The following is a 72,089-nucleotide window of genomic DNA, read 5'->3' as shown; positions in this document are numbered from 1 at the left end:
ATTAATAAAACCTTACATCTAAACTAAGGATTTCAATTATTAGAAGAATTAAAGAAGTGAAGAAGATACCAGTGCTATAGAATATCTTTGAATAACATTGGCTAGTTACAAGAATTCCTAAAAATAAAGGCAAAATTTATGAAATTTATATGTGGTTAAGAAGGATAAAAGAAAGAGAAAATGGCTCTTTGAGATGAACCTAAGCAAATTATCTTAATATAGTTAAGATTATTATGTTAATTACTATAATCATTTTATTGTAACCTCAACTAGATTTCCTTTAGTAGACCTCTAGTATGAGCCCTTTCACTATTTTTTCTCTTTGCTCTCATGCTGAAGAATAACCCTTTTGTGATGGGCACTATAGAAAGAATTTTTTTTGATGAATAATCCCTTCCTTGGTGATCCGACCCCTTTTTTGTGAATATGTAGAAAGGAATTTAGATTATAAAATATGTTCAATTGGGCTTAATCCCAAGGAGTAGTTAGAAAAATCAAACCTATCAACATTAGTGCAAAAGTAAACATGACACCCTCTGTAGATTTCTGTAGGTGTTTTACAACACAACTATATCGTTAGGTGCAGTGTGAAGTTTTTAACCATCTAAGTAAATGCACTTCAATTGAACAAAAGAGAAACTAAAAAAATTTAAGACATAAATATTTGTTGTTGAATAGTTGGATAAAATGTGCAGTGTGAACTATTTAACCATCTAAGTAAAGGCATTTCATTTGAACAAAAGAGAAACTATATTCTTGTTATACTTCAAATCATATAGATCTCAAGTTTTCTCTTAATGCAAAAAACATCAACTAATTTTTCCAAGATGTCTTCTATTTCATCTATTGAATAATAAAAAAGTATTGTCTACATTTGACGCACTTCATGGAGGGAATATTTTTTATGATAAATCTTGATAATGGATCAAAGAGCATGATCCACAAAATTTATGAAGAAATCAACATAGATATTTTTAGAAGCAATTCCATGTACTTCAAAACTCAAGTTTTAGCTTCTCTTATCGATTCTATTCATTCTCCTACATATGGATCATAATAATTGTTCATACCACCTTGTTTATACCACCTTGATGACACTAAGTGTTCTTTCACTTAAAATATAGATGTATAAGTTGTTCCAATCACATAGTTACCAAAAAAGTATGATGCCACTTCTACAATTTTGGAAGCATTGGCTTCTCTCATAAACTCTATTCATGTTTCTCCTTTAAGTATAGATAGATATATCATATTTTTATATAAGTTCAACTGTAATACCATAAACAAAATTCAATCATGATTACTATTATTACCACTTTGATTCATATTTTTGTCTTGCTTGAACTTAGACTAGATGGTGCTAAGTTGTCTCTCACTTATAATACAACTACTAACCCTTTAAATCCTTATTGGAAAATTGTTTGAATTATATACACAATATTTGTTAAGGGAAAAAGAGAGAGAACTTAGAATCATGCTCATGAAACATCCAGGCAACCAAAATCAAGGTCTCCAACTACTGAATAGATTGAAATAAAAAATATTCCTCAAGCACACATTAATCTTGTTTTTCCACAATAGAAATACATTTAGTTAGATCCACCTATAACTTGAGCTTCCAACATTGAGGACATTGTATGTGCAATAAAGAAAGACTTGTTTCATTAAAAAAATATCTTCAGTTACTCACTCACCTCTACATTCACTTTGTTAAAAAGTTTAAAGTTGAACTCAAATGGTGCATTTTAGGTCCTATAGTAGCTAAAAAGGCTAATTTACCTTTAGGATCAAGTTTTACATCTATATTTCTAGACTCAAGCAATGGTATTATAACAAGACCTTGTCTCTCCTCTAGGCTCATTTCACCTCAGGATGACAACTCCAAAACTATAAGTTCTAAAATAAAAATTTCTTATATAAATACTTGTTATTAGGTAAAAAAGTATCATCAATAGCTAGGAAACTACTGATAAATATTTTTAAAGCCATTGTTGATTCTAATAAATATTCCTCATACACTTGGCATAGTTTCCAAGAAATAAACTTAACACAATGCCTATTCTCATCAATTTGATTATTATTAAAATTCCATAGTGGCTACCCACTTCCAAAAATTAATTATATTATTTTCCATTATGGATACCATATTTTGCATCATGTTTTCCTTATTCAAAATGGTGAAAGGTATTGTTCATGCAATCTCCTTAAATAAGCGAAAAGTTTCTAAGAAAATAATATTTATAATTTTTTGTCATTGATTAGTCATTGGATCTCTTTATATCTAATGTATAAAAATTGATTATATCTATTCTAGTAATGAATTTGGTTTAAGGTCTTTATCCCATTGCATTTAGTGGACTATTTGCAAATATATTGGGTTTTGAAGTTGGATTGACAACACTTTTAGGAATGATAACCCAAGACTATAACTATAAAAATGTAATATTTATCATAATTTATATTGAATAAGCCTATTCATTTTGAATTGATGAAGGGGATTATGTACATTAAATATCCCAATGAGTTGTAGATGAGTATACAAGGTGTTGGTCATGAGATGATGCATCAAATGAATTATTATAATTAGCCACAATAGGGATTCAACAAGCACAAAGTGCAATGAAAATTTGTCCACAAAATAGAGTAGTGTTGAGTGCTATGTAGAAAGTAGAGGATGTAGGGGAAGAGTCTTGAAAGTTTATAAGGTCTAGTGAATATTGGAATCCAATGAAAAGGTTGGTCTAATAAATTTTATGGAGGTGATAAGATTTTCATGATGAAACATTTGACTTGTCTATACTTAAAGGTTTTGTGATTGATAAGTTTTCAAGACAATTATGTATAGGACAATAGATAAGGCCTCAAAAGCGTTGGAAGAGTACTAATGTTGTTTGTATTTTTGGAATGAGAGGGACATCATAAAAAGCATCTTAGGTTACTATTTACCTAAGGTGTGTGCAAAGGTTGTGGATTTAGCCAATGTACCATGAAGTTGATTGGGCATTGTAAGGAGAAAGGTAGGCATTTCCATATTGATAGGGTGTTGGATAATTAAGGCTAAGACCTAATCCAAGTCTAGGCTATGAGGTTAGGAGTATTTGGAAAAGAGTTGGAGCATGGACCTATACATGCCAGAACATGTTGTCATAGGAATTTTGATATGCAAATATAGATGTTGAATAGTGAGTGGGTTTCTTGAACATGTGGAACAAGGTGGATCTAGTGCATTGAATAACCATTTGAGCGTCTTGACATTGTTTAAATTTGGGAGAGTGGTTGAGGAAGAAAGAGTGCTATACCTTATTGTAAAGTAGTTGGTAAGTGTCTCAAAATGATAATTTTGATGATAGAATAGTCCCTTTGATTCAATGTACTTCCCACTCTACTGAAACCCTCCATCTTCTTAAACTCTAATCACAAAAAAAGTTTTGATTACATATTCAATCTCTTATTATATTTTCATAGGGCTTACTATCCACATTAATTAGAAATTGTATCTTATTTTGAAGATATGGTATATGATGTACTACATCATTAATTAATTTCTATTGTAATTGTATCTTATTTTGAAGATATGGTATATGATGTACTACATTGGTAGAGTATCCTAAGCATTGGTGAGTATTGACATGTTGCATTCATGACTATTTTTGTCATTGATATCAACATAGTAGTAATTCTATGAAGATTGAAAGAGTAGAAGAGAGGGATCTTTGTTGTACACATAATTGTTTGATTGTTTGGTGATGCGTAGTTGTGGACATATTCAATACTGTGTCTTGATGATGTGCTCTAATGCACAAAGCCTAAGTCAAAGATGTACAAAATTTGTATCCAATTTATAGAGAGCAACATAGAAACAAAGTACTTGGAAAGTAGTTCTTGATGTTTGTTTACTATCTTTCATCTGAGATGTAATGAAGAGTTGCATAGTGAGTTAGTGACAAAGGACAATTTTTTGATGACATTAGCAAGTGTGCAAGCCCTAGTATCGCATGTATGAAGTTTTGTATAGACTACAAGCCAACAGTGCTATTGTAATTGTAATTAATTAATTATCTTATTATGATTAATTGGGAAAGCCTCAAGGCTGACTCAAGGAATAACTTTGAAGATATGGTATAAAGAAAAGATGTTTTCCTTGTTAGTAATGTGATGTATGGTTTTGTGATCATTGTATATAGTGTGAAGTGTAAAAAGGAGTAGATTGTTCAGTAAATGTGTGTAACTCATCCAAGGGATTATTGGATGTGAGTTTTGTGATTTAGTTACAAGATCAAAAGGAGAAAAAGTTTGGTTGATAGGACATAGAAAGAGCAAGGAGTAGTATGGTACAATTCTATTATTCTGCAAGGAATAATACAAAGATCATTTGGATAGTGGGTTCATTGGTCTTACCTTAAAGCTATTTGGGTAGTGGGTCCAACTATCTTCCACAACTCCTAATAGGGTTGGTAAAACTCCTAACAAGGTTGGAATCTCCGAATAGGGACTGATATGTATAGAATTTTGTTATAGACTCCTAACAGGGTCTATCCTCTAACAAGGAATATTTATATTAGTACATCATCTTGTGGTTACCATCCCCATCGAGGTTTTCCCTTTGATCAAGCATTTTCCTAGTTAACATATTTGGTGTTATTGTGTATGAGTATCTTGTTGTGGTTTATGGTTATAGTGCTCATATAGTTAAATTTTAATAACTTTGATAATTGTGATATTAGTTGGATAATTGATTCACCCCCTCCTCTCGATTATATTAGTGGACTATATATTCTAACAATTGGTATTAGAGCTTTAGGTCCTTGAAGGATAAACTTAATAACTTTGAGAGATCGATGAAAACTTCTTCAGAAAGGATAGTCCTAGATTTGATGGGGCCAACTATGACAGTTGGAAGGAGAAGATGGAAACTCATCTATTATGCATGGGTACAAGTTATTGGGTCTTGAATAAGAGTGAGAAGACATTCATTGAAGAAGGGAAACTTGAAAAATGTAGTGAAGTAGAAAGAGACTTGCTCATGTGCAACATGAGAGCTAAAGGAGGTCTACTGTCAAATCTTCCAAAAAATGAATACAGTCAAGTAAAGTCACTTCAAACATCTCATGAAATTTAGAAGATATTGGAATATGTTTTTGAAGGTGATACACATACAAAGAAAGTAATATTACATAATTAGATATGTGCATTTCAAGATGCTAAAATGATGGAAGACGAATCTGTCAGAAGATATATTGGTAGGATAGTAGAGATTGTTGCAAGAATCAAGTCACATGGCTCAAATAGGGAAGAAAATGAGGTTGTGTGGAAGATATTGAAGACCTTGACACCACCATTCAAGCAAGTTGCTCAGATGATTCAGCTACTCATACCTTGCACTAAGGAGTTTACTAGGGAAATATTGCTTGGAAGATTGGAAGCAATAGAAGTGGATTAGAGACAATTAGGTGAACTGACAAGAGTAGAGACAACCTTCAATGCCTTGAATGTTCATCCAAGTTATCTAGAAGCACAATCACACATGGAGATTTCGTTGGTAGTAACAAAACTAGATTTGATGAAAAAAAGAAGATTGAATAAGGTATAATACTTCTTATGAGAAGAGAAAAATATGGTAAGAATATCTTTAAGTGTTGGAATTTTAATGAGTTTGGTCTTTATGCATCTAAATATCCTAAAAGAGAGGAAAAGTATAAGGGAAATTTTAAATCTAGAAGAGATAGGAATTGCATGTATGCTAATAAAGAAGAGGAATATGATGAAAAAGGCAGAGTGAAAGTGATGATGAGCTAGAATTTGTAGCTATTAAGGAAGATAATCTTGATAGAGAAATTAAAGAAGAAAAAGCTCTAGTTTCCCAAGTTGAAAAGAAATCTGATTGGATAATAGATAGTGGTTGTTCACATCACATGACTGGTGATATGAATAAGTTTGTTAAATTTAGGAACTATGATGGAGATATTGTTAGAGTTGGTAACAATGCAACCTTTCATATTATAAGGATTAGCTCTATTACTTTAGATTGAAGAACTAACACTAACGATATTTATTTTGTTGATGGATTGAAGCATAATTTGTTGAGTGTTGGAAAGTTGGTGGAAAAAAGATATCAACTGCAATTTATAGAAAAGACTTGCACTATCAAGGATAAGGATGGTAAGATGATTAGAACTAGAACTAGGTTTAGAGGTAATGTATTTCAGTTGAACCCTACTGAAATGAAATGTTTGATTGCTAAAATGGATAATAGTTGGTTATGGCATAGAAGATTCTATCATATAAACTTTGATAATATTGTGAAATTCGGTAACACATATGCAGTTAGAGACCAACCTAAGATTATCAAGCCCACTAATGTTATTTGCAAAGAATGTGTTTTGGCTAAGTAGAAGAAAGTATCTTTTCCTAGCAAGAAGTTCACTGCCATCGAGAAGCTAGAGATAGTTTACATAGATCTAAGTGGTCCCTCAAGAACAAGAGGATTATATGGTGAAAGGTATTTTATCTCTAAAGCTTTTAAAATGTTCAAGATATTTAAGAATAGAATTGAGAATGAATTTGGTGTTGAGATAAAATGTTTGAGATCAGATAGAGGAGGAGAGTTCACCTCTAGAGAATTTAACATGTTTTGTAAAGAGAATGAAATCAAGAGACAACTATCTTCACCTAGAACACTTGAGCAAAATGAAATTGCTGAAAGAAGAAATAGATTAGTAGCAGAGGCATTAAGAGTGATATTGTTTGAGAATGATGTTTCCAAGATATTTTGGAGAGAAGTAGTCAATACAACAGTGTGCACTATGAATAGAGTACAGATCGAAAAATGTATGAGAAAAATACCTTATGAACTATGGCTTGTTCATTCACCATCAGTTAAGTATTTCAAAATATTTGGAAGCAAGTGTTACATTAATAGAGATGATGACATTGGTAAGTTTGATCCAAGAAGTGATAAAGATATGTTTCTTAGCTATTCATTGAAAACCAAGGTATATAGATGTTTTAATCATAGAACTAAGACAATAGTTGAGTGAGAAAATGTGAAGATTGATGAAAATTTTGGTGCTAAGGAAAAGATGTTAGATTAGAATTCCAATGAAGAAGAAGATAATTCTGAAGATGTTAGACAGAATGTAGAAGTTTTCTTTAAGACTAAAAATGATCTACAAAATGATGTGCAAATTGTTGAGAAAAGAGGAGAAATGTATGAACCTAGATATGGGATAAGATTTGAAATGTCCACTCCTACCTCTAATAGGAATCTGACAAAGAATCACCCTCCAGATCATAGAATTAGGAGCAAAGATAAAGGTGTGATGACAAGGAACATATTAAATGAGAAATTATGTATGATTTCTCAAGTAGAACCTAAGAGTGTAGATGAAGCATGTAAAGTTGATCATTGGATTCAAGCAATGAAGGAAGAATTGGATCTGATCATGAAGAATGATACATGGGAGTTAGTTCCTAGACCTAAGGACAATAATGTGATAGGAACCAAATGGGTATTCAAAAATAAGATGAATACGCAAGGAGAAGTAGTGAGAAACAAAGCGAGACTTGTGTGCAAAGGTTATTCACAGAAAGAAGGCATTGATTATGAGGATACATATGCCCTTGTAGCTTGAATGGAAGTAGTGAGGATGTTCCTGGCTTATGTAGCAAATAAGAAGTTTAAGGTTTATTAGATGGATGTTAAATCAACTTTCATGAATGAAGAACTTGAAGAAGAGGTATACATTGAACATCCTAAAGGTTTCCCTCTAATAGAAGACAAAGACATCATATGCAAACTAAAAAAAAACCCTATATAGACTAAAGCAAGCACCTAGAACCTGGTATGCAAGGTTGGACATCTATTTGGCAAAACTTGGATTTGCTAAAGTTACAATAGATAGTAACTTGTATTTGAAAGAAATTGAGAATGATTTTTTTGATAATAGTAATATTTTTTGATGACATAATATTTGGACATAATGATGAGGAAAGTGATAAGTTTTCTAAAGAGATGAAGAACCAGTATGAAATGAGTATGATAGGAGAAATGAAGTTTTTTCTAGGATTACAAGTATAGAATAGTGATGGTATTTTCATTTCACATGCTAAGTATTTGAAAGACTTGTTAAAGAGATTTGGATTGGAGAGTTTTAAACCTATTGGTACACCTATGATAACTAGTCACAAGTCATCTAGCAAGGATGAGACACCTACAGTTGAGCAGAAGAAGTATAGATCCATGATTGGAGGTTTGCAGTATCTAACTTACACCAGACTAGATATAGCAAATGTAGTTGGGATTGTAGCTAGATTTCAAGATGATCCTAAGGAATATCACTATGCAATAGTTACGAGGATATTTAAATACTTGAAAGGAATGTCTGAATATGGAATTTGGTATTGATAGATTGAGTGATTTCACTCTATGTGCATATAATGATGTGGATTGGGTAGGCTATATGGATGATAGAAAAAGCACCAGCAATGGAGAGTTTTTTCTTGGAGGAAGATTGGTTTCTTGTCTAAGCAAGAAACAAGATTGTATTTCATAGAGCACAACTAAGGTAGAGTATGTTGCAGCAAAAAATAACTGTAACCAAGTTATGTGGATGAAGAAAATGTTGAAGGATATTAGGATTGAGTTTGTAGAACCTGTTATCATTTATTGTGATAACACAAGTATAGTGAGCATGTCTAAGAATCCTATATTGCATTCTAAGATTAAGCATGCATCTATTAAGTATCCTGTGTTGAGAGAGAAGGCAATAGAAAAAGAGATCAAATTAGAGTATGTGAGCACTAAAGATCAAATTGTAGATATCTTTACGAAGCCTTTACCTAAAGATATATTTGAGTACCTAAGAGATATGCTTGGGGTTATGCCCTTGCCTACTTCTGAGTAGATGATGCAGTAAGTGCATCAATCCAGTGGTACAAAGCACTATTGTTAGACTAGACTAAATGCTGATGCTTCTTAAATGGGGGATTATCTAAGATGAATTGAGTCATTGAGGACTCTTGGTATTTTTTCTTGAACAGTGTCTTTTGACACTTGAGCTGGTTGAAGAAATTGGAGCAAAATTTTGACATATTGTGGCCTTTGACATATATGTCAATGGGGGAGAATATGCATGAAAAATATCTCCTAAGTAATGAGGGAGAACTCCAAGTATGTATGGAGAAAAGATTAGGTAGATTTAGAAAGATTCATGTAAGAAAGAAGGAGGAAATAAGGAGGAATATACCTTGGATATGGAGATTTTTTTTTAGTGCAAAAAACTATTGCCGATCCTAAGTGATGATGACTAGAGTAGTATTCCAGAGGATTTCAGATTTTGCTGATGAAGAGGATTTGAGAAAATGAGAACAACAACAACAACAGAGTACTATTTTGGTATTCATGGAACTTAGATATTTTTTGTCTATGTCACCATCAATGTCAAAGGGGGAGACTGTTAGTATGAATGCTGATGATACCGCATTGGGGGAGTATCCTAAGCATTGAAGAGTATTGAAATGTTGCATTCATAATTGTGTTTTTCATTGATGTTAACATAGAAGTAAGTCTGTGAAGATTGGCAAAGTTGTAGAGAGATCTTTGTTGTACAGACAATGGTTTGATTGTCTAGTGATGCATGGTCATGGACATGTTCAATACTGTATCCTGATAACATGGTTCAACGCACAAAGCCTAAGTTGAGGGTGTACAAAAGTTGTAATAAAAGATAGTAATGAATAATAATATATGGTGTAGTTTTCATGGAGGCCATCCTAGAGTTTGGTTTGAAATGAAATTATCAAAAGTATCCCAATGCTAATGAGATGTTATTAAGACTGTAACTTGGGTTCAACTCTATCACTACAATTATTTCCATTGTAGTACGACACCTTATAAGATTATAGAGGATTTATAGATTTAATGTAAAGTGATTGTAGTTTCATGAATTGAAATTATATTCTCAAAACTAATAATTTTTTTAGTCTCACACTAAATATAAGCAATGTCTTAATCACTCCTGCAACAAATTTGATCATGCATACATGTCCCATGTTTACAAACATAGAAAAGAAGAAGAAAATCTCTACTAAAGATGATCTACTTTATTATCAATGTGGTTTGAGATAAGATTTTTCAAAAAGAAGAAAAAATAGATCCAAAAGTAGTTTAATCTTACATTGAATGAGTAAGTTCTAGTGATTACTACAACATACTTCAACTCAAAAGGAAGATACCCAAAATCTCAATGAGTGAAATTCTTAACATCCACACTTTTGACCATTTTTTTCTTGGTAAGATTTCCACAATAGATGAACAAGCCTAGAGATGGGCATGTGAGTGGGATGATATGGGGGCTAAGTAGATATATAGTACAACAGATGAATATAGGTTGGTAGAGTGTTTGTAGCTTAACAAGTAGAGAAGAACTTTCATTCTGGTAATGGAATAGAATGCAAGACATACTTATCACTAACTTCTTGTCTTGGTCCGTTCCATTTTTGTTAACTAACGCAATGTAGAATATGTGTTCTTTTATATGCCTAATGTAATTTTAAAACCTATAATCTATTGCTACACCCAAACCCTAGCTAGGTACTTAAAAGAAAACTATGGCATGTATGAGTGACGATTTTATGATTGACTGAAATAGTATTTACATAAAAATGATTTGAGTTGATGATTATGGGCCTCAATGTTTCAGAAGATTCACTGCTAAAGTTTTCATAATGCTTCTGGGTAAAAGTACAAAGCTATGTCACCTTTTAGGCTGACTTATTAGAACAACTGAATTTGAGTATTTCTATCTAAAAATCAATTTTGTTCAAACATATGATTTAGATAAATTCCTTCAGGCTAAGTTATATATGATCTCAGACTTTTCTAATTGGAAATGTTTATTGAATGCATGTTTTTACACTAGTTTGTATCCAATTACTAAATAAATTTAATTATTTCATAAAACTAATGTTTCAATAACTCTTACTATTTTTTATTATGTTTTTTTAATAACTGATAAAGACCATTTTATAGATCTCAAAGTCAAGAATATTTGCATATAGAGTTTATGGTGTTTTAATTAGATATAGTATTATAATTAAAAAATTCTACAAGCACATATTTTGACACTCAGAAAGATGTTGAGTTTGAGAAAGAAAAAAATACTAAATCATACAAAAAATATTTGAAACTTATATGACGTTCTTGAGGAGAGAGTCCTCTTCTAGAATGTATAATTTTTATTCTGTTCAAAATAGATTTATTTTGAAAAATGTGGTGGGAGATGAAAACTATTGATTTCAGGTGAGCTGAAATTTGAATAATTATAAAAGAGAAAATATAGGTCTAAAGCCAATTTTTTATTTTTGAATATTCTAGATATTTATGTTATCTATAACATGGTTTGAGATCAAGGGGAAATAAGTTTCTTTCTATATATTTTTGTGGTGGGAACTAGACCCCTAATTTTCAACATTTTTCAGCAACTAAAAAATTATCTATACAAATTATGAAAATATATCAATTCTTATTCCAAATAATTGTTAAAAATTATAATCATAAGCTTGATCAATTTCCACACATTTCATTGGTTTACTTCATTTTTAAATTCTAAATAATAATACTAGTTTTATATCATTGAAAGTGAACAATTATACTTTTGTTAACCTTTTCCTTTGCAAATGGGTGACACAGGTTTATGCTTTTACCCTTCTAGGTTCACTGCTATAGTTTTCACATTACAGGTGCATATTTATTCACATATAATTTTACCATTAAAATAGAATTGGGGGTAGAATTTTGACCTTCTACTCTCAAGTTGAGCCATCTAATTTGGGCTCTTAAGTAGTAGATGCCATTTATATAGCTAGATCGATGGTAGATTTTCTTACCTCAATGTTCCAGGGCTCTCGCGAGTACGAGTAAAGCTTTCTTAGTCAACTAAAATATCATTTATATAAAATTAATTTGAGGTTTGTCTATTTTTTTATGTATAGCCTAACTCCATTGGAATTTGGGATTGCTAATCTCCAGATAAAATGCACTACAAACAAGACAAAGTCAAACTTTTTTTCTAGATTGATGAAAATGTAGTGAGTTTTTTCCAATTTTTTTGTTGTTTTCGACTACAAACTATGCAGATCATGAAGATCAAATGCTGAAATTTTTAGAAAAATTCATGATGTTTTTTATTTTTTAAAAATTAGTCAACTATATAGTCACGTCCTTCAAATTTTGACTGTCTCACCGAATGCTCTAAACAACAGTCAAAATTATGATGGAGTCAAAGAAATGTAGTTATATTTTCGATGAACATGAGGGAAAACAAAAAAATAAAAATCACAAAATGTGTCTCCATCAAAAATTTCGCTCAGAAATTGGCCCCAAATGTATTAGTAGATTATTTAGTTTCATCTTTTCCATCTTTAGACACAGATAATGTTCCTCTACATTTTATGAGTCCATTTTTAGAATTATTGATTGATTCTCTCATTATTATTGTCAATACCTTCATAATATTTCATATTAAATTTTGTGGGATGAGCATTTGACTGGTATATTTGATCTTTTTTTCTATCATATTTATATTAGGAGGATCTAGTCAATTGATCATTCCTCCTCATTTATGATATTCATTTAACTAATATTATCAAACTATCATTATTTTTGGATAATATTCACCATCATGTACGAGTTGAAGTTATTTTATTATTCTCTTTATTAATAATACATATCCCTAATTTAATTGCAACTTCATCTTCCTTGGACATAGTAAAACATGAGAAAATTTTAGAAATAGGATCACACATGTTCACACTTATTCTCATGAATTTGGATCTATAATATGAAGCAATCTTGAATCTATACTTTTTGCTATCCCTTTCTAATAGGAGGAATGGTTCTTGTAGGATTTAGATCATGCTTTTTATTTAATCATCTATCATTTCTATAGGAGATAACACATTTTGAGGATTAGGTTCCAATGGTTGTTATCCCCAATTGATAATGTTGAATATAAGGGAGATAATGTATGTGAAATATTCATATAAGTTGTTATGTTGTCATTGATGTCAAGCTTGAATAGGTAAGATGTTATGTTAGTATAGTAAGTGTCATATCATTTGTAGGATGTAGTGTTGATTGATGAAGAGGATTTATAAAGATAACAACAAAGAAGAGAATGTAATGGAAGAAAGTATTGATGAGTATGAGGAATTCAATGGGCACTTGATGGGTTAGAATTTTATAGTGTAGTGTTGATTGAATTGTTTTACATAATTTAATTAAGTTTTGAAATTATGTATAAGTAAGTTAAGTTGGTTGACAAAGAAGGAAAGAAGTCATGAAGTGAAAAATAGTTTGAGTTTTTTCTATTTTTTTAATGTATTGCCTGACCCTATTGGAATTTTGATCATCTCATTGAATTTTCTAAAAAATAGTCAAAATTATGAAGGAGTCAAAGAAACGTAGTGCGGGTTTTGATAAACATGAGGGGAAATAAAAACAAAAATAATTCACAAAATGTGTCTCCTCTGTTATAAATTTTCCTCAAAAATTTGCCCCAAATGTATTAGTGGAATATTGAGTTTCACTTTTTCCATCTTTAGAGATAGATAATGATCCTCTACATTTTATGATTTCATTTGTATAATTATTGATTGATTCTCTCATTATTATCCTTCATAATATTTCAAATTAAACATTGTGGGGTGAGCATTTGACTGGTATATTTGATCTCTTTTTTGTTGGCTCATATTTGATATTAGGAGGACCTAGTCAAATGATTATTCATTCTCTTTTATGACATTAATTTTGTTAGAGTGGGGTTTCCGTTACACCAAAAGACTGATCTATCAATGCTCAATACAAGAATTCAACTTATAGTACATAGGAGGTGGTTAAGCCCTTGTCATGAATCTCGAGGGGAGTGCTAATTTTTTTTCTAACAATCTCCCCCTCAACATTACCCAAGGGTCTGAGGATTCAAACTTGTGACCAAGCTTTCATACCACTTGTTAGAGTGGGGTTGCCATTGCACCAAAAGGTCGATCTATCAATGCTCGATACAACCATTCAACTTATAGTACATAGGAGGCAATTAAGCCCTTATCATGAATCCAGAGGGGAGTGCTGAACAAATTTCTAACACATTTGACTAATAATATCAAACTATCATTATCTTTGGATAATTTTCACCATCAAGTACAAGTTGAAGTTATTTTATTATTCTCTTTTATTAATTATACATATCCCTAATTTAATTGAAACTTCATCTTCCTTGGACACGTAGTAAAACATGAAAATTTTAGAAATAGGATCATACATATTCAGTCTTATTCCTAGGAATTTTGATCTATAATATGAAGCATTCTTGAATCTATACTTTCTATTGTCCCTTTCTAATAGGAGGAATGTATTTCATAGGAATTAGACCATGCTTTTTATTTAATCATCTATCATTTCTATAAGAAATAACACATTTTTGAGGATTAGGTTCTAGTGGCTATTATCCCCAATTAATAATGTTGAAGATAAGGGAGATACTGTATGTGAAAGATTCATATCAGTTGTTATGTTGTTATTGATGTCAATCTTGAATAGGTAAGACATTATGTTAATTTAGTAAGTGCCAAATCATATGTAGATGTAGTGTTGATTGATGAAGATGATTTATAAAGACACCAATGAAGAAGAGAATGAAATGGAAGAAGGTATTAATAAGTATGACGAACTCAATGGGCACTTGATGGGTTTGAATTTGATAGTATAGTGTTGATTTTATTGTTTAGATGATTTGATTAAGTCTTGAAATTATGCATAAGCAATATATGTTGTTCGATAAAAAATGAAAGAAGTCATGAAGTGAAAGACAATGAAACAATGAGTTGCACCAAGCTAGTCAACGAGGTTAGTAAATAAAGGACTAATGGTCATCAAGCTATTACAGTAGCCACCGAGTGCATGTTGAGTGAATGAAGAATGAATAGTATTAACAAACACTAGTAGTGTTAACTGAGCTTAGTATCAACTAAACGAGTGTAGTATTAACTGTACATAGGACATAAGAGCAGTTATGAGAAGATTCAATTAAAGGCTGAAATTTGATGAAAATATGGATTATTTAAGAAGTTTCTAAGATGATGAAATTTTTTCTGAGATCTATGACTAGAGAAATAAAAAATATATTTGATGGTAGATATTTAATGATTTGAAATGAAGCTTAAAGTTGAAGGAGAAATAATGATAACCAAATGTCTAGATTCAATGTATCTAAGATGGAGAATGATCAGATGGTTGTGATTAAGTAGAAAAATGTTGGAGAATTTGGAAAAGTGGAAAAAACCTATATATTTAAGGGATGAATGAGATGTTCATTGTTGTTGATCAATTTATTTGTGAGGGTGAAGATAGAAAGTGAGATAGAGTAGAGAAACATTCTGAAATCTAGCAAGTGAAGTGTGGATTTGATGTGTGTGTGTGTGAGTGGATAAGACAAAAGGAAGAAAAAGGAAGAACATAGGCCAAATAATGAGAAAAACAGATATATGAAATAAAAAAGGTAGTTTCATTCTTGATCATATCGTTTCATTATTTCTCTCTAACCATTATAGTAAAATATCTCTTAACCAAGTGGACTTTAATGGTCTTATTTGTAAATCCATTTTTATGATGACATTCCATTGAATATTTGCAAGCCCTTTAGAGAAGGCCACTCAAATTGAGGAGTGATAAGATCTAGATGATATTTGGTGAAAATACCCTAATAGGGTCACATTAAAAATGTGTATGTAACCTTTACTAAGTTGGCTCCTAACTGAGCTCACTTCAGAAGATTGAAAATTTTGGGTTGCTAGTTCTTAGGTGGTTTTCACCTTTACATGGTTTCCATGTTAAAATACTTTTGTTAAAATGTGTCAATAATTGTGTTGCATGTTTATTTTATGTTTACCATTGCATGTTGCAGCTTGGTATATACATAAGGTTAATGAAGTTTACTTTGATACTTAGTATATATAAGTTAACAGTTTATTGGAAAATATTGAATAAGATATTATTGTGAAGTTTGACTAGTTTAACGAGCTTGTTAATTGAAAGTTTAAGTTTTCATGCTATTGAAAAGTATATAGAGGACCCAAGGGTAACTAATTCATCCCCCCTCTCAATTATCAAACAATTGGTATCACAACTTAGTGCTTGAAGGATAAAGTTTAAACAAACTTAAGGTAAAGATTATAAGATGAATAAGGGAGAGGTTCCTCAATTGAACAAAGAGAAATTTGCATCATGGAAAAGAAGGATGAGATTGTGCCTATCAAGAATTGGAGATTATGTATTGTACTATCTGGATAACCAACACACTTTACCACCACTTGGACTAATTACAAATGAGTAGATGAAAGAAAATAAATAACACAATATCTTGATGATAAAGATTGTGTCTTCTCTTGATGATGCTAAATTTGATGATGTCAAGGATTGTGCTACTTTTAAAGAGATGTGGGATAAGCTTGCAATTGTTCATGGATGAGATAGGAATGTACTAAGAGCAAAAGCTAAGAGCTTAAGAGGAAAATTTGATGAATTGAGGATGAAAGAAGGAGAGAACATTTTGCAATATAGTAACCAAATCAAGGAAGTGGTTAGTACCATCGAGGCAATTGGAGGAATCATAAGTGATGAAGATGTTGTAAGTAAAGTACTAAGAATTTTTTTGCCTATTTATATTAGAGTTTCATCTATTCAAGAACTCAAAGCTATTCCTGGTAATGTTCTTACACTCGATGCTTTGGTCAGCAGATTGACTTCTTTTGAGTTGAGTAAATTTGATAAAAAATTACTTAAGGTAGAAAATTATTTCATGAAATTACTTCACAAGGGTGGAGTACACAAGCGATATTTTACTATAGGGGTAAAACAACACTGGTCCCAGAATCACATGAAGCTCCTAGACTAGGTTGACTTGGTCGACCTAGTCTAGACTAGGTCAACTTGAGGTCTACCGATTATATGTTCTATTCTTTGAAGAACCCCATATTAATTTGTCCTTTATTTCCTTATGATTAGGTATTCTTTGATTTAAAAGTTGTTCAATTTATTTTTCCTATTTGGGAAAATTTTTCTTCTAAGGATTTCCACTTCAACTTTTGTATTAGTCTTCATTGGTGATTTTCTTATAGTTTTTTATGTGATTTCCCCATAAATTAGTTAAGGTTTTTATTATTATTAGGGTGTAAGTTTAAATTATCTGGGGCAGGCAGTTTCCCAGAATAAGGTATCTTGACCTTGATCAATATTCCACATGAGATTGTTTGTGATTAGAGGTTGACAATGTATCATAAAGTTCCATGTCTTGGATCCTTTATGAGGATTCCTAGTTTGAAACAAGGAAATAGGGTTTGAATTTTTAGAAATGCTTTAGAATAATGGGGGGGGGGGGGGGGGTGTGTGAATCTTCAAGGTCCAAATGTCCTATTCAAACTTTTCACTAAGAATAGTGAGCTCATTCAACTATTCATTTATCCAAGTTTAGACTTATCTAATCAGCAAGTTACTGTAAATCAATATGCAAGTATAACACATAAGAAATCAACACATAACAAAGTGATTTATGTGGAAACCCAATTTGGGAAAAACCCCTAGTAACATGCTACTCAATTCTCACCCTTCTGAAGTGATGCCCTATGAAAGGCCTGCCCCATTAAAGGATTACAAGACATTTTTAAATGTGACCTTGTTAGAGGATTTATCCACTTTGTTAGAAGTGGGCCTAGTTAGAGGACTTTAGAACATTCACTTGGAATGCCACCCTGTTAAAGGATTTACAAATGGCTGTTAGGCCAACCTAAGTCCATAGCATTTTCAAATCTACTACAATTGCTAGAGAGTATTAGAAAAATATTGACCTGACTACAACATACAACTTACCTTGTAGATTTCAGATCACTTCTCAACTCATACCCTTGCCTGGCCTTCAATCTCTGCAATTCTAATAGCTTGCCCTCCTTTCAAGCTTAGTCTCCTTGAGTCTCAATACTCAATGTACTAGTGCAATCATCTCTTCATGACCACTCATAGAAGTAGAGCCTCTATGCTCTTCCTTCTCCTAGATGTCCCCCCCTTGGCACCAGACTTGGCTCTTTTGCAGCAATAGTATTAGCAGCTCTTTACTTCTTGGTCTATGACTTCTTAAATAGAAGTCTTGGAGTTCTTTTTCCTGCTCGATTCTTCCATTCTTTAATTACAATTCGTATGGATTAGGTAGGATTCATTGCATCTAACCCATATTCTATTTCCTCTAGAAACGTCTTGAATAATCCTTTAGAATTCAACAAAAAATGGTTTACATAGGATTATCTGCCACTAGCTCATCATCCTTATCTTCCAACTCATTCAAAAAATTCAATGTAACGATTATGTCAGCTCAGATTTGGTGAATCTTCATTACTTGAAATAATGCAATAGCTCGACACTATTGAAATATTGGTGCTCGGCACATACTATTTTACTCGGCATCAATTGTGTTTTTCTTGATGCTCGGCACTTGAAGATCACTCAACACCAACTAAATTTTTTTTGATGCTTGGCACTTGATCTTCACTTGGCACACACTAAAATTTCTTGTTACTCGGCTCCTACTAAGAATTTTCTCGACACCCACTAATGATCTTAGTTTAAGCTTTACAACCAACCTCATTACAACTTCTTCCTCCAATGTTTCTAAGTGTGACCAACCTCTATAACTTTGAGTATGTCATCAATACATCATTTAACCAATGTCTTAATTGATCCTTGTACTTCATTAAAACATCGTAACTCAACCTTTCCCCTAGGTTCTCTTGTTACATCTTGTTGATCATATCCTCTTCATCAATCAACTAAGTGATATTACTTGGATCATATAAGAAAATTTCATTCCTTCAAGTAGTAGGTTTGACATCAATGACAAAACAATTATTGAAAATATTTGTTTCTTTCTTTTAGCAATCTCCCTCTTTGATCTTCAAAATTGAGCTTTTCAATCAAATTTCCAACATGAACTATTCAAGTATTTGTAGTAGAATATTTTAGCTCACTTACAATCCTTTTCTTGGTACATCTCTATGAAAGTTATTCCCCAAGAGCCTCACTTTTCCAATTTAAATTCTTAATTCCTAAGCCTTCAAATTCTTTGGGTTTACAAATGTTATCCAATTTTATCATTTCTTGCTTTTTCTTATCTGATGTACCTTGCTAGAAAAATTCCTTAGTTTACTTTTTAATTTTATGTGCATGCCTTTTGATAATGGGAGGCAAGACATCTGGTATGTTGGAATGGATGATAGAACTACTTTTATCATAGTTTCACTTCCTGCTTTGGTAAGCCCTCTGTCCTTCCAACTTTCCATTTTTTTATCCACCCCATTGGATATTTGGTTCCAAGTTTTGATATTTCTAGTTCCTTTCTCTAAATGGATTCCTAGATATTCATAGGGAAAAGTTCCCTTTTTATAACCCATGGTGTTACATATAATTCTTTCTAGGTTAGGTTGTGTATTGAGGATTTTTTTAACTTTTTTTTTTGCATTTACTTTCTATCTAGAAGCCTCCGTATAGGATTTTTTTACCTATTTAAAATTTTGAGCTTATTTCACTATGCTTTCACTTGGAAGGATTGTATCATTTGCAAGTTGTGTATGCATTACTTTCAAAGCCTCTTTTGTGACTGTAATACCTCTGATTTATCCTTTAACCTAAACCTTTTTTATAGCCTTGCCCAAGGATTTAGCCATTACAACAAAAATAAATGGGAATATAGGGTCACCTTGCCTAATTCCTCTAGATATGTTGAAGAAACCTTCTAGCTAACTATTGCCGAGGAGAGAAATTTTAGGTGTAGACATGTAATTAAAAATTAGGTTTATCCATTGATGAGAAAACCTAAAATCTTCTATAGTTTTACATAGGAATATCCAATCTCCCTTGTCAAAAGCCTTGTGAATATATAATTTCATTAGCATGCACCACTCTTTGTTGATTTGTGTTGAGTGTATAAGTTCTTGGATGCTAATTATGCCATCAAGAATTGATCTATTAGAAACAAATCCAGTTTGGTCTTCTAAGATTAATTTGGAAAAATATTTTTGAGTCTTTTTTTCTAGTGCTTTAGACAAGATTTTGTAGATAGTGTTGCAAAGTCAAATAGGTCTAAAATGCCTTAGTTCTTTGGTGTTAGAATTTTTGATGATCAATTCTAGAAAGGTATTATTGATTTTCGATAAAAGTGATCTCGAGTTTTTGGTAGCCTCAATTTCTACCCATGTGTCATGTCCAAAGACATTCCAACCTTTTTGAAAGAAGGTTTGAAAATCATCTGAGTGTAGAGATTTATCAAGGTTTATGTGTTAAAGTGGGGTTTCCATTGCACCAAAAGACTGATCTGTCAATACCCAATACAAATACTCAACTTATAGTACATAGGAGGTGGTTAAGCCCTTGTCACAAATCCCAAGGGGAGTATTGATTTTTTTTAACAATCTCCCCCTTAGCGTTACTTGAGGGTTTGAGGATTCAAACCTATGACCTAGCTCTCATATCACTTGTTTGAGTGGGGTTGCCATTGCACCAAAAGATCGATCTATCAATGCCTGATACAATCACTCAACTTATAGTGCACAAGTGGTAGTTAAGTCATTATTATGAATCTTGAGGGGAGAAAAGAACAAATTTCTAACATCATCTTGAAAAGATCTTTTTAAATTTCAACTTTGATAAATTTCTTATTTTAATGATATTATCTTCTTTAGTGAGGAGTGTTGGGATATAAATTTTCATTTTTTTAAAAGCTGATAAGCTAGAAAATTCATAATTATTGAGGAAATTGGTGAAATAATCCATAAATTCTTGTGCTATTTGATTAGGGCTATCTACTTCATTCCTTTTGCTATCCTTTTATTATCATTATTCTATTAATATTCCTATTATTGAGCATGTTGTTGTGAAAGACTCCATAAAACACAATTTATAGTCGTTAATAATTGAATTAAATAACCCCCCAAAGAAAATTTTCTCTAAGGGGTTAGACTCCATAAAAGTGTTGATTTCATTCCATACTACGTTTTTAGCTATAGTTGGTATTGGTCCATATACATTAATGACTATAAATTATGTTTCACTTTTAAAGTTTCTAAACCAACCCACCCACCACCCCCCTACCCATCCAGTTGTTGTTGACCTCAATATAGATGAAGTCTACATTTTTGGGATCCAAAATTACCCCCATACCTCTTGAAGCCCCTGCCAGTTCTACCATCTAATTTTATAGAATCCTAATTCACTACATGGTCTCTTATTCATATATGGAGGAGTAAACTTGACATTGAGAGGGTGGGCGGGGGGGGAGGGGGGGGTGGGGGGGGTGGGTGGTGAATGAAAATCTATAAAAATTTAAACCATTTAATAGATTCACCCACATCCAATAATAACTTATGCATGCAAATCAATAAATGTAAACTTACAACATGTTAATCAATTCAATCAAATGCATGAAAGTAATAACACATAACACAATATTTGTTACCCATAAACCCTCCAAGGTGAAGGTAAAATTGGGGTGGGGATGACACCCACAAATCTTCACTACTACAGTTAAAAAGTTAACTAGTTACAATGTTTGACCATAATATATGATCCACTCTTTGAGGAGTCAATCTTGTTAAAGACTTAAGAAACTATTAGGTTTCACCTTGTTAGAGGATTTAACACTACAACTAAGGACTCTATTAAGAGATTTACAAATATCTATTAAGAGCACTCTGTTAAGAGATTTATCCTAATTCAAGTCTACTAAAATTGATTCAAAACTTGACTCTCAATTTTCTATGCAAGCTAATTTTGAGTCTTCTCCTTACTAATAAATCCTCTCCTCTGATCTAATACTCTTGTCTTTCTCTTCCACTTTCACTACTTATGAATATTTCACCTGTTCTATTAGATGATAATAGAACCCTTGAATGGCTTTTGATATTATTCTCTTTGATCTTTACACATATGCACACAATCACTTTTGATCTAGGTTAAGATCATCACTATATTAAGATTCCATGAAGAGTCTTTTAGATGGTTCCATGTTTTGCCTCTTCATCCTGATCATTAAACATACACATGGGAATATGTGATCCACGCTATGCAAATGATCCATAAAAACCTCAACAAGTATTAAATGTTCTATAACAACTTCTTCAAAACTTAAATAAACCTTCCAAGTTGGCCTGATAATCATTTTGCCTAAAACTCTATTCCATTCTTGAATTTTATATATACTTTTCATTTCTTAGCCTCTACTCTTATTGGTGCTTGATATTGCTATTGTTCAACCTTTATTAACTATATGATGCTTGACATACACTGTGCTCAACACATACTATATTACTCCATACTTATATACTTTGAATTTCACTAGGTCACTGATGACTTGCTATGTTATTGAATGAGATCGGTCTATACAAAAAATTGCTTTGTGACCATAATTTACTCAACTTCTATACAATTACTTAGTACATACTATCTAACATACACGAATTGGCCTATGTAGAGTAGCTTGGTCATAGTGATGACTGTCTGACTCTACCTTGTTAATGGCTAAGTGATTGATACTAATAGACAACACTGGTTGGAAATACCAACAACCTCCCCCTTCGACATTAGTGGAAAAAAACACTTTGTCATATCAATACAAAAATGAGTTCTCCCCCTAAGTCTTATGACTTATGAAAAATTCATTACAACCTTTATTCATTACCTGTACATGATACTCCTTCTATATACATTTCTCTGTATACATTTCCCCCTTGTTTTTGAAGAGCTTATGTCACTGCTATTGGGGTTGAAAGAGTTGAAGTAATCCATATGTTTCAATGAATTCCTTGCAAACTCTGGTAATAATGGCCAGTGCATTATTCTATGTGATTCTTGCTACCTCCAAAATTTGATTCAGTAGTTGTAGTCTTGTAGCTAAATCAATCAAATTCCTAGTCACTGATAAGTTATGCTCTTCTTGGATAAGACCCTGGGTTGTTTTCAATTCTCTCTGCATGGCCTCCAACTGAGGTATCAACATTGCTTGAATTGAGATCAATTTAGATCTCATGGTGCTGTCAGCTACCTAAAGCTCAACCATTTTTCCTTGAGAGAATATTGTATTGATCTATGCTAGATCCTGCTTACTCTGAGATAACACTACTGGATGCCTTCATCTTAGCCCGAGTCTTATCTATGCCTGAATAGTATCTATAAATCTTGGCACATCTGACAAAATTGTGTACACTTGTTGTACTGTTTGCATAAGATTCATCATTACTTGTGCTTTTTCCTATAATAACACTTTATGCTCAGCTATGGTTATGAAGACTTTGTCCATAGCCTTGATCTGAACTCTTCTTGCCGATCAATTCATTAACTTGTCATTGGATTCAATTTTTTTAGCATTTAATTAATCAATGATAGTTAACAATTGATTAGTGATAGGTGTCTCTTCATCTAAGTTCTGTATCTCAAAATCATAAAAACAATATGCTTTAACATCTTGTAGTGTCTATCACTTCTTTAACTCTCTCCTATGCTCTTCTTACCTCTTTTTCTTCTTCAAAATTTCTTGTAGCAAAAGATTTTTACTACAAGGTGAGATTTTCTAGATCAAATTGTGGCATCTACATATTTTCATTTATACTAACCTCAATATTTGGTGAAATATCTTTTATTGCTTTTCTCTTCTTGTTTGGTGAAGGGGTCCTACTGCTCGGCACCACCTTAGGAGTAAGTGAGGGGCTATCACCACTCAATCCTGCTTGCACATCAGTGCTTGAGATAGCAACAATTCTTGGTTCAACCTTATTCAATTCTTTTTTTTCCTCAATTTGAGGTATTGAAACAATATTATCATTTTCATTAGCTTCTCTATCTTCACCATCTTCTTCTTCATTTGTAAGCCTTGACTGCTTAGCTTTTGGAGTGTCAGGGATGTCGACATGATTATGAGACATGCTACCTTGTAAAATTGGTACACCTAAGCTTTCTCCACTACAATGGTCATCATCAACATTCACAATCTCTACCTCCTTTTTAGTTAGCCCAAAAATGTTTTTCAAACAATAATTTGCTTTTTTGTCATACGTCTTCCTCTTTATTTTTTAATATAAAGAACATTCTATATTTAGGAACAAATGTGCTCCTATGTTGTTTCAAAAATGCATCCTTTTGTTCTTGAGACAAATTAGGCATAACTCTGACCAGTGTGTCAATTGTTATATGAGTTTTTTTTTACTTTAACCTACTACCATTTCCTCTCTAATCTATCATATAGATCCTTGGGTATCTTCTCCCCTATTGCACCAGGAAATAGCTTTTGATTTGCAATCATTTCTACCATAGCTTCCTCAACTTTATTTCTATCATCATTATCTAGTGTATCATATCTCACATATCTAAAACTAGATAATCCTATAGATCTTCTTAAGTTGCTATATACCTCTTCAATAGTTTTGATATGCCAAATAGGTGGTCCTTTGACCAATCTTCTTATCTTAGTTTGAGGTTCACTTGACTTGGTAGAATCTGCTACTTTATACTTCACAAAATGCTCAACAATAGTAGTTTCCTTGGTCCTTGGCTTATTTGGTGGTGGAGGTGTCACTATCTTCTTTTCTTCTATTCTTTTGGCCTTCTTTCTTAGTGGCATAGAAAAAATTGGGGCTTTACCCTTGTCTGCTTCTTCTTCTTCATTTTCCTCTTCACCACTTCCTTGTTCTTTGTCTTCACCAAGACCTTGAGTTATTAGCAATGGTTCTTTTCCCTTGCCTAAGGTGCCTAATTTAGATTCAAGATCTTCAATCATCTTCTTCCTTTTCTTTTCATTGGAAGCAATCTTTATGTTCACTATTTTGATTAAGTAATAATAGGTCTCAAAGGACCTAAAACCTTTTACAAAGTAGCAAAAAAATAAAAACTTTGAAATCCAAAAGAACTGTGCATCAACACCAAGAGAAAAACAAGCTAAAAATAATGAGCTAGAAAAGACAACAAAAAGAAAGCAACAAGACAACACAAAAACAACTATAGGGTCTTCAATAGATCTGCTACTTGATTTGTAAAGATATTCATATTTTTTGTAGAGGCCTTCAGATCATCCATTTCTTTGGCTTCGACACCCTCTATCTTCTTTGAGTTGGCCTTGGTGCGCTTGCTAGTTCCTTGATCATCTTTCACTTCCTTGGATCCTTGACCTTCCCTTGTTCAAATTTGTTCAAGAGAGTATTAATGTTGTCAGCTACTATCTTCAAAATAGAGCAATTCTAATTTTCTAGTTTCTTGATTATCTTTTCCATATTAACCACTATGTTATCTAGACCATCCAACTTTTTCTAGAAATTTTTTATCAGTTGATCCAGAGATCTATTTTTGGCTTTGAGGGGTGGAACACATTTCATTAAATTCTTAACCTCTTTAGTGTTACCAATCACCTCAGCAAGTTTATCCATATATTGTCCTAGAGTTCTCTCCCTTCTAGTAGTTTTGTTGAGTTGGTCAAATTCTCTAACAATGTCCTGCAATTGTTGCTACAAACTACTAATCTCCTTCTTCATCAGCCCTAGATTGCCAAAAACCCCTTAAAAATCCCTTGCTCGTCATTGCCCTTGTTATGAGTAAGGTCATCCTTGTCCTGACCACTATCATCTCTTTCATAATTAGTCTCCTCATGATCTTTAGCATCCATCTTCCCTTAGAAAAATGCATTTTTTCCATTTTTCTCCATCCTCTTAATCAAAGGTTTATAATCATAAGCAATTCTTGGGGCCCTATTCATTTTCTTCCCCTTTTTTTTAGAGACCTTACCAGCAATACCACTTTTTTCATTCCCCTCTTCCAACTCTTCTTCAGAATCCATATCCACATCTAAATTAGTCTCCTTAATCTTCCTTTTTTTCCCTAGATGAGCTACTAGGCTCCAAATTTTTCCTCTTCTTAATCTCAATCTCCTCATCTCATCCTCCATGTCTTCATCAAAGCTATGATCCTGTTCACTCCCCTCAATCTCACATTCCATAGTTTTCTTACTAAACTAGGTTTTACCACTTTGTTTATTTATTTAAGGATGTTTATGACTAGCATCATTAAACCCTCCTGATATGCATGGTCACTCTTAGGATCATTTTGAATAGATAAAATTGTAGTACCCAACAAATGCCTAAGGTAGAAGGGAAAACTAAGCCTAACCCTATGCCTAAAATGGTTCACTAGCATAAAGTGGTACCCAAATATCTTAGTAAAGCGGCCATCCAAAGTTAAGTATTCAATAAAAATGAAAATGACAAACCTCTAGGGGTGAGATATAGATCTAGGGCTCAAATAAGAATTACCAATTTTTGACCAGTCTGTTCTGCTCCTTTGTCGTTTCCACAAATTCCTCCACTACTCAATCCAAGAGCCTCTTGTCTCTGTAAAAGTTGATCTCCTTTGCGTCAAGGGCTATAGATTCCACTATGATGTCCTTAGTAACCTCCATTTCTCTGATTACCCACCAAAGTGCTCCCATCCTTCCATGTTTTAATGAATTGGCGAGTAATAAAAGGGTTACTGCCTTTAAGCTTCTCCATAAAACATGTAAACTTCCCCTATTCTAGAATATCCCAAATCTCCTTCTTCTTTTTCTCCTTCCTCCCATTTTCTTCAATCTATTGCTGATTTTCACAATCGTAGGGTACACATTCAGAAAGAAAATCCTAGTGTTGACATTAAAGTAGACAGAATTGATACATAAACATGCCCCCAATCCATGTGGCAATGAATAAAAAGTCTTTGTCCATCTAATCATAATCCACTAAATTTGCCCAAGTAATAATTAATACTTATAGTCTTATTAAACTTTTTTTTACCTACTTATCACCTTATCATACTCAATCAAGGATACTCTCGCAAAAGCGATATTATCCTTTCCCATAATCTTCTAGTATAAGAGTAGTGAATAGTCAGATGATTAACCAACTCTTCCACTTCCTTGCAAAGATAACACCTATTAACAAAATTAATACCTCTCTTCATTAAATTATCATTGGTTAGGATTTTATCCTGCAAAAGAGTCCAAAAAAAAATGTTAACTTTAGGGGTCAATCTTTATACCAAGCTTTAGCCCAGGAAAGTGCCTAATATTCCTCAAAAGAATTTGTATATAAAGACGAAAGAGAGAACAATCCATTGGGATTATTCTTCCATATTAAATTATCCTCCTCTTGAATTACATTTAGGATTTTTTTGAGATCATTAAGATTGATAATTAGCAACAAAGATTCCAAATAGGTTCTTGCATTGATCCATAAATCCATTCCACTTCTGATTAGAGCTGAGGGTATGATCAAGAATCCAAATATCATCCCAAAAATGAATATTCCTACCATTTCCAACCATCCATCTGACTCCTTTATTTATAATCTGCTTATTTTTTTGAACATGTTTCGAGATTTTAGAACCCCCTTAGGAAACCTATTACTAAGGAAGAGGTTAAACTCAAGGTTCTCTCTATGATATTTATCATTCCAAATGCCTCTCCATTCTCCCTCCTCTTGATGCCATCACCAAATAAGCTTAGCAAGAAGAGAATCATTCATTGTTATAACCCTTCTAAGATCAATACCTGCTTTGTTGATAAGCATGCCAACTTTATCCCAAGCAATTAAAGCCAGCCTTTTCTTCTTTTCCATACTTGTCTATAAAAATTGTTTATTAATATTCTCAATTGTTAAAGCAAACTTCTGGAAATCTTAAACACACTCAAAAAATACAAGAGAAAACTTTGTAACATGGATTTAAGAACAATTACCTTTCTAGACTAGCTAAGGAGGGATTCTTTCTAGCTAACTAATTTTGAATGGATTTTGTTGATCAAAGAACTCTAGAAAGTCTCAGGAGGGTTGAGATAGAGAGGTAACCCAAGATACGAGCTCGGAAGGGTACCAATTTCACAACCAATGATACTTTTAATTTTATTTTGTCTATTTTCATTGACATTGATAAAATAAATCACACTCTTGTTCCAATTTATAATATGACTAGTAGCCTTCCCATAATCTTCAAGAGCTTTCTTAATATTTCTCGCATTTCTCACAGAAGCTTCTCCCATAACAATCAAGTCATCCACAAATTAAATTGATGAAAGCAAGTAAGATTCTTAAAGGAAGGTATAAGCCCAACAAAATCCCCAAATGTAACCCCTTTTTTCCACATATCTACCTAAACATTTAGCCATATGGATGAAAAGGATAGGAGAGAGTAGATCTCCTTACCTTAACACACAAGAGGCTTGGAAGAAAGGAGTTGGAAAACCATTAACCAACACAGAGAAGGTAGCAAAGGAAACTAACAAAAGTACCATCTCCAAGAATCTCTTATTAAATCCAAAAGCTTCCAATCCACATTTTAAAAACTTCCAGTCCACCCTATCATAAGATTTTGATATATCTAGCTTAAGGAGGAACCCCTCTTTCTTCACTATTATCCTTGCCTTTACTTCTTCATATCTTCCAAATGGTTATGCCTCAGCATCTATCTCTTCTTTGAATAATGCATCTGTCATTCACATCATCACTCTTTATTTCATATCCAAAATTTTGTAGCCATGCCTTCCTTGGCTTTACTGCTTAGACAAACATGTTGTCTGTATCAGCAAGAAAATAAATGTCACTATAATATTTTGTGACCAATTCCTCTGGAATTATCATTCTCCTTGTCATTCTCAACTAGAATTCATCAAAATATGTATTCTTTGGATTATCAAATTTTTTTCCCAATTGAGTAATGAACTCATTGATTTTCCTTGTAACTGGTTTGTCTTGTCCCATACAACATTTTCTATACTAGGAAAATACTTCTAAATATAAAAGAATATACAAACAATCAGGGAACCAAACTTACACATTGAATTCTTTGCCTTTCTTATTGATGATAGATTTTCTGCTAGTTGTATCATTTGTAGCTCAACAAGATCATACTCATGATCTTTTATCACAATCTTCCATGCTTGGTCCACAACCATACACAACACACTATTCGTGATAGAATTTATGAGCAATGAATCTCATTGAAAATTCTATAACTGGATCAGAAATGCTTGTAATAGACAAACCACATCCATTCCATGTGGCCCTTGTATTAGCCTCAACTTCTTCTCGGCGCAAACATCACATAATTTTCTTCCTATCTAGGGTTGGATAACTTGTAACCCTATGCATCATCATCTTCATGATTTCTACCGATCCATTTTGCAGGTAGTACCTCGTATCATGAGTTCTGCTCAAGATGACTTTGATCCATTCCACTCTAAAATTTCTTGGAAATTCTAGGGCTCAAGTTAACCCTTTCCTTTCAACTATTTTAAACTCATCCTTCAAGGTTCCTTCATCACACAACTTTGCATAAGCTTCTATGATTTTATAGTCTCCTACTTCTCCAGTTGTGTACATGTAACAACTTTTAACATCATGAATCATGATGACTTTAGGTGGTATCGAGGATAGTGCACCCATTGAATCTCTTTTAACAATTTTTTTGGAATAGCATGAAATTTAGGTGGAGGATAGTCATCACTCTTCATCAATTGAATTTTACTAACCTTTTGGCTCATTCTAGTGGTCGATGAAGTTTCCATGATCATAGCTAGGGTTTTATGTTCTTCTCTCGATACTTGACATTCATTCACACTTTTACTTGTTCAGACTTCTTGATCAAATTTTTTTTTGAAATTGTTCAATCACTTGATTTCTTAGTCACTCAGATCTCTTCGAAAATCTAGATGCAAGGTATGAAATAATGTATTCAAAATCTGTTAGATACCTCATCTATTGATCAATTAAGTTTTCCATTAATATTGTGTACATCGTTGAGTCGAACCCAACTAGCACAATAGCTTAGTCTATTCCATTATCTTCAATATTTATTGGAGTGCTCGGTCTATGTTGCAATGCTTGGTCAACACAGACATATTTACTGATACTTGACAAGATTTCACAAACTTTGTTCTCATACATCTTATACATGCAGATATGAACTTTTGGCACATATTTATGTAAGGAACTGATTTATGATATATCATTTAAGAATACAGTTCCATACATACCTCTTTTTCTCAGTTAGATATCACATGATTACCTTCTCCATTGGATTGGGTGACCTTAGCTCCATTAACTCCACTATTTCCATATTCTATTTTCTTTTTCCATCTCTAGTTCATTTCATTCCTCACTTTCTTAATGTTTACTTTTCCTTTTCCTTGTTCTTTGTCTGATTGTCTGAATGTACTTGAGTCTTGCAATTCTTGCTTTGATGTCCAAACTTGTGATGTTTGAAACATGCATTGTTAGGTGCATAATTATTCTTTCTCTGATTTGGCTCGTAGGGTTTTGTCTCTAATTTGCATTGAAATGCTCTATGCCCATACCTATGATAGTTGTAGCCGCATCTTTAAAATGTAGCTATAGTAGGTTCATACCTCAATTTTTATCTGCACTCATGTATTTGATGTCCTTGTTTCTTATAGTAAAAATAGTAACCAATAAGCATAGGTTTAGAATTTTGCATACCGTGTTTGCTTCGACAGATATTTGCAGTATGACCAATTTTTCCACAGTGATAGTAAGTTAGTTTGTCATTTAGCTTTGCATTTCTCATTTCTCCATTCCTGGATGATTATTCTTTCTTAGTGCATAAATTTCCTAATCCATTAGAACATCTTAATGACTTCATAAGTTCTTCAAAATGTTTCATTGCTTCCTTTGGTTTGTTGAATTTCTCCATAGATTCCTTCTCATTCTTCAGTTCATTTTAAAGTATCTCATTGTGAGATTTCAGGTTGGCAATATCTACATCCTTGTGATTCACTATCTAATTTGCAACCATTAGTTGATTCATCATATCCATTTGTTTATTTGTGAGCTTTTGCACATATGATATCCTTTCTTTTAGTTAGGTTGCCATTACCCTCTTGTCATCTTCTGCCATAGTTCTGTCTTCTTCTTTGTTCTGCCACTTCACATAGTCTCACTGTTTGGATTTCATATTCTCTTTTTAGTACACTTATCTCTTCATTAAGGAGTTTGTTCCTTTCATGTAGTTCAATAGATTCTTTGTCATTGGGATTGATTGGATCAAATATTCCTTTAGTTTCAACTTATTCATAAGATAATTGCTTTATCTAAATGGAAATTTCCTTTCTCCTTTTTAGGGAATCCTTTAGATCTTGTCTTTCCTATTCTATTTTCTGCAATGTGAGTTGGATGTTGATCACGTGATTGTCAACAGTCTTGTCCAGTTTGAAAGCCTCTATCTTCCAAGACTTAATCCCCAAGTTTTTAATCTTTTTTCAGAGAACCATAAGCTATGATACCAATTGTTGATTTATGCAAGAGTAAACTAGATACCGAGAGGTTGGAGGGGAGGGTGAATCAGAATCTATAACAATTTATACCATTTCATAGATTCATCTACATCCAATAATAACTTATGCATGTAAACAAATAAATGTAAACTTGCTATAACATGCAAATCAATTCAATCACATGCATGAACATAATAACACATAACACAATATATTTTACCCAAAAACCCTCCAAGGTGAAGGTAAAATTGGGGTGGGGATGACACCCACAAATCTTCACTACTGTAGTAATAAAATTAACCAGTTAAGGTTACAATGTTTGACCATAATATATGATCTAATCTATGAGGATTCTATCTTGTTAATGTTAGATTGTGGTGACTGATTAGGAAAGTACTGTACATACTTCATAAATTCTTTGGGGCTAGGGGCAATTTTTTTTTGGGTCCTATTTTATCGAGATTTTAGGCTAACATTTAATTATTAATTATAACCCTAAAGTGTTAAAACACTTGTATAAAAGAGCTTAGGGCTAGGGATTGTTTCATAGTTGTGATGCAAAATTGGTTCTTGCAATGGTATTGAGCTGTAAGGGGTTACAAATTGTAATCAGGTTATAATCATTGGATTGTAATAATATCAAACTTGCTGCTTGGTGGACGTAGCCTAGGGATTGTGTGAACCACATTAAATCCTGGTGTCTTGTGTTCTTTTCTATGTGATCTATTATTTTTTGTTATTGGTTATATTTGCATGTAATTTTTATTTTTGTCTATGGTTTAATCCTAACAATTGGTATCTGAGCGAGGTTGTTTTTTTAGTTATCCTCTGCAAAAAAGTCTCACGGTTGAGTGGGAGTCTCATGGTTGAGTGGGAGTGATGATAGATGAGGGTAAGCTAAGGGTTGACAAGTTTAATGGATAAAAATTTTAATTCTAGAAGATGCAAACGAAAGACTATCTTTATCAGAAGGATTTATGGAAGCCGTTGGAAGGCAAAACCAAGAATCAAAGATCTATGTCAAATGATGAATGAGATCTTTTAGATAGAAATGCACTTGGAAGCATTTGATTATGCCTGTCACCATTAGTGGCATTTAATATTACAAAAGTGAAGATGACAGAAGAATTAATGCAAACCTTAGTGAAACTATATGAAAAGCCCTCTACTTCAAACAAGGTATTTCTCATGAAGTGTTTATTTAATATGAAAATGGCAGAAGGTGGATTTTTTGTAGATCATTTAAATGAGTTTAATACTATTACTAGTCAGTTATCTTTTCTGGGTATCAATTTTGAAGAAGAAATTAGGGCTCTCTTGGTTTTGTGTTCTTTGCTTGAAAGCTGGAATAGCTTGGTAATGGCTGCGAGTAATTTTGTTCTTGGATCTAGTACCCTAAAATATGATGATTTGATCGATGTTATTTTGAGTGAGAAAACTCGTAAGAAATCCTTAGGTGGATCTACATCAGGAAGTGCTTTGAAGGTACAAAGTAGGGGTAGAATGACTGAGAGAGGAAGTAATTCTAGAAATTGTGGGAAATCAAGAGGAAATTCAAAGGGGAGGAGGTCTCAACCGAGAGGACTGAATGAGTGCTCGTACTATGGAAAACCAGGGCATAAAAAGAAAGATTGTTGGAATCGAAAGAAAAATGAAGGAGATAAACCAAATGTGGACAAGGAGGCAAATGTGGTAAGTAATTCATGAGTTTTAGATTCTAGTGCTTCATTTCATGCTACATCTCATAGAGGTTATTTCATTGATTATGTCCAAGGGGATTTTGAGCTTGTTTATTTGGGGGATAATGAACCCTGTCAGATTGTTAGAAAGGGAAAAATTAAGATTAAGTCGCAGAATGGGAATCATTGGCTACTACATGAGGTAAGACATGTTCCAAGGCTGAGTAAGAATTTAATTTCAGCAGGGCAACTTGGTGATGAGGGTTGTGTAGTTACTTTTAATGATAAAAATTGAAAAGTTTCAAAAGGTTCCCTTGTAGTAGCAAAAGGTGTGAAAGTAGGCACCTTATATCTTTGTATAGGTCATATTGTTCTTTCTACTTTAATTGTTTCAGAGAAAAATGCATGTTCAGGAACAATTGTTGTAGTTGAGCAGGGAGAACAAATAGCTACTGTAGATTTTGATACAGTGTTGTGGCACATCAAACTTGGGCACATGATTGAGAAAGGTATAAAAGTACTTCATTCAAAGAAAGTTTTACCAGGTCTAAAATGTGTTAATATGGATTTCTGTGGAAGTTGCATGTATGAAAAACAAAAGAGAGTGAGTTTTGTAAAGACTGGGAAGGAAAACAAAAAGGAGAAATTAGAGCTTGTGCATACAGATGTATGAGGACCGGCTCAAGTATCTTCTCTTGGTGGCTCTCATTATGATGTTACATTTATTGATGATGTAACTAGAAAAGTATGTGTTTATTTTCTTAGACAAAAATCTGATGTATTTCAAACTTTTAAGAAATGGAAATGCTTGGTTGAAAATGAGATTGGTAAGAAATTAAAATATCTCAGATCTGATAATGGTGGTGAGTATTGCAGTAATGAATTTAAAGATTATTGCTCCACTAATGGTATTCGTACACAAAAACCTGTTCCAAGGACTCCACAGGAAAATGGAGTGGCTAAAGACATGAACAAGACTATAATGGAGCATGCAAGGAGCATGAGGTTGCATGTTGGGTTTTCCTTACACGTGGGCAGAGGCTGTCAATACTATTATATATTTGATTAATAGAGATCCCTCTACTCCTTTGGGATGTGGTATTCCAAAGGAAGCATGGACTGATAAGAAGGTGAGTTATTCTTTTTTCAAAACCTTCGGCTGTGAAGCATTTGCTCACATAGATTTTGAAAATAGAACCAAGCCAAAAGCTAAGTCAAAGAAATGTGTATTTGTTAGATATGGCATTAATAAATTTGGTTAGAGGCTTTGAGATTTTAAAAATCATAAAATTGTAAGAAGCAAGGATGTATATTCAATGAGAGAGTGTTGTACAAAGATCTATTGCAACAACATGAGAAGAAAGAAGATGATTATGTAGTGTTGGATGATACTCTAAAAGCTGATGTTCCAGCCATTCCTCATGATGTGCAACAACTGCCACAACAAATACCACACACACCGATGAATGTTAGATGGTCAATAAGGAAAATTAGACCTCAAGAAAGATTCTCTACCTCTTTGTATTCAATTTTATGTACTGATGCTGGTGAACCTGAATGTTTTTGATAAGGTAAACAGGTTTTAAGGGGTCCTGAAACCCATAAGTTTAACAACAAGAAAGGCTGAAAATAAGCAAAAAATCGCCCAGCCAAATCATAATCCTTACGGCTAAAAATAAGCCCAAAGGCCCAACCCGAAATAGCTGCCCACTAAAAAGGCCAGAGAACCAACCAGAAAAAATGGAGACCAGACAAAAAGCCAAAGCCAGGAGAAACAAAAACCAAAGGACAGAGACCAAACCTAGCAGACTACTTCTCCATCTCGAGCATGGTCTGGGCAGCTTCGGCGCACTCTTGTTGCTCTTCTACCTTATGATCCTGGGCGTTCGTCAAATCCTGCTCCATTGTGTTGTCCTTGGCTTTATCCACATCCAGCCTATCTTTGTCTCTGTTCTGTTTATCATCTTCCTCCATCTGGTTCCTGTCTTTGAGATTATCCAAGAGAGAGAGGATGTTTTCGTTGATCGAAGCAAGGAGGGAGATCATTTGACTAGCTAGATTGTGATTGTAGTTCTCAATATTTTTTACTCTCCTCTGCATCAGAGTCTCCCAGCTGTTCCGGTCGCCTTGGCTTTCAGCACCAGTCTTGCTCTTGATTTTTTCCATTTGGGAAACCCTATCTTTGACATCCTCAAGCTCATGGAAAAGCCATTTAATAGATCTAAAGTTTTCGATCATGCTATTGCGGGCATTGTTCAACAGATTCATACCCGTTTCTCTTGAATTATCAGAAATAGCCACCATAGCCGGGTCAATTAGCTCATTGAGTCTAGGCTTCTCGAGATCGTCCACCAGGAGTTGGGGGTTCATCGCCTCTCTGTAAATTCCCATAGTGGCCGTTCTCACATTGAAGTTCTTCCAAGCCTTCCTTCTATTATTAACTTGCACTTGGTGAACCTGAATGTTATGAGGAAGCTATGCAAGTGGATACTACGATTCAGTGAGAGTTTGCAATGAAAGAAGAAATGGACTTTTTGCTAAAAAATAAAACTTGGGATTTATGCAAATTGCCTTAAGGTAAAAGAGCTTTATAGAATAAGTGGGTTTATAGGTTGAAAGAATAGGAAGGAGGTAAGAAAAGATTTAAAGCCAGGTTGGTTGTGAAAGGATTTGCACAAAAAAAGGGTCATTGATTTTGATGATATATTTTCTCTTGTTATTAAGATAACTTCTATCTATACTATTTTAAGTCTTGTGGTTGTTGAAGATTTGCATTTAGAGTAGATTGATGTTAAAACAACCTTTCTTCATGGTGATTTGGATGAAGAGATATATATGGCTCAACCACAGAGATTTGTGGTCAAAGGTAAGGAGAACTTAGTGTGCAAATTGAAGAAAAGTTTATATGGCTTGAAGCAAGAACCTCGGCAATGGTATCTAAAATTTGATAGTTTTATGCATGAGCATGGATACAATAGGTGTCATTCGGATCATTGTGTTTATTTTAAGAGGTTGGATGATGACAGCTACTTATTTTATGTTTATATGTTGATGATATGCTTGTAGCTGGGTCTGACATGGATCACATTAAGGGGCTGAAATGCCAATTAGCGCATTCATTCACTATGAAGGATTTGGGGGTAGCAAAACAAATCCTTGGTATGAAAATTTGCAGAGATAGGAAGAACAAAACATTGACACTATCTCAGGCTAATTATGTGGAGAAGGTGTTGCAATGTTTCTCTATGGAGAATGCTAAAGCTGTTAGCACACCTTTACCTGGTCAATTGAAGTTGACTAAAGAGATGTGTCCTAAGACATAGGAAGTGGAGGATAAGACATCGAAGGTACCTTATGCTTTAGCTATATGAAGCTTGATGTATGCTATAGTATGTACTAGGCTAGATATTGCACATGCAGTAGGAGTCATTAGCAAGTATATGGGTCATCTAGGAATTGAGCATTGGAATGCCATCAAATAGATTCTCAGCTATTTGAGAGGAACATCTAATAAGTTTTTACACTTTGAGGGCTCTACTACTAATTTACAGGGCTATATTGACTCAAATTTGGCAGGGGATATTCATACCAGGCAGAGTACCAAAGGTTATGTATTTACTGTTGGTGGTGTAGCCATGAGCTGGGTTTCTAGGTTACAAAAAGTTAATGCTTTATCCACTATAGAGGCAGAGTATGCAACTGCTACAAAGGAAACCAAGGAGATGATATGGCTTCAGTTGTTCTTAGAAGAATTGGGACACCCTCAAAAGAATAAATTTTTTTTATAGATAATCAAAGTGTCATTCATCTTGCAAAGAATTTAACTCTGCATTTAAAGACCAAACACATATACTTACAGTACCACTTCATTCTGTCAGTTTTGGAGGATGGATAGTTAAAGCTGGAGAAGATACACACAAATGACAATCCAGCAGATATTTTGACAAAGGTAGTTACAAGGGTGAAGCTGAACTCTTCTTCAACTTTAGTTGGTCTTCTAGATTGAACATGAATAAAAGAATAGCATAGTCCAAGGTGGTTTGATCCAGTGGGAGCCTCATGGAGTAGCGACATAGCTACAGGATCAATCTCCAAGTGGGAGATTGTTAGATTGTGGTGACTAATCAGGAAAGTACTGTACATACTTCATAAATTCTTTGGGGCCTGACATATTTTTTTTTGGACCCTATTTTATCAAAATTTTGGGCTGACATGTAATTATTAATTATAACCCTAAATTTTTAAAAATACTTGTATAAAAGAGCTTAGGGTTAGGGATTGTTTCACAGTTGCGATGCAAAATTGGTTCTTGTAGCAGTATTGAGCTATAAGGGGTTATAGATTGTAATCAAGTTATAATCACTAGATTGCAATAATTTTAGACTTGCTATTTGGTTGACGTAGCCCAGGGATTGGGTGAAACATGTTAAATCTTGGTGTCTTGTGTTCTTTTCTATGTGATCTATTATTTTTTGTTATTGGTTATATTTGCTTGTAATTGTTATTTCTGTTAGTGGTTTAATCCTAATAGTTAAAGACTAAAGAAACTGTTAGGTTTCACCTTGTTAGAGGATTTGACACTTACAACTAAGTAAGGACTCTATTAGGAGATTTAAAAAGATCTGTTAAGATAACTTTGTTAAGATATTTACTTTGACTCAAGCCTGTTAAAACTGATTTACTACCTAACTCTTAATTTTCTATACAAGCTAATTTTGAGTCTTCTCCTTACTAACTGATCCTCTCCTCTAATCTAATACTCTTGTCTTTCCCTTCCACTTTCACTTCTTATGAATAGGTCACTTGTTTTTTTAGATGATAATAGAACCCTTGAATGACTTCTAATATTCTCCTCTCTGATCTTTACAAACACACACACATGATTACTTTTGATATAGGTTAAGATCATTGTTATATAAAGATTCCATGAAGAGTCTTCTAGATGGTTCCATGCTTTGTCTCTTCATCCTAATCGTTGAACATACACATGGGGATATGTTATCCATGCCATGTAAATATTCTATAACAACCTCAACAAGTATTAAATGTTCTATAACAACTTCTTCAAAATTTAAATAAACCTTTCAAGTTAGCTTGATAATCATTTTGCCTAAAACTTTGTTCCATTCCTAACTTTTATATATACTCTGCATTGCTCAACCTCTACTGTTAGTGGTGCTCAACATTTCTATTGCTTGACCTTTATTAACTTTCTGATGCTCAACATATACTAGGCTTGGCACATACTATATTACTTAGTACTTATATATTTGGAATTTCACTCAGCCAGTTGCGACTTGCTCAGTCGCTAAATGATCTCGATCTATATAGAAAATTGCTCTGTGACCATACTTAACTTCTATACAATTACTTGGTACATACTATCATATGTACATGACTCAGCCTATGTAGAGTAGCTCGGTCAAAGTGATGATCATTTAAGTTTTCCTTGTAAATGACTAAGTGATTGACACTAATACACAACAATGGTTGGAGATACTGACATTTCTTATCTTGTTCATTGTTTAGTTTGGTTTCTTGTGTTATTATAACTTTAGATTCAAATAAGAATACATTGTGCTTGAATAAGTGCTTTTTGTTAGGGTGTTTAGACCCCTAACATTCTATGTTGCGAGTCTCATTATTATGTGGGAAGGAAATTCCCCTTCCCTAAATTAAATATGTCATTTATCCTTTTTTGGTTTCTTGCCCCACCTACAACAGTTCTTAGTTTCACCAAATATTTCTTCCTTTCTTGTTACTCTATTTCTCACATTTTGGTTGTTCCAAACCTTCTCTATTTGCTGAGATACTGAAACTATCTAAGTTGTTGCTTGCATTTTGAATGCAATATGTGATTGTGTCATTTTCTGCTTCTTGCTTGTCTTCCTTTAGTTCTTGTAGAATTATATCACAATTTTTTCCCTCAAAGTCTCTTTTTGTCCTAATATTGTCCATGTCTTCCTTCTTCTTGTCCTAGCTCTTATTATTATTCCTTTTTAAAAAAATCTTGCTTGATATATAATCCTATTTGTATTCCAAATTCCTCCTCATTGTCTTTAGTTTTTTCAGCATAATCTTCCTTTATGATGTTAGAGTTACCTTGTTTGATACTTTCTTTTTTAATTTTGATGATAGTTTCTATTTCTATAGGAATTAGGCATTGTTGTTCCATCTATTCTTCTAACTCTTTCTGATTACATGTCATATTGTCATCTTCAAATGGGTTTTTTCTCTTTGTTGGAGTTTACCAAAAATTTTAGTGTTTGTGTTTGATCTCTTTTTCTCTTTCCTTTTTAATATAGTTTGGTATTGATTTAGGCTTCCAATCTACTTCTACAACTTTAGTATTTTCCACAATTACCATGCTATTTTTGTTTAATTATGATATTTTTTTCATTCCTTTAACTTTAGTTTACTTTCAAGCTTGTGCTTTATTATTGTTATTTGTGTTATCCTCTTGTATTTTAGATTGTATTGCATTCCTAGTTGTACCCCTTAGTGTGTATTGAGAGACTCCACTTTATGTTCTGATTGTTCTTGGACTATTGCAGTATTGTTTTCCACTGTATCTATGATACAATCATATGTTTTGGAATCTTTTTCCCTACTATCTTGTAGCTTGGGGGAAGCCATTTTATTAGTTATTTCTTTACTTTGATCTATAACTCTATCTCTGGATTTAAAAAATTCATTGTTATACAATCTCCTTTGAATGGGCATGTTCTCCATGGATGATGTACGAGTTTGGACTAATAGATGCTCTTTGTGTGCTTCCTCCCAAAGAATTATTTGGTCTATCAAATTATTTTGAATGAGAATTAAATCCTTAGCCAATATTTTACAAAAGTTTAGTTTTCCTTTAATTTCTTCAATACACTATTTTTGACTTCTACATTGGTCACACCTGTTGAAGTTTATTGGTATTGTCTTCCAAGTCACTGATTCCATCTTTCTCAAATCCATTACCACTAAGGTTTTCCTTTGTTGTTATTGTGACATTTTTAAGATCCACTTGATCTCCCTCTTGGGATTTATTCTTTAGATTATTAGGGCTGACATAGTTATCATAGTTCTCTTCCTCTGTTTCTTCCACTATTCCTCCTTCTTTAAGAACTTCTTCTAGGAAACATATTTTAGTTGCCAACCTTGATCTTGTCTTGCTTATGTTTTTCTAGTTCAATGTTGTAGGATTATCAAAAGGATGAAACTATAGACTTCCTTAAGGGCCCATTTGGTTGTTGGCATAGGAATTGAAAATTAGAATATAAAAATGGAATGAGAATAGAAAAGGGCAATTCCAATCCTATTTGGTTCACCTGGAATTCGATTGGGAATATGTTAATCCATTGTTTGGTTGTACAAAAATGGAATAGGAATAATGTTAAGTTTTGTATTTTTAAAAATATCTCCCTTAACTTTTTTGTTTTAATTTATTGTTTTTTGGTTATTTTTTCAATAATGGTAAAAAGGTTAATTTATTTTCATTTTTATTTTCTTCATTGAAGTTAATGAGAAATATAATTTATTTCATTTTTAAAAACAAATAGATATAATAGAAAAATATTATAAATAAAAATAAAAAAGTAAAAATAAATAAATAATTTTTAAATTAAATTTTAAAAAAACTCATTAAACTAGTAAAATATGTTCATTTATATACGAAAACACACAAACATTAGTCTCCGTGATAATACTTGAAAAAATTATGTGCACGCAATCACAACGGATTTGATTAAATTATGTAATTTGAAAAAATTAGATTGGGAATAAGAATGACCTATTCCAATAACATATTTTTTTGGCATAGACATATGCTCATTTTGGGGAGAAATTTGGAATATGTCTTCCTATTCCTAATTTTGATTGTACGTACCATTTAGTGAATATAAAACATATTCTAATTCTCTCTTACTATTCCAGTCCTATTCCAACAACCAAACGTGCCCTAATGGACATGTCTTATTTTATCCCAATTTCTACTGGGAGGATTTGGGAGATCTAATTTAATATTTTTTGTTTTGTCTATATATTTAAATCTTACATTATCACCATTCCTTCCTATTAGCACTATGTCTTGTATATGACCTTCAAGTTTCACTATTTGAATGTTATATATGGATATGCTAGTTATTATTTTTATCAGTTTAAAATCATGATGATATGGTTTAATATAAACTAAAATCTTAACATCATTTGATTTTTTATGATTAGCATCAATTCCACATAATTCTTTGATTGCAGATCTTACATGTTTAAGAATTTAGAATTTGAGTAGTTCTATTGGTATGGATTTAACTACCACCCAAGTTGGTAGGTTATGGTTTTTGATAGAATCCTCATCGAAGTTAGGGGACCACTTTATAAAATTAACTCTAAACCCTTGTAAAAGAAAAGAGGACCTGAAAGAAATTTATCTTTGATATCCTTGCTGCTATAATGCAAATAAGTCATATGATTAGACATGGAGGATATACTTACCTGTTGGCCACAAAAGCTTTCCAACCATTTTGTTAGTTTAGGATCCTTCATTTTAGGCCCATTCTAGAATGCAAAAATGCCTTGGTCCTTGTGCTCAAACCAACATTCTTCATTGTGTATATTGTTGATGATTAGGAGATTCTCATTGAATTTATGGTTTACAATGGGATCTCTACGCACATCAGATCCCATATGTAGTAGGCTATCATTTCTATAAATATTTTCATGCTTTCCAATGGTTTGATGCTCTGTTCCATTTATATTATTGGGATAACTTATTTTTGATGTAGCCTTAGGATTCTCAATAGATAGAGAAGGGTGAATGTTGGAAAGGCTACAAGACGAATTTGATAGTAATCCAGGGGGTAGAGGGTACTATCGATCTAGGGTTTCCCTAATGAAAGGATTTGGAAGTCCAACAAAGCGACTAGAGTAGGGAGATCCCTCTTTTTACTAAGATTATTGAATATGTTATTAGGGCCTAAAGTAATCATGTTTGCCTCAAAATTCTTAGCTAGAGAGGATCTATAAGGAAAGGAAGGTTCGAGTATATTGGGGACTTTCTGACATTTTTTGTTTGACATCGTAATCCATTTTTCTTCGTTCTTCCTACCATCTACGATTTTTTTTAGATGATTGTGTTTGACAGCTCAATTATTTCCCTGGTCTTTCTTTGAATATTTGGTTTTGGTGAAGAAATCAATTTACTTCTTTACTGCATTGTCTTCCGCTTCATTTTGGGCTAGGGAAGTTTTACAGATGGAGTGGCAAAGAAGTTTCTTTTTTTAATGTTCTTGTTGGCTTGATAATTTTTTAAGAGAAATTCAAATTTGTTTGATAAGGTGAGCAATTTAACATATTTCATTTGATTAAAGTATCCAAATGATTTTGCACTATAATTCACACTTTCACATTGTTGTGACATTTTCTTATTTATCAATAATGTATATTGGCATAATTATATTTCATGAGTGATGATAAATTATATGGTATTTATTTATAGTAAGGGTATACATTTTGTTTGGTAAATGAAAAGTAATGTTATTAGATTCTATTAAGTTTAATTTAATTGGTTAAATGCTAACGATATTCAATATAACTATAGTAATATGATATTTAATAAATATAATTTTAATGAACAGTATGTTCATTAAATATAAGTTAACACTAATAAGGTCGTATATGATTATTTGGTTAAGAGTAAACACTAATGGTGGTAAATTTTTTGCTATGAAAGTATAATAATCAAACTCAAAAGCAGTTTAATATTTATTTAAGTTGAACCTTGTAAACTTTAAAACCTAAACCCTTGGTAAGACATTACCATCAAATAAAAACAACCTAATGAGAGTGAACTAAACCACTATGTGTGTAAGACTTAGAGTTCAACCTATAAACCTTGTTCACACACTTAATACCTATGGGAAATCAACTTAGTTGCAACATCGTAAGACATAGGTATGTAGTGTAATCTAGTTTTTTTGGAAAAATATTGGTGTGTCTGGCCTGATCTTGGGCATGACATCATGATTAAGAAGTAATGTATTGAGAAAAAAAGCATTTTGGAAGGATGTCCTTGAGCTATTTTCCAAATAATAGTAAATAAAATAAGATAGTGGTTTGATAAAGTCACATCAGGTAGATGAATGAAAGGTAATTCTCTTTACTCAGAAAAAGAAAAAGAAAATTGTGTAGTTACCATAGCACGATTAAGGCAGTTGAAAATCTTATCAGAACTAGCTCTAAAATTGGACTGCTAATACCAAACCCCACCATGCTTGTGGTAGTGAGCATTGGGATAAAAAGTAAAATATCATCTTTTTCAGAAGTCAAATCTACCATATTAAAATCCCCACAAACAACCCAAGTGGTTGGTGGTAGATGGTCTTCCATCTAATGTCATAGTTGTAATATTTCAACAACAGCATTGGGAGAATAACATTAACTATATCAAAGGAATGATAATTGAAGGACAACAAAATTCACACAATTCTCTGCATGTGGTCAGAACAATGAGAAATAATCGAAGAAATAACATGAGGAGAAATAAAAGTAACAACACCACCTCAACCAGCTTCATGTTGTGAAGAAAAAACTTTGTCAACTAGCCAAATGATACTGCAAGTAGTGTTGAGTAAAATCCTAGAAATTATAACCTCTTGGAGACACAATATATCAAGGAAACCAAACCTACATTTGGTATCATGAACATAATACTTGCAAGGGAGGTTCGTAAAACCTCACACATTCAATGAGAGGAAAATCATGATAAAAGCTCTTGCATGCCATCCTCATCCCCAAGGAAGGAGAAACTTTAAGGCAAGAAAGAACTAGTTCTGAAGCTAGGAGAAGAATCTCTGCCAAAGATGATTCTTTGCTTCTCAAAGATGCCATATGGATCTTCTCCACAACCATCTAGGCTATGAGACCTTCACAACTGCTGAGAAACTATCATGGAGGTTGCCTAAGGAGTGCAGACCCAAGCGGGCTGAGATACACTTACATACATGGTCGTCTCCCATCCAATAGGGTTTTAAATGGGTGGCAAAAAAAGGGGCACCATCGACTTGACTGGTGGAGGAACACAAGCCACGGGAAAAATCTCCATCAAGGGCTAGGTTGAGGCATATGTTGGTTGCTTAGGTGCCAAATAAGTTTTACCCTTGTGCACTATAATTGTCTATTCATCTTTTTTTTGCAGGATCAACAAACTTAGCCTATGTCTCTTTAGGAGGAGCCTTGTTATAGGGCACAACCAATGGTAAGTCCTTGATTTTGTGCTTAACATATCAACAATGATAATAGGTGTTTGGTAGGTTCAAATAAAGTACCTTATGAGTAAAGGTTTGATCTCCAACTTGGATATCAATAATTTCTTTCAAGTCACGAGAAAGGTCAACCTCAATGCATGCCCTACAATGTACAAGTGTTAAAAATTTATCTAGCTCCATGTTTACCACCTTACCAAGGGTTTGTGTAATAGCTTGAATCAATAACCAACAAGGCAAAGGGAAACCCAAGAAATCAACCCACACAAGACTTTGAGTTTTGTTAATCACTTGAGATAGTGAAGTCTTGGGACCACCGTTGAAAAACAAGCAATGAAGACGTAATTGTCCAGGGTCTATGGTTAAAAACTACATCATCTTGGGAGAGCTTTCCAAACTAAAAAAAACCCTTAGTAAAGCTTTGAACACCTTCGAGTCGAACCCCATGAGGGGTCCAGGCCTTGACAACCCATTATTTGAGCATGCTTTTAGGTGGAGTTCTTCCCACAAAATAACCTATCAAAGTCTGCTTCTCCATCCATTCACAAGTGTTATCAAAATCTTGAATATTAAGAATAATATGAGGGTGGGGAGGGTTACTTTGTGAAACACTATTGGGACAAACTTGTGTAGGAATTTGTTCAGAGGAGGCACTATGAGAATCTGTCATAGCAACTCTAGCACCACCATCAATTGTTTGGATAAAGTTGGTCAAAGCCATATAAAGCCCCCTTATGCTCTTATAATAAATGCATAATGACAAGTGCAAAACAAAAAGATGGTTTCAAAATGAAAGCCGTACCACATGGAAAACCCTCAACTTACTAATACATTTATTTCATCAATCCCATGAATTTTCAATAAAAATGTGATTTTGTGCAAAAAAAGGGTTGGCCTTGGCCTTGGCCCCGTTTAGAAGTGGGACATTTTATTTTCTTTAATCTTAAAATGAGATAAATTTGATAATTTTTAAATGTATCAGACTATTTAGATCATTGAATGATGTATGCAATATTTACCTAATGTATAATGTACATCATTTTATATTCTTATTTGTAGTCATTAAGATTTTTTTATATGAGTTATTAATAAAATGAATCTATGTAATATAGAAGTTTGTATTTGTAGATATGTTAAAACAGAAATGGTTGATTATTATTCATTGGAAATAGTATCAGTTTCATTGGATCATGTCTTGGTTTGTCAAGGAGTTATTCTAACGCTATAGTGATCTGGTGATAAAATTATCACACTTTATAAGAATTACAAGGAATAAATTATAAAATATTGTCAAATGATATTGCTTAGATGAATTAAATCTAAACGACTAAACTTTAGACACAAGACATAAGTTATGCTACGAGTTCAAGAAATAATAATAATATAATGATAAAACTTTGGAACTTCTTTACATCTTATACTAATGCAGCACTTGTGGTTGAATAGCAAAGAAATTTTTAGAAATTAATAGATAAATGTGAACAACTGAATGTATAATAACTTCATATTTTAATGATATTCAATTCATTGCTGGTAAATACTTAAATTGTATCACATTGAATTAAAATAATAATATAAATTTAACAATTTCAATATTAAAGGTAGTATCTTTAAATAATACTCATACACAAAATGCACTCTAAAGGGAGCATTAAATTTCAAGTTAGAACAATGTCTAAACTAGGATATGTGGGAAAAAGGTGTATTGACTACCTTACATAATGTTATAATATAAATGATCTATGCTACACTTAAGAGGCCTAGGGATGTGCACATCACATGAGTTGACGCACTTGAGGGAATCTTATGTATTTTATGTAAATTATGATAAAAAACTAATGTGGGGCTTTGCTCATTAGAACAATTGTTTAATATTGGAAAACTTATTAAGAGTAAAAAGTGATTTAGTGCCAAAAAATAAACGAGGGGGAAATGGTTATGTAAACTCATGGTATTAGGCACTTGGATCATATAATACCACTCGATATAGTCTTGTGAGAGCTTCTTTTTATTAAAAAACAAAGATGAATAGTTGTTGGGATTGACTATTTTGACTATTGATAGATTAAAAATTTCTTATAGCTTGGAAGGTGAGGAAATGAAGCATGGATTAGGGGGCAACATGATTCTCAATTGCTTATTCACATGAAGTGCATGTTGATAAATTGATGTTCGAAAGGCATTCATGGAAACTCTACACATGTATTCTAATATTTGTTGGTGAGATAATACATCTATCTAGATGATTTTGGAACTTAGTTTTCTTTCTTAGATGAGGGCTTTTGTAGTCTGCATTCATGTCATCTTGATGGCATACATGGCTATTCTTTTACATTGTGGATTCTAAATAATGGAAAGAGTTCTAGATATGACTACAAATTACCTCTTAGGATAAATCATCTTCATATTTGATACATGAAGGCATGTCCCACTTTTGTGATAATTTGTGTCTAGACCAAAAATATATTTCCTACATTTCATTTTCTCCTTAGTCAAAACTTGCATAGGTGCTCCCCCTTTTTATCAAATGTATTTTCGTTTGGAGGAATGCTTAATCTATTAAGCATGTGCAAGCTTCTAGAATATTGAGGTTTAGAATCTCTACATGCACTTTTCCTAACTCAACCTCTCTCCTCCATTCTTGTTGGACTTTTGCACCTTTCCCTACTATAATGCCTTATGATCAAACTCCAACTCCTAACCAATGGTATAGTTATGCATAATATTTTACTATCTAGAAATTTGACATTCCCAACTATGATTGGAGGAGGGCCCCTACAATTCAATGGGGTGTGTGTGGAAAATGAAATATAACCATTACACAATGTAATATGAGCCCTATTGTAGGCAATATAATTGAACCCCCACTACATATGCACATGCCCCCATCTATGAACAAGGAGGGTTCAATTATATTTCCTATAGGGAGGTTATGATAGTGTTGGTTAATATATTTATCCCCTCTTAACTAGTCGTTGGATTAATCTCTCATGATTACACCCTCTGAATTTTGAAATAAGGTACAACTCCCTTGTTAAATATTTAGTGAATTATTATTTTTCACAATGCTTTTAACTAGAAAGCGCTTAAAGACAAAATTATCCATTCAAAACCATGATTTTGAATTTTGAAGGAAGGATTGTAAAGATTAAAACATGTACTTATGAAAGCCAATGTACTTAATCATAATATATGCATTCAACCAAAAAACCTTCAACACCCACATAACCATTTTAGACCATACATAGAAATGGATAGATAAAAATAGAAAACCATTACAAGAATAATGATCTCCAACATAAGTTCAAAGATAAACCATAAACCAACATATTTAAAGCTATAACAATATTTTGTATCAACCAACAAATTAAGTTTTTCCCATATCCAAGATAACCTTGAAAATGTAGCAAAAAAGAAGTATATAAGTAATAAAAATGGTTGACGTCTCATAAGTCTAATATAACCATATTTATAGCCTCAAGGCTATCATAGTTTTTGAATAGCCCTATTGGAGTAAGAAAACAATTTCTAACAACTAAGATTAACTAGCTAAGAAAAGCAAACTGCTTAACAATTTATTCCTTTCTACCTAATATGGTAGTTTTTGGTTTACTGGCAATTTTGGGTCAAAAGACAATGACAATTATGTCATACCTCATTTTCCTAAATAAGGAATACTATCATTTTTTAATTTTATATTTTTTCTACGAAGAATGCACTAATTATTTTTCTCTCACAAGGTTAGCAATAATCAACATTAAAAATGTATCACTTCCTTTTCCTTTCAAACCAGATTTGTATAAAACTGAGTAGGGACTTTTATGGCTTTACATTATTTTATTGTAAAATAGAAAACATATACTTATGCTACTAATTATACAACAAATTTAAAGGACCAAATTTATATTCAGATTTTGTAGTCTAGTTATGTCTCAAAAGCAAGGTACACTATCACATAAAATGCTCTTTTACTCTCCTAGACTCTATTCATTATCTCATCTAACAATGCAAAATCTACAACCATGTTTCTAATAATTATGAAATGGGAATTCCTCCTTACATTCTAACTCTTTCAATGTAGTTTCATATTATCATAACATTAAAATTGAATCTAACTTTCTAATATATATATTTTAAACTAAATGCAAGCTATCAAACGACATAATGAGATGATTTGATTAGCAAGCATACAAGGGTTCCTTGCAACAACCTGTGTTTCTTTTTTATACATATCATCAACAAAAAATTTACTTCCAAATGGGAGAATCTCCCAACATTACAAGACCCATGAGATCTATTTGCATGAAGGGATTTACACAAATCTTCTCTTTACCTCGAGCTTCTTTCTCCTTTAAAAAGAACTTGCAATAAAACATTTTTCTATGGAAGGCTCATCTCCTAGTCTAGGATTTTACAAGGCCACCCCTAAGATAGGAGAGCTAGATACCAAGTATAGATACACACATACCACACAAAACATCAAAAAATACAAATCAAGAATATGCACAAGTCGAAAAACACCCATTTTCATTTCCAAACTTCACAATGACCTCCAATGGTCAATAACAAAACACACCAACAAAACAATAATAAACACCCTTTTACTAGACTTGCACAATAGGACACCTAGGGGCCCATTTAAGAGAGTGAAAGTGGATCAAGCCCAAATGAGATTCCATACATAAAGAATGATAACCAAATAATGTGCCTTCACAAGTGTTCACGATAACCAAAACATCATGCCTATAGAAGGCTTCAAATTAACCAAATCATCATGCACTCACAAGGCTTCAAGATAACCAATTTTTTCTCACCATGTCTCCTCTTATAATAATCCCAAAAGTGAAATATCACAAGGATGCCAACATGGAGTCCATACTCCATGCTTTATCTCTCTTCTCTTGGAGAATAGACTCTGCACTTCAAGGAATGTCCAAACTAACCCATTCACCCATAAGGCCACTACTTCTCTCCCAAGGGTTAGTGATGCCTTGAACACCCATAACAATGTACAAGGAAAATAATAAGAAACAAATTCAATCCAAATTACTCATTTTATGCAAAGAAACAACATTTACAATACCATTTGGTAGCAAGAACATGAAATAAACAAGATGAGAAGGAGACCAACCTCGGTCCAAGCTATGACAAGATGGGTTGTGAAGAGCTACCCTCCCAATCTTCCATAAATAATTTGACTCCTAAACTTGTCTCCAAAGTTGGAGAGTGGGTGAACACCTAGACCACAATGGACAAACACACCAAAAAGGGCTCTACACAATTCCCACAACCCCTTTTGGAAAATTTTGAGTTCTCATTGGTCCCCCTTCCCAAACCCTTACAACTTACTATGTTTGGAAACTAAGTGACTTTAGAAAGGGAAAAAGACCTCTTGTACAAAAATGAATGGTTGCCTATCCAAGGGCATGCCTCAATTTTTTTTTCCATCCATCTTAGAAAACCAACTTTTGGAAGGTCTCCCAAGTCAACTAAGGGTTTCCATAGGGTTGAAAATGACCTTTACCAATAGGAATACCAAGTGGTCTTACTAAAAGAGGCCTAGCACAACCCTAGATGCTCATATGACCTCTCAAAAACTCAACTAAAGTTTGCATACGGGTTCCAAGATATTTGATTCCTCCTAAGGCTATGTAACCAAGTGGATCACATGGAGAATCTCATAGGGTACTATGGTCAAGGTAGCTTTCAGATATTTCTAAGTGACATCATATTTACACATCACAACACACATGACATGTCCCAGGAAATTCAACATTTCCAAATTATAACTAACAATTACATACTCATGAAAGCAACACATTTACGAATAAAACACTAGTACAACAAGGTCTTGTCTCTCCAATAGATACAACCTTGGCTAACTATTTTACAGTGTTTGGTTCTAGTTTTTTGAATTTAATTCCATGGAATTTCTTGCACACCTCAATGCAAATATCAACAATTACAAGAAATCACATATATGTTCATAAGAGATGTGCCAAAATCATAACATGATATAATTCAAATCACCATTCAACCAATAAAGTCAATTCAATATTTTTCAATGTACAAAATACAACATAAATAATTCATAGTACATGAACTAAATTGCCATTTTTAGACTTATTTCATATAGTGCACATCATAGCATAATATTTACACAAACCCATTAACTAAAATTTGGCACTAAAATACTCAATTGACATCACAAAATAAGGCACATAACCGTAAAATTAGTTAAGTCAGCTAATCAGCTACATTCATAATTATATCAAAGTAATTCTAGTAATACATCACACCAAATGCTATCAATCCCTATCAATTTAGTCCAATCCATAAAACATCAACATGATGTATCAAAATGAGTCTAATATGAAAACATGCCAAATAAAATAGAAAATACGATGGTGGCTTAGGGTGGGGCTTCACTTGACATAATATCCTTTCAGATCAAGCAACCATCATGAAATCACTTAAAACTTTCAATCATCGTCAAAAGGTAAGACAAAATAGAATCATGTAAATAATTCATAGAAGTACTTGACTAGTCAAGATGCATGCATCACATTGTCAACATAAGTTCGATAACCATCCATTAGATGAAAATACTAAATCCTATGTTACCCATATAGTCTAAATCATAGAACATCAACATAGTAATTTAACATCCTACAATGAATATCCTCATAACATTACTAACAAAATGATTCACTTGCCAAATTAAACATCATACATAATTTTGACCATGGAAACTCTTCTTGACCTAATACAATCTCCAACTACAATTTTCCAAATGATTCTCTAATGCATACAAGACATCTATGAAGGTAAACACCAATTATAAAAATTTAGCATTTGATTATTATCCCTATGTTATCAATTCATCTTTGACATAATAGAATAAATTAGTGGCTTTCTAGGGAAACTCCCACATGAACTTACATGTAGACATGACTAAATTTTGAGCATCTAGTATATAATTTACATCACTTCTCATCATAATATGGGTTCAATTGTCATTTCCCAACAAATTTTCTTAAAGATAAATCTCTTAAGCTAACTATTCATAATGCATGCCTAATCATAGGAGGGGGATATATTTTTAGTGTATAACATTTGAGTTAAAACCACTCACAACCATTCATGTATCATCAACATATAAACCTTACTACAATTTTACAAAATGAATTCCATGTAAATTACCTATAGAGAAGAGTATATAGAGGAATTCATTTAGTTACATAACATTCTTCGTAATATAATTTATTATTTACACAAAATCCAAAATAAATCTATTACATTATCATATTAATCACATAAATTAACAAATCACACTATAGGTAATAATGTATTATAACATTGTCATCCTAAATATAGGGATTAACATTACAACAATATCAAGTCCCTAACATAAGAGTCTAAACACATGAATCTAAAATATCCAAATGGGGTACTAATAAATGAAAAGATATATCAACCTTGATTAGGTTCTTACAGGTAATCAATCGATGGAGGAAATGACATACAAGAAATCCTAGCAGTCTTCTTAATGACATCCCCAGGAAATATTCCACATGGAGAAACAATATGTGATTGACAACAATATTCTTAGGGAAAACCATCACTTATCTCTCAAAAGAAACATCTCATCTCACATAATTAATCTTTCAATCCCTCTAACAAGGACACATCACAAAACTAGGGTTTTATTAAGTGCATAAGAGGAGGGGTCTTACAAATTGTGCCAAAGGCTAAGGACTAGGATGATGGATGGAATTAATATATTATTTCGTCTATCTAATTACTTATTTTAACTCTGTCTTATCCTTCTCATCTTTCAAAGTTCTTGTTATCATCCTTTTTGTAGAAGATACTAAGTGTTTAGCATCTGCAGCTTTGGAAATCTCACTAAGATGATGGATGGAATTAATATATTATGTCATCTATCTAATTACTTATTTTAACTCTGTCTTATCCTTCTCATCTTTCAAAGTTCTTGTTATCATCCTTTTTGTAGAAGATACTAAGTGTTTAGCATCTGCAGCTTTGGAAATCTCACTAAGATAAACCTTCTCAATGAAGAGATCTTGAGTAGTAGCTCCATCAACATCTGCATTTGTAAATTCCTTGGCTATTTCTCCAACCCAGTGACCGATTTTTTCATTTTCTTCAATCACAGCCTTTGTCTTGATCTTTTTGTTCCTTTGTGCCTTCCCTAAGCATTTACTAACTATGTCTTCTAGAAGACCTGAAATAGGGACTATGCTATGCTTCTTGCTAACATATGAATCTAACCATTTTGGAGCTATGAGAATTCCTTTATCCTTAGGTGTTTGGAATTCTTATCGATCGATGAGCTCCTTAATCTCTTGGAGGTTCATAGTAGTGTCTCCTACTTTATCACCTCTTTCTCAAAGTTCAATACCTGTGGGACCAAAACTAATTTACAACTATAATAAGCCAACTCTGCCAAGAAAAAAACTCTTGAACTTCAACCTTCCTTCAATGTTTTATCAAAAGCCAATTGTCTACATACTTTAATCAAAACATTTTTATCCAAGATGTAAGAGGTTTCAATGGTTCACCTTCAAAGCCTCTAACCCAGATTTAGGCAAATCAATATCATTCACTTTTGAGAAATCTATGTATACCTTTGCTCTTGAACATGAGGGTAGTATTCATAAACCTTCATTCTAAGCACATAGGGTTCATGATGCAACCCTTACAACTTCTTTGTGTATGCCATGTTGTAAAATAAGTATGAAGACATATATAAACTATGTAGGTCAAAGAAATCCCCTAAAACTTCATGCAACTTTTCGACTATTACTTGCCCCAAATCCAAGAATTTATGTCCTCCCAACAATATTTGGATGAAAAGTACATCCAATATTCCCAATAGAAAGAGTTCTAATTTTCTTTGACCCAGTTGAGCAACATAATTAGATTTCTTGCTTTAGGAATCATGTTCTCTCTGGTTAGAAGCTTGGGCAATATAGAATCCCTTTTTTGCAACTTTAAGAGCTAGTTTCTAGCTATAACATTTCCATACCCAGTTTTTGTTTCTGTTCATGTGAAGATAAAATATGAATTTGAAACAAACCAATCCTCATAAGGTTCTTTATAGGGATTACCCATTGCAACCACTATTGTCTCTCTATCAAATTTTCACCAACTTACTATCATAAGCTTTGCTAATACATCTGTTCTTAATATCGTACCTATTGATACAATCTAGTACCATCTCTGGGTACAATGCTATTGAAGTAAATACCCTAACTTCAAATAGGCCATTGTTAGCTATTTTCTCCATCATCAAACCTTTTGGTGGATTTTTCACCTTCTTGTGAAACTCCTCTAAATTAGCTTGTGTGATGAAGGTATCACTTAACTTTAGGAGAGTACTTGTTAAGCAAGAAGTTCTTACCAATTCAGGAAGACATGGGCCTCATGATATTGCCTCAAATTTAAAAAAGAATACAAGAAAAATACTAATGTAGCTAAACAACAAATATAATAGTCAGAATTTTCCTTATGATTAAGAAACAATTTTAAGAAAAGGGTCACTAGAACTCACCTTTGAGATTCATCAAATCCTTTAAAATTGTAAAAATGTCTTGCAATTACCTCGGATACCTTCCAATTCTAAGAAAAGGGCGATGAAATATTGTCATTGATGTCAAAAGCATGAGCAAGTTATAAGTGTCATCATCATCCATATCAAAGGGCAGTGACTAATGAATCAACCAATGTAAGAAGGATACAACAAAGAAACAACTATAATAAATAGATGGACAAAATAGTATTAATACATATACATACTCAAATAGAGTCAAGCACATATAATAGTTCATGATGATTTAATTGCAAACTTATATACACAAACGGTGAAGTGCTAAGTCTAGTTGCAACGACTTCTATGACAACCATTTTAAAATGATCTCAGCATATGAAGTAAAGAAGGAAAATGATGGGTATAGCAATAATAGCTACATATGAATCCAAGTATTATGAAATGATGTTACAAATTAGCGACCTGGAAGTACTCGTATTAAATAGATAAAATCATGGGTTTTTAGTAAGAGATAGTACCATCGATTAACAACAACATCAAAGAACAAAGAAAAGTTAAAATAGTGAAGTGTTGAGTGAAGTGCTAAAATAGTAATAAACATTCCACAACACGATACACATTATAAAGACATCGATAACAAAGGCGAGTGACTTAAACATCACACACTAAGGCTTGATTCCTAGGCTAAAAGTGTTAAATAGTCAAAGTTGACTTATTTTTCCAAGCTTAAATTCTCTCTTTTTGTGTGAGGTTTAAGGGTGGCCTAACAAAGGTGGTAAAAAAAACTAAATGATAATGTTGGAGATATTTGAGTTTACAAGAAGCAACAAGAGTTAATATAAATAGCGTTAATAATAAGACTATGCACAACTAGTGCCAAAGCAAAATAAATTGTTGTTAGAAGCATACACATCAGCATACATATCACAATAATTAGAAAGTATCCAAAAAACCCCTTAGAAGGGAAATAATTTGACAAAAAAAAGAAGTGAATATACATGTTAGCCTTTCAAGAGAAACTATTGGGGGCATATACTTCTTCACAACCATTGTATGTAGGGTTGACATTGGTTATACATATATCAGTGGAGGCATATATCTAAGGAAGATATTAAGCTTGGAAAGATAAGTCAATTTTGACTATTTAACACTTCTAGCTTAAGAATCAAGTCTTAGTATATTATGCTTAAGATATCTTGATGAATTACATGAATTCATCCATCACTCTGTGAATGGAAGCATTGAAGTCAATTCTAGTGAAAGTGTATTTGAATAGAGCAAGTCCATAAAAGATATAGTGTGCCCGCTGAAAGCAAAGTCATGGAATAACAAATGGGATGTCAAAATTGTATATCATTCTGACACAAATAAGTGGTGCCAAAATAAATGACTAGAGATTCTTCAAAGTGGAAGATACACAGAGAATCAATAAAGTAGATGTATGGTATTTGTCATATACAAGCACATATATCTTCGCATGAACCAAAATCAAATCACATATTTTGACCAAGAGGAACGATGTTCTTAGTCAGTAAAAAAAGACATATATGGTGTTTGAAGGCCCTCTATCAAATATTAAAATGGTGCACGATGAAAGATACCGTCTACAAAAGAAAATTTTGATTTGTTTTCTAATGACTAGAAGGGGTGCAATATTCATAAATAGTATAAGAAGTTATTTTGTTTTGTTAGTATTAATATATAAAATGTTAAAAAATATACAAATCACAAATAAAAGGAAATGACTTTTTGTTTTGAAAAGGCAGACCCGTTCTTATTGTTAAAGTATAAATAAAGAATAAGTCATTTGTAAAAAAAAAGTAAGAAAGAAAAGTGAGTTGTGTGAGTAGGAGAAAAATATGCAAGTATATATATATATATATATATATATATATATATATATATATATATATATATATATATATATATATATATATATATATATATATATATATATAGAGAGAGAGAGAGAGAGAGAGAGAGTATGAAGAAAAGGAAAACATAAGAAGAAATTGGAGTATTCATAAAACAATATAAGAAGTTATTTTGTTTTGTTAGTATTGATATAAGAAATGTTAAAAAAAAATACAATTCATAAATAAAAGGAAATGACTTTTTGTTTTGAAAAGGCAAACTTGCTCTTATTGCTAAAGTATAAATGAAAAGTAACCCATTTGTAAAAGAAGAAGAAAAAAGAGAGTTGTGTGAGTAGTAGAAAAATGTGTGTGTGTGTGTGTGTGTGCGTGTGCATCTATACATGTGTGTGTGTGTGTGTGCGTGTGCATCTATACATGTGTGTGTGTGTGTGTGTGTGTGTGTGTGTGTGTGTGTGTGTGTGTGTGTGTAGCAGAGAGAGAATGTGAAATCAAAAGAAAAGAAGAATATGAAGAGAAGGGAAACAGAAGAAGAGATCGAACGAGCAAAAAGAAGTGTGACATAATAAAAAAACATATATATCAGAATATATGAGTGGGCAGTAAAAGAAAAGCATAGAAAATAGAAAATATATTAATATGATGTGTGTGTGTGTGTGTGTGTGTGTGTGTGTGTGTGTTTTAGAATAATAGAAGAGAAAATTGCTAGATACAAGTAAAGATTTAAAGTAGATATATAGATTGATAATAAATTCTGGAAGAAAAATAACCATCAACATTGAGTAAGCAACATTGCTAAGGTGGAACAAATAGTTGTGTACAGTGAGTTGTTGCTCATGAAGACAATAGTGGGGATCTAGTGCTTCCAATATGTCGGTGCCTGCGAAGTGTGGGAGTTGGAGCTTCCACATAGGGTTGAAGCCTCTAGTAGGTTGTACCCTACAAAACATTGTAAAAGAATTATTTTATATAAAAAGTATTTATTTGTCGTGATTTCCTCCTGCATTAGGTTTCTATGTAAAGTTTTAATTATAGTGATTCACCCCCCTTCTCAGTATAATAACTATAACTATAGCCTTACCACGAAGACCTACCTCGATATGCATGCAAAGGTAGACCACTATAGAGGTAGGGGTGGTGGAGGGCCCGTTGTGTATAGGAAGGGCTCTCTAGACTTATTTGCATTTTATGTGCTCTTCAAAGGGTCACCACAACTCAAGTATATAATCATATTGTTTTATTCGCATTTCATTACTCCTTCCAATAACAATTCAACTAAGAGGTCAACTATATCAGATAAATAAAGGTGGCTGCAACAATCCCAAATTTATTAGTCAAATGCAATTATAATTGTTGTTTTGTTAAAGGATGTAAAATATCATCAAAATTAATTTTAGATTTTCTTTTAAGAAGATTTACAAATTTATTTGTTTTTATTTGAATACATATAAGTCATCTAAAACAAGATATTAGGAGACTCAAATTTCAACGAATGTAAACCATTATCTATATCATTTTTTCTTTTTCTTTTAAGAAGATTGACAAATCTTTTTTTTTTTATTTGAATGCATATAAGCCATCTAAAACAAGATATAAGGAGACTCAAATTTCAACCATCCTTCTATTAGTAACTTTATTGTACTCATACTATTATTTAAAAAAAAAACAGACAATATAAATACTTTGATTTCTTCTATATTTAAACATAAAAATATTATCATGAAGTGTTTAACGTGTAGCCTAATCAATCTCCAAGTGTGAGATTGTGGTTAGTGGCGATTGGTCATGTAAAATCACTAGTGTTCAAGATTTCTTCAAAGCCCCCAACCTCTAAGAAGACATTTTTTAGGATTAAAATTTATTTCACTGACTGACCTTATAAACCTTCTTAAAAGGCTTGACAAATAGATAATTGTGTGATGAGATATCATCAGAGTGTAATGTGCTCTTTGATATATAATTAAACAAGTGTATAACTATTTCTCTAATAGATGTAGCCTATATTGAATGACCCACATTAAATCTTTCTATTAGAATATTTCTATCTTCTTTTATTTATATTATTTGTTATTCATATTTACCAAAATCCTAATATAAAGAAAAAAAACAAGTTCAGGTCAAATTTGACACTTACCAGATTATTATAATTTTCTTTATTTGCTCCAAAAGACAGGGATGCAGTCATCTCTATAGTCAAATTTGCTTTCATATAAATATAAATATAGAAATATAAATAAAATAACTTTAAAATTCCTAATATTTTTCAATATAAGAATGAAGAACGATGAACGGTATCCGCTGTTAGTGAACATAAACATCAAAGACAAATTAAATCCCGTCTTCATCTCCTGCCTCTAATGGTAGGTTGCAAAAATAAGTAGCAAATGCAATCTTATCTATACCTAAGGCATGGGCACTGGACTTTTCTTGAGCTCTTGATTCATTTTTCAGCTTAAAGAATAACAGCCGCTTACAATTTGGAGGAAAATATTAATTTGAATATTCGGTCCTAAGTCAAAATACCCTTCTATCAGTTAAAATTCCTCGGTGAGCAAACTCTGATACACATTGGACAAAACCCTGTAACACAAACTAAGGTTTTGCCAAAGTGAACATCTCATTTTGTACAATTCTAAAGCTTTTATAGAACATTTCAGTAACTGATTAAGTAGACATTATTGACCATCCTCACCATCTTTAATCAAGTTGCAGATATCAGAGCATTCAGTCAAACTGCAAGCACAAAAAATTAGATAGATTTGCAAACAAGGCCTTATACATTTCGCAGCAACGTTGTAAAATATAGCACGTCATTTTAACTTTCCCACAATAAAATCATTCAGACAGAATGTCAGCACAGATTTAACAGAAATGTACAAATAAGGCCTTACAGATTTTGCAATCTAGGTTTAAATCGGAAGTCAGATTTTACCTACATTTATAGGTGGGTGAAGATCTTAAAGTTAAGGATTTTAGCTTTTGAATATTCATAGATCTTTATGTAGGGATCGTGGAGCAGAAAGTGGTCATACAGTGCAATTTCAAAACTTGGTCCCATGTCTGCTTTCTTCATGCACCTATCTCACTCAAAAAACACTAGTACTTGTGGTTAAATGTTGCAATAGTCTATATGAAATGTCCCAATAGAGTTGTACAAATTGATTAAAAAATGATTGACTATTATGATCACCTATTAGTACATATATGATCTTTTTATGAGACTCTTTTAAGAATGACGATTATTAGACCTGACTATCGATTACTGAATCTCTTTTCCTATTTCTACCCAAAAAAAATACCATTTCATTTCAATGGCCACATAAAATCATTCAATCTGACAAACAAGATTTTCTTTCTCCTTGCCGATTTTGCAGTAACAGATTCTTAAGAAAATACCATATCATTTATAGTTAAAAAATATCAGTCATTTCAATTTTCCCCCAAAAATCATTCAGTCAGACTGTCAGCACTTGAAAATTTCAGAGATTTACAGAAAAATCCTTACAGATTTTGCAATTACAGATATAAAATAAATTATAATACCATGCCATTTCAATCTCCCAAACAAAAAGTACTGTTACAAGTAAAAATAAAAAGGAGTCCATACCAGTACTGTCGAGTTCTGAAACCATCTTTGAAAACAACAAGAGGTCTGCAATTTGCAAAATTTCAGCATGAAACCTCCAAAATGATAAAATTCAAAGAATTGCATCAAAATATTGCAAATGGGTTTGACTCTGATGGTTATGCACCTCCTGATATTGATGGGGCCTTCACCAGGAGAACCAGCTCCGCCTCTGATACAAGTGACCACACATTTCAATGTACACGACTCTGCTTTCCGTGATTTAGGCTTTTGGATCCTCGGACCTTTGTCTGCACCTGTAATTTAAGATCGAATATCAGGGAAAAAAAAAATCTGGGTAGGGCCGAAATTAACCCAAAATGAAATGATGCGATTAACATTACATGCCCGATAGAGTTTATGGTACGTCTGAAAATGCATTCAGACGTTAATTTTGTATTCAAATTTAGAAACACCCAATTGTGCAGGGCTGAAATTATCCCAATATTTACATTACATGTCAGATAGAGTATTGCATGTCAAAAAATGCATTCAGACAGCAATTTATGGTTCAATTCAAGAAAAACCCTATTGGGTATGGCTGAAATAATCCCAATATAAAAGAATTGTCTACAATCAGACATCAATCTAGGATTCAATTTAAGAAAAGCTCAATTGGGTAGGTTCGAAGTAATCCCAATATGAAAGAATACGATTTACATTAGGTTGTCTACATTCAGACATCAATTTAGGATATAATTTAAGAAAATCTGAATCCGGTAGAGCTGAAATAATTCCAATATGAAAGAATATGATTTACATTACATGTCTGTCTACATTCCGACATCAATTTAAGAAAAATTTCAATTGGGTAGGACTGAAATAATCCCAATATGAAAGAAAACGATTACAGTACATGTCTATCTACATTCAGACATCAATTTAGGATTCAATTTAAGAAAAATTCAATTGAGCAGGGCTGAAATAATCCTAATATGAAAGAATACGATCTACATTACATGTATGTCTATATTCAGACCTTAATTTAGGAATCAATTTCAGGAAAACTCAATAGGATAGGGCTGAAATAATTCCACTATGAAAGAATACGATTTACATTACATGCCTGTCTCTAATCGGGCATCAATTTAAGATACAATTTAAGAAAATCTCAATTGGGTAGGGCTGAAATAATCTCAATATGAAAGAATACGATTTACATTAGATGCCTGTCTCCATTCAGACATCAACTTAGGATTCAATATAAGAAGATCTCAATTGGGTAGGGCTAATCAATCCCAATATGAAAGAATACGATTAACTTTATATCTCTGTCTAAATTCAGACATCAATTGAGGACCCAATTAAAGAAAAACTCAATTGAGTGGGACTGAAATCTTTCAATAAGAGAGAACAAGATTTACATTACATGCCTGATAGAGTCTGTGGGATGTCTGAAAACGCATCTTCTGAGATGGAGGAAGCAGAATTAACATTGGTGACAATTATAATGGCTACCAGAGCAGATGCGAGTCTTTGGGGAATCGAACCTTGGACCCAGCTTTGTGTAGCTCTGAGAGGCGTGGGTGAATGTGAATGGACTAGTCGTTGTGGGGATTTTAAATGTACAGTGTAGCAGCAGACCCCGAGTGGTTTTAATGGTGAATGAGCCCGTGGGATTGTGGTCAGAAGCGAAAAAGGCATGTTGAAGCTTCTGGGTTCTGACTTATGGATAAGAAGAAATAGCCATGACTTCATATCACGCTGTATCGTTCTACCATCTTAGTTTAGGAAACAAAAATATCACTCTTACGCATGGGATTATGAATTTATAGCATATAGCTTCGGCGTAAATGAATGGTTATGTGGGCGTATTAATTGGATTTAATTGTGTAATTTATCAATTTATCTGTTAGGATTATAAATAGTCTATTTTTATAAATTTTAAGTTTTTTTGTTTGCAAATAGGATAATCAATTTATTCTCATTTATATTCATATTAGCTCAAGAACATTTGAGATAGGGTCTTCTCTGCCAACGAATAAATAGTCTATTTCTATAAGTTTTAAGTTTTTTTTGTTTGCAAATAGGATAATCAATTTAGTCTCATTTATATTCATATTAGCTCAAGAACATTTGAGATAGGGTCTTCTCGACCAACGAAACCTTATAGTTTGCTGCCCATTTTTATTATTTCTATTTCAATAATTATTGTGTCTTACAAGAAATATTTAGTATAGAGTTTCCTAGCTCAATTATTTTATATTAGTGTTATTTTGTGGTGAATCAAATTAAGTGATGATTTATTGATTCAATTATCTAGTTTCAAGTCAATTAATTTATATTAAACTCATGTTTTATGAAAAGTTCACACAAATTCGTTTATTATGAGTCTATTTTACACCTATCTTGTTTTCAAACTTTTAGCAAGTTTTTTTTGGAGGATCTCTTAGCAAGTTTTGAGTCTTACAAACAATTTATTATAGAGCTTCCTAATTCATAATTATTCTTATTGGCTCAAGCATGCTTAAAGGTGGAGTTCCTTCACAAGTGAATCCTTTTAGCTTGCTTCCCATTTCTAGAATTTCAATCAGCTCAATTATTTTTTTGTGGATGGTATTTTTGTGGTGTACCAAATCATGTGCTTTATTAAGCTTTAACTACTTACTTTCAAGTCAATCTTCATCAATTCATATATCATGAATTGTTTGTATGAGCCCATCTCTCTTGACCATTAAGGATCCGCATAAAACTTAGTTACATATAGGTGATACTCATAGAGATGAACTATCAAAATTTCCTATTAGTTAACCCATGCCTTAACAATGGAGTCCCCCCTGACCAAAGTCAATAGTTAGACTTTTTTGCTTTTAAATTTGTCATCATAATTCAAATTGTGACATTGCTATAAGGGTTCAATTATGTAGTTTTCCAAACTTATTGACCCTTGTTTCATGAGCTGTTCACAAGAACCCATCTCTTATGAGAATGAATGTAACACTTATCTCTTATTGCGTCTAGGTGATGCTCACAAAGGTGGAGTATAGGGCATTCCTAGGAGGTCACTGATCCCACTACGAGTCCTACTCAAGCACACTTAATTGTGGAGTTTCATCTAATGTTAAAATCACTTAGATTGCTAGTCCCATTTGCAAAACCTTCAACAAGCATTTTGCCTTACAAACCATTCATTATAGATCACCTTTAGCTTATCAATTGATAGTGCCTTATGAAACATGGGTCATTGAGTTTGACTTCAAAAATACATAGTTGAATCTTGACCATAATATCACAAGCTAACTTCTTGAATAAAATATCTCTTACAAATTAATCATAATTCAAACTAGGCCATTTTAAGGTTCATTTAGAAGAGACTCTTCTAGCTATGTACTTTGGATTTGGGGGAGGAATGATCAAGGTTGTGGGTGTTTTGCGTATTCTAGAAGTGGTGGTGATAAGGAAATGTGTTTGTCGATGGGGCTTCATCCTTTGGATTTCATTTATTTCCCTCACAATGTTTATAAAAAAATATAGCTTTATTGAGGGTTCCTCTTTAACACATGATATTGATGAGGGTTGGCAATCTTTTCCTTGGTGGAGCTCCATTTATTTTCTATTGAGTAGCTTGTATGTTATATCAAAATTTCATTGTTGTTAAAGTGTTTAGTCTACAATGACTTGCAATATTGGATTAGGTTACATGTACACGATAGTTCTACTAAGATCATGGCCTTGATTACTTGTCATGGGTAGTTTCTTGGCTTCTTTGGTAATAAATTCACATAAACCCATTTAAATTAGCAAGAAGAGAGAGCATAATATTGATAAATTGAGTGATACAACTTTTGTTATTCCCAACTTACTTCCCATAACATTATGCCTAATTGGGATCAAACTTACATTCAATTAAATCTTGTTGGTTTAGTGAACAATGCTATGCTAAGAAAGTTACTCTATAGTGTAGTGTCTTCAAGGAGATATAGTGACTACCTTTATAATCACTTTTTTTTTTTGCGACCCAATCATTCCTATTGTTGTTTTTATTGTGAGTCTTTTGGAGACAATATAATAAAACATTTAAAAGTTTAACTCATAAGATCATCTTCCTAGAAGTTTTATTAGATACTAAGGTACATGGAAAACGCATAAGCTCATCTTCTACGAAAGGAGATGGATAGTGTAGTGCCATAAATTGTATTGTATCCCTCAACAATTTCAAACTCATTTTGGGTTCATTTTGGTGGTTGTCCCTCATGCTCTTAATTCATGATTGATTGCGCTAAATCCATGACCAAATTTGGATGCCTAGCATAATATTGAGCTTAGGAATCTTGTTCCGGCCAAAAAGTCAGATTATGGCACTTATTGTCACAATCCATCCTTTTCAAGCCCAAATTTGAACTTCAACGTAAAAAAGAATTGCATTTTTGCACTTTTAACACTAGTAGGAAAACGCGATTTTGTCGTAAACTCGGGGAGTTTTTGGACAAAAAAACACCTCGTTGAAAAACTCGGCAGGCTTCAAAAACTTGTTGCGTACTCTGTGATTACGCCAACTATCTAAACTACTGATTTTCAATGGAGAAAGGGAAGGCATCTTTAAAATTGAAATCTATACTAAGGCGAAGCACTAGATTGTTACTAAGACATGTATCACTGTTTTTACACAATTTTCAACTATTCGGATGCTTTTTTGTGCGGCTAAAGCAGTATATACATTCATATGTTAATAGTTTGCAAGGAGGTTTTGTTTTTGTACAGTCCTCAAAAGGAACAAGAGTTTTCATAGTTTAAATACCAACTTTTCACACTATACAACTAGCAATCTACTGTTCTAATATGCTGCACATGAAACATTTACTTCATAATTTCATGCAAAATACTAGCACAAACTACAATGCATCTCATTGCACACAAGGAAACTAGCTTTTGAAGGCAATAGAACTGAACTTCTATTGATAAAACGTGTTCTTAGTCTTACAATGATATGTTCTGGAAGATACTTGACATTTGCTAGAAAACAAATGTTTAAATATGCCGTTCCAGTCACAAAGCGACTTGTTTTTCGAGTTAAAGGACTGTGTTTCAGCTAAAAGAGCTTGAGACAGCTACAAATACTAAGCAAACAGAGAGCCAAAACTAACTCTAATATGAGCCTAGGCTCCTTGAATCTCAACTTTACATCCAAGAGAATATAGGAGATCATTTATGAGATAAAATGAATGCCAAGAGACTAGGACCACCTTGGGCCTATAGGAGTAGTGGTTCTTGACTCGTCTTTGGCTATTTGACTTAGTTGTAACTTTTCCACTTGATGCGTGTAGCTGACTTGGCTTGTATTTGCCCCTAGAGGTTTGGATAGTTTTCAAACTTGGTCAGAACTGCCCCGAACTCCCTATATCTGCTTGTAGTTATCTATATTCCGGTTCCACCTTGCCAAATCTGCCAATCTACTGTTTGCTAAAGCTCTCATGGCCTATGCTAGAGTAGCAAACATTAGAAAGTAGTAAGCAGGTTTATGCAAGTATCTTGAGATGTCTTTCTTGACACTGCCCTTGTTGATATGTATACAAAATGCGGCAGCATAGAGGACGTGCGGAAAGCCTTTGACAATAAATTTGAACAGAGGGGCTTTTTCTGTGATCCCTTGATTACTGGATATGCTTGATATTTATGCTTAAAAGGCATTGTAAATCTCTTTCAAATGCAAGAAGCACGCTTAAGTCAGACCATCACATTTGTTAATGTTCTTTCAATATGTAGCCATTCTGGGCTATTGTTCTTTCAATATGTAGCCATTCTGGGCTATTGAATGAAGCTCATAGCTACTTTCATTCAATGAAAAATAATTATGGAAACTCATCAAGAGTAGAAAATTATACTTGTATAGTTGATATTCTTAGTTGTCATCGATTTTTGGATGAAGTTGAATATTTAAGAAAAATGCCATTACAACCTAGTGCTTTAATATGTCATATCCTTCTTAGTGTATGGAAATCCATGAAAACTTTGATATAGGAGAATGTGTAACAGACTGCATCCTTGGGCTGAAGCCACAGGATGCTGCCATTCATTTGCTGCTTCAACAGATACCGCTGTAGCTACAAATTGGGATGACATAGCAAATATGAGAACATTGATCAAAGACCTTAAGGTGAATAAAGGAACCAGGATACAGCTGGAATCAAATCAGAAACAGGCCAGGCCCTGTCTTTGTTGTCAGAAGCATAAGGTATCAATGAGCAATAAATTAGTACTCAATGCAACCTTAAAAACACAAGAGATTGTGAGTGTCTGAGAATTTATCTGCCATGTGCTTTTGAGCAGTAGCATAAGGAAGGAAATGCCAGGCTAAGAAATTGGTAATTCACTGGCCTTCAAACATAATTCTATAACGAACCATTATAAAACAATAAAAACCACTGTAGGTGTAGACAGATTGATAATTTTGAGGATTTCACATTTCTGGACTAATTGGAAACCTGACTCATTTAGGCATCGCTGTGTTTATAGTTCTTCAAGGACAGGAAATGTGCTTGTGCAGATCTTTCGCAATAGAAGCCAGAATCAACCAAAATGGAAGATATGATCTATTAGCCTGCTTGTCTTGTGCAGAACCATACTACTCAGTGACTCACCATAGATGTACAAGAAAGTGGGAACTAAAAATCGCATTATATATACTAAGAAAAGAAACCATCCTTCTTCGGCATTTATATGAACTTTTGATGTATAAGAAACATCAAAGGCTCTTTGCAGGAACTAAATTTAATGCACGTTTCATTTTCTCAAATATAACATTCTATTGTAACTTTCCTCGGAATCCACAATCGAAACAACAATTGAAGTCTGAAATCCAAAGCACAACCATTCTGCCAAAAAGAACTCTGCTAATCTTGGAATGTGAATATGAGGGAGGATCACTAGAATGGGAAAAAAAATATTTTTGCTACAATATCTGAATGAATGAGTAAATGGAATTTTTCTAAACGAGTAGAAGCAAACAAGCATCAATTAAGGATTATAAAGGAAAGACTTAAAAAGTACTTTGTGATACATACAAATTTTATATAGAACTACACATGTAATGTTATGTTTTGGTATTTTTGACACCTGTATTTACAAGCCTCCTTGACATTATTCATTTACGTGCTTATTGGGCATCCAATAGCATCTTTAGTTGCTGATAAGACTATAGTAGCCTTAATTATGCTCGTAACAGAAAACATGTTAATATCATAACCAAAATTATCTTTAACAGGAAAAGCATTTGCTTAGACCTTTATGAATAAACTGCAACATATACACAGTTTTCTGCAGAAGGATTTCAATTTTCTAGAAATTACCCAAAAACCCAGAACAGTAAAATATGAGAATAATCTGGCCAAAAATTGAGAATGAATTTCCATCATAAAAATAAATTGTCACAAAATTCAGTGAACTTCCCATATTATTGCAAGCAAATGGAAATATTGTGCTACTCGATATCCATCCACCATCAATATGAAATAATAGAATCTGATTGGTTCACAGCAAGGAGTTCTCATCTGGCTACTAGATAAAGAAGAGTGTAATAGGTGCGTAGATATCCGCATTAAGAATCACACCAACTGTTTCATGAAGAAAGAATAGATTATGATGACGAGGGTGCATTCATGACATGCTTTAGCATGAAATTCAAGTGAGATAAAACATAAGTAATAAATGTCTTTTTCTCTTGAAATATATAATCAAAAGACAAATTGTTGCTTTGCTTCTCTTAACAGTATAAAAGGCCTCACCACAAAGAAAGTCGACTCTGGATATGATGCAAGAAGTTGTGCCTGTCAAGTGCTTTCCGGTTTTGAAATATTTTAGATAAATCAATGACAATCTAGCAGTCACTGCATTCAAAGATTCTTGATGATTGAGATAGGTTTCCCGAGGACCGTGGCAATAAGTCCAATGGTAACTAGCCAGCACTTAACTCGTAGACTGCGTCATCAGCTGCTTCGAAGTTTGTGTTAGGCACATACCCTGCTTGCTTCATCTTTTCAGTCAGTTCAGCCAACTTGGCATAGATTTGCTCAGCCTGTGGATGTGTTCTGTCTCCTGTGCTGAATGTATGAACTTTGTTCATAATGTCAATCCAGCTTTTTCCAGTCTCCTTTTTCACTCCTTTTTCTTTCATTAATTTTATGACCTTTGCTTTGTCTTCCCATCTACCAGCAGCAGCATAAATATTGGACAACTGCACATATGAGCCACTTCTATGTGGTTCTAACTCTATAAGGCACTCTGCTGCATGTTTGGCTAATACCATGTTGCCATGAATTCTACATGCAGCGAGCAAGCTTCCCCAAACCAGAGGAGCTGGCTTAAATGGCATTTTGTTGATAAAGGCTGCTGCATGTTCAAGAAGACCAGCGCGACTGAGAAGATCAACCACACAGTTGTAGTGTTCTTCTCTTGGTGCAATACCATAATCTTCGCTCATAGATATGAAGTAATGAATACCGTCATATACCAGGCCTGCATGGCTGCATGCTGAAATTACACCTACAAAGGTTATCTGATCAGGTTTCATTCCCATCCATTGCATTTTTTCAAAGAGTTGAACTGCTTCCCTACCCTTTCCATGCTGGGAGTACCCTACAATCATTGCAGTCCATGACACCACATCTTGATAAGGCATTTTGTCGAAAACTTTCCGTGATTCCTCTATGCTTCCACATTTGGCATACATGTCCACAAGAGAATTCCCAACAGAAACATCATATCTGTATGAGCCTTTTAATGTGTAGGCATGAACCTGTGTCCCACCTTTGAATGAAGCAAGGTTGGCACATGCCACAAGAAGACTTGCAAATGTGAATTGGTTTGGTTCCATGTCTGACAATTGCATCTGAGAAAACAGTTTCACAGCTTGGTTGCTTTGCCCGTTTTGAGCATATGTTGAAATCATTGTAGACCATGAGACAGTATTGCGCTTGAGCATTGTATCAAATAGAAGGCGTGCATCCTCTAGCGTCGCACATTTTGAATACATGTCAAGCAGAGCACTGCCAACAATAACATCTGATTCCAGTCCTTTTTTTACTACACATACATGCGCCTGCTTACCTTGTTCTAGAGAAAATACACTTGTGGATGACCTCAAAACACCTGCAAAAGTAAATTGGTTGGGTTTCATACCTATGTTTTGCATTTGACGGAAGAGTTTTAATGTCACTTCATTGTTCTCGTTATAAGCACACCCAGCTATGATTGCATTCCATGAGATAGCATTCCTTTTGTGTGTTTTGTCAAAAACCTTCAAGGCATCATCCAAGCTTCCACTTTTAGCATACATAGTAATAAGAGCATTCACCACAGTAATATCTAATACAGCCTCAGTTTTAATTATATGTGCATGAACTAATTTGCCCTGTTCTGTGTCTCCTATATTTGCACACACGCTAAGAATACATGACAATGAAAACGGGTCTGGCTCTAAACCTGTCTGCTGAAGTTCAAAACATAACTGCAGAGCTTCGATATCATAGCCATTATGTCCGTACCCCGCAATCATAGCATTAAACACTACTAGATCTTTATGGGGCATTTTGTCAAACACTTTCCGGGCGTTCTCCAAATCAGAACATTTAGAATACATATAAACAAGACCACAGCTCACGAATTCTTCAGCCTCAAATCCTGATTTGATAATGTACGCATAAACTAACTCACCGAACTCCAAATCTAATAAGATCGAACAGGCCTTGAGCACACTTCCAAACGTGAATTCGTCTGGTTTTATGCTTCGCCTCTGCATTTGTGTTAAAAGATTCAGAGCTTCGTAAGCTTTCCCATGATGCACATATCCTGCAATAGTACTGTTCCATGCGACAATATCTCTTTGAGGCATTCCGTCGAACACTTTGTGTGCATCTTTCAGACTCCCACATTTCACATACATATTCAGAAGTTTATTGTTAACCGATGTATTATGATTGAATCCCGATTTCAGCATGTGGGCATGGACTATTAGACCATCTTTCAATGATTTTATTCTGGTACAGTCTAGTAAAAGAGAAGAATATAGATTTGCCAACATGTACGGGCCGTTCATCATTTGAACCCCAGGATTTACTGTTACATGGGAGCTGATCGAAGTTCTACAAAAATGTACTACAGTTAGGCAATTTGTAGGTGTTTTTACAAACGCGCTTGAACTCAGCTGGTGTTTTAATATTCTCGTGTACCAGAATTGCATTGTACTTCGCTGTTTTGTATTCCAATTGATCAGAAATCAAAGTGTCTGCCATAATAAAAGTTATGGCTGATAAGGGAAAAACCATGGATTTAAGTATGGCATTACTCTTTGATAAAGTTGAGCAACGAACGGATTGCAAAGCCAAAAATTTAAGTGATTTTATCTGAGGGATTTTGGTTTTCAGAAGTTTACAGAAGCTACCGAACTGGAGGAGTTTTGAAGTATATTAGCTTTCGTTGCAGTAAGATGGAGCCGAGATCGTCGCACTGAGAACATAGTTGTTTACCGAACAAGTTTGGAGTTCCAAGATTTTTATGTTGTTTACCGAACAAGTTTGGAGTTCCAAGATTTTTATGTTCATTTTTAAATTGATTAAAGTTGGGGAGGTTATAATAGTTAAATAATCTTGTATTATCTTTATTTTTAAGTTTGATTCTTGTGACTATTATCTAGATCTAATGAGAGTTTTTTATATGAGAAATATATAGTATAGTGTTCACCAACTTATATTTTATCTCTTTATATCAAAAGTAGAACCCAAGACTAATGGAAAGGAAACTCATGTAAGGCCAGTAATGGTACTATGTAGACCTAGATACAATGACTTAAGTTGATGATTTTTCTTTATCAATGTGAACATACCTATGTATAGGAGTGCTAACTCAACCATTAACTTAATATATGGATCAATATAATTGATTAAAATCTATTGTGACATTACTTTTATATGTTATTTGTTAATTAGTATTTTATTGATAGTAATTTAATATTACATTTATAGATAAGTAGGAGATATTTTTTATAGAAAATAAAATTGTGACATTGCTATCAAAATCTAATTTTATAGTTTTTTGAGTTAAACTCATTTACCCATGTTTCAAGAGTAGTGGTTCACATAAACCCATCTATCATGAGAATGAATGGAACACTTAGCACTCATTGCATTTAGGTGATGCTCATAGATGTAAGTATCAAAGCTTCCTAGGATGTCACCCATCCCAATACTACTCCAAATCGAGTGCGCTTAACTACAAAGTTTCCTCCATGGTTAAACTTAGTCTTCTTGCAACCCCATTTTCAAAACTTCAGCATGTGTTGTGTCTTATGAACCATTAATTAGAAAGCCCTTAAGCTCATAAACTGATAAGTAGGAGATATTTTCCACAACAAGTTGAATTGTGGTATTGCTATGAAGATTCAACACTGTAATTTTTTGAGTCAAACTCATTGACTGATGTTTTATGAGTAGTGGTTCACATAAACCCATCTCTCATGAAAATGAATGGAAAACTTAGCAATCATTACATCTAGGTAATGTTCACAGAGGTAAAATAATGAAAATTATTAGCACTCATTATGACTAGGTGATGCTCATAGAGGTGAAACATTGAGATTTCCCGAGAAGTCACCCATCCCAATACTACTCCAACTCGAGCACAGTTAACTATAGAGTTTCCTCCATGGTTAAACTCACTCTTCTTGAACCCCATTGAAAAAATATCTATCGTTGAATATTTTAATATTTTTACATATGCATCATTGCCAAATGTAATGCTAGGAAAATCTAGTCAAAGAGATTGTTATAAAGGATCTAGAAGAGTGACAAACTAGCATATAATTGCAGACAAAACATGTAATCAAGATGTATCAAATGACTTAATTTATTTGTTTTGTTGATGAAATATTAAAAATAATAGAATTTTTTTGAGTCTTTACTTTTCAAAGTATTAGTGATCTATCAAACTATTATCTATATTTTTATCTCATGCAATCCACTTTTTAAGCTAACATTTATATATTGCCTACATTCTTACACACTATTGCTCAAATATTTGAGGGTCATCTCTCTAACCACCATACCATTTGACACGCCCTTTATATCCATTCTTTGTTTTCTTCCCCCACTTTCTTTGAAAATTTACTACTTTTCAATTGTAACATCCTTTCAAATATTTGAGGGGCATCTGTCTAACCATCATACCATTTGGCATGTCGCTCTATATCCATTCTTTGTTTTCTTCTCCTACTTTCTTTAAAAATTTACTACTTTCTAATTAATGCATACAAACACTTATTTCACCACCTTGTATAGTTAATTATGCACATAGTTCATCCAATCTAATTCACCCTTTTTCGAAAATTCACTATATCTTTTAGTAGTAACACTCTTTCAAAAATATCAAATGTACACTTAATTTTCACTACAATAATTCATCATAGATATTTCACTCTAACATTATCACTCTTTCCAAAATGACCAAATGTAGACACTTAATTTTTAGTACATTAATTCATCTTAGATAATATACTCTAACATTATATCATCACATTCTATTTGCTATCATTAATTAGTCAGTCAATTATGTTTAAATTAACTAATTCATTAACTCACTAGTGAAAGTAGTTGTAGTTATTAGAGTATTTTTTCATTTATACTTATTAATTAAATCATATTGATTTAATTATATAAGTTTCTATTACTCTAGTTACTTAAGCTTCATTTAGGTGCATTATTAATTAATT

At 33.0% G+C, this 72,089-nt stretch overlaps 1 protein-coding gene and 1 pseudogene across 4 annotated transcripts; both read right to left on the bottom strand.

Annotated features, from left to right (window-relative positions):
* Nucleotides 1-48,829: 48,829 nt before the first annotated feature.
* LOC149555275 (uncharacterized) lies at nt 48,830-61,172 on the bottom strand. 3 transcript variants are annotated; one of them, XM_089829387.1, is made up of 4 exons: nt 60,766-61,172; nt 59,520-59,649; nt 59,375-59,419; nt 48,830-49,328 (listed from the first exon to the last, which is right to left on the bottom strand). In XM_089829387.1, coding segments are annotated over exons 1-4 (501 nt in total). In that variant the 5' UTR covers nt 61,091-61,172; the 3' UTR covers nt 48,830-49,327. The 3 variants fall into 3 exon arrangements, with proteins under 3 accessions (XP_089685513.1, XP_089685512.1, XP_089685514.1); XM_089829386.1 differs by lacking the exon at nt 48,830-49,328 and adding an exon at nt 58,007-58,500; XM_089829388.1 differs by lacking the exon at nt 48,830-49,328 and adding an exon at nt 58,007-58,500 and having other exon boundaries at nt 60,762-60,959.
* Nucleotides 61,173-66,713: 5,541 nt separating this feature from the next.
* On the bottom strand, nt 66,714-69,849 carry LOC149555274 (pentatricopeptide repeat-containing protein At3g53360, mitochondrial pseudogene; annotated as a pseudogene). The gene is made up of 2 exons (XR_016364469.1): nt 67,114-69,849; nt 66,714-66,942 (listed from the first exon to the last, which is right to left on the bottom strand). The product of XR_016364469.1 is annotated as a pentatricopeptide repeat-containing protein At3g53360, mitochondrial pseudogene (transcript).
* Nucleotides 69,850-72,089: the final 2,240 nt, after the last annotated feature.

This window comes from Cupressus sempervirens, chromosome 5 (genome assembly GCF_028749045.1).
Source record: "Cupressus sempervirens isolate cs-2001-9-10 chromosome 5, ASM2874904v1, whole genome shotgun sequence".
Classification (NCBI taxonomy): domain Eukaryota; kingdom Viridiplantae; phylum Streptophyta; class Pinopsida; order Cupressales; family Cupressaceae; genus Cupressus; species Cupressus sempervirens.
This window is presented reverse-complemented; position numbering and strand designations above follow the sequence as displayed.

Bases quoted from the DNA above. Each gene is read 5' to 3' on its own strand.
- LOC149555275 (XM_089829386.1), bottom strand. From the start codon at position 61,090: ATGAAGTCATGGCTATTTCTTCTTATCCATAAGTCAGAACCCAGAAGC. The intron at 59,420-59,519 runs GTGCATAACCAT...TGCAAATTGCAG, and splicing joins GGCCCCATCAATATCAGGAG to ACCTCTTGTTGTTTTCAAAG. The intron at 58,501-59,374 runs GTATGGACTCCT...TTGTGCTTGCAG, and splicing joins TTCAGAACTCGACAGTACTG to TTTGACTGAATGCTCTGATA.